The sequence below is a fragment of the Pelodiscus sinensis genome, chromosome 1, assembly GCF_049634645.1.
Source record: "Pelodiscus sinensis isolate JC-2024 chromosome 1, ASM4963464v1, whole genome shotgun sequence".
NCBI lineage: Eukaryota > Metazoa > Chordata > Testudines > Trionychidae > Pelodiscus > Pelodiscus sinensis.
Window position 1 is genome coordinate 132,883,652 of NC_134711.1, and position 66,531 is coordinate 132,950,182.

Genomic DNA, 66,531 nt, shown 5'->3' on the forward strand with positions numbered 1-66,531 from the left:
TTAATCATGCATTTGTAGAGTGTTATTGGACCCCACAATGTCTACCATTGTTTGCCATCTAGCAACGTACATTTAGCTTTTTAAATCTCACCACATAAATTAACCCCTTCAGACCCTTAATTGGTTGTGTTTCTCCTTTCTCGAAATTCCTCCCAGTCTGTTGAGTTCTTTCTGGAATCAAGTTGCCTTCTTTGCTTCTAGACTCAGTTGAGATCCCAGCCTCCTGCACCCTAGGTTAAGCTCCCAATACCCCTTAAAACTGGTCATGAACAAAAAGAATCCACAGAAAATGAGACATAGCATGACCACTGAGGGCTATGGGGATGAAGGCTTAGGGGAAGATGGGGAAGAAGGAGGCAATAGTGAGGCTGAAAGCTGAAGGGGCACAAAAGGGCTGTCATGGAGAAAGATGAAGGGTGAAGGGGTGAAGGCAGGAGGGAACTGAAGGAAGATGGAAGGAAATGGAGGAGGCTGAAGACGGAGATGGTGAGGAGTTAGAGGCTACGTCTACACTACGAGTATTGTGGCATAAGGATCTTGCACAAAAGGGGGGTTTTGTGCAAAAAGAAATTGTCCACACACAGAAGAAGAAGATTTTAGCATGAATTGTTTCTTTTTTACGCAGCTGATTGTGGAGTTCTTCAACCAGAGCAGTTCAAGGAGCCCATGTCTTCCCATGCTTTGGTCCTTCAATGTCAGCATGTTGGCTTTGGAGGCTCTGCCACAGCATTCATGGTGGGCTTAGTGGAAGGTACATGGAGGAGGACTGTGTTCAATCACCCCACAAAGGCAAACAACGTGCCACACCCATACCGGAGAGGAACAGGGTACTCTCAGAGCAAGTACCAGAATGGGGCCAGGTGAGTGAGGAGCTGTGTATTTTCAGGACCAGGGCCAGGGAAAAGGCCGGGCATGTTCTTGGTAGAAGCCGGTGTCTTTGTGCCAGACTAATGTACGCTCTGTGGGTATGTCTACACTAGCCCCCTAGTTCGAACTAGGGAGGCTAATATAGGCATTCGAAGTTGCAAATGAAGCCCGGGATTTAAACGAGGTGTACCGGTAGTTCGAATTAGTGTATGTCTACACTAGCCCCCTAGTTCAAGGAGTAACGGTAGAGATCCTAATTCGAACTACCTACTCCGTGCCACGTGTAGCCGCGGGTACGGAGTTCGGACTAAGGGACATTTAAAAATGGCGGCGCCTGGGAAGATGCAAATGAAGTCCAGGATATTTAAATCCCAGGCTTCATTTGCAACTTCGAATGCCTACATTAGCCTCCCTAGTTCGAACAAGGGGGCTAGTGTAGACATACCCTCCCTCCATAACTCTCCCTGCTATCTCTTTGCTCTCTCAGGCGCAAGTCCATCCTGAGAGCTAATTCCCTGTCCTCATGGCCGTGGCTTTCATGGGCAAGACAGCAGACGCCCTGGAGGCATTGATTGTTGGGCACTTCCTCATTGGAATCTTCTGTGGGCTCAACATGACTCCGATTCCCCTTTATATACAGGAGATATCCCCAATCAGGATCTGTGGAGTTGTTTTTACCATGAACTAGCTCTCAATGACAGTGGGCATCTTCATTGGGCAGGTAAAGAGCTGGCCCTACACAAGGATTACAATTATAATTTCCATCTAGAACTTTACAGCAAAACTCAGATCCCTCTGCAGCGGAGCACAGGCTCCTGACTAGCTGAGTGAAGAGAGAAATCATGGAAGTTCTGGTAGCTCCAGCAATGTGAGGGGCTTATGCGTAATAGGCCTGTGCCCATCAGAACACGAGGAGGGAGCATGAGGCAAGATATATCCCTTGATAGGAAACACTGAAAGCCTTTGAGGCCCCATCTATCTGAAACAGAGCAGTGCTGGTACAGAGGCCTGGCACACCTAGTAGCATGTTGCTCATCTCTTGGTCCAGAAAGGTGGTGGGTTTGGGTCTCTCATTCTCAGAATGGCAAGCACAATGCTTTCCCCTACTGGGCATGAGATAATGCTCTCTGGACAGTTTCTCTTGGTTTCAGATCATGAGCCTAGAGAATGTCTTGGGATCTAACCAATGATAGCCAGTCGCACTGTCTGCCATCCTCCAGTTCCTCACCCTCCCTTTTTGCCCTGAGAGCCCACGGTACTTTCTTATCAATTGCCACAAAGATGAACTGGCTGCCAGAGGTAAGGAACAAATGCCCACTGAAACCCCAAACCTGTAGGACTGTGAAACCTAGGTCCACAAGAATCAGAGAGAAGGGATGTAATGCAGTTGTTCCTTGCAACATATTTTTTGAGCTGTTACCTATTCCCATGCATCAGGGCATAATTGATTTCCAGTTTACTGGAGAGTCAGGAATAAATGCCTTCTCAGACTAGACAGAACAATGGTGTGCTCCTGAATGGCCATGTTTGTGTTCTTACGGGTCGTTTGGAACCAGGGGGAGCTTTCAAAGGGGATCCATGAAAGGTTCAGAGGCCTCATTAACTCGTGGGGTACTGCAGATCAGGTGTGGAACTGAGTTACACTCAGAGCGAGGGTGCATTCCAAGGAACCGCAAATTTCGTATCTTATTTTGATGTTATTTTGAAATAGCTTCTTTCATCATTTGGCACTGTCTGCACAGCCCCAAATTTTGAAATAACCCACTATTCCGAAACGTCCCTTACTCCTTGTAGAACGAGGTTTACAGGGACCTCATTTACAGAGAGGGCACAATTATTAAGGGTTCTGTACTCTGTGTGCATGTGTGCAGATGTGTGTGTGTGTGTGTGCGTGACTAAATGTAAGTATAGGGGAATCTCAAGGAGAGGTACAGTTGACATTCACGATGAACTCTGACGGGGAGACCCGACAGCTGATTTAAAAGGTGAGCATTTTCTCATCACATTACATTGTATCTTCTTCTCCCAGATAATCAATTATTCCATCAAACTATTCCAGCTAGCTGGTGTTGCCCATCCCATGTCACACCACCATGGGAATTGGGGCCATTAACATCTTATTCACAATGTTCTCTATAAGTGCTTTAATACAGGCTTTTAAATATATTTTCTGGTTGTTTGGCTGATAGATAGTCTGTGCTGGCAGATATACCAGCCAGTATCCAAGGGGCAATCAGAACATCGGGTTTGCTCTCCTTATAGAAACAAAACAATGATCTGTTCATTTTGATATCCTGCCTCCTGCCAGGTGAAAACAGAATAATCATAGAATCAGAGTCTAGCTAGTCTGAAATTCCACCTCCTGCTAGACCAGATCCACACTGCATCTATCCAGTCTAGTAGTTATATTCTGCCCGATTGTGTTACATCCTCTGGTCAATCTAGTCTAGTATCTCACCTACTACTGGTCCTGTATTGCACCTCCCACCACTCTGAAATACACCAATTAGCCTGTCTGGTCTGTTATCCACTTTCTTTCCATATCAAAACTTATTATTCATCCGTCTAGTCCAACAATCCCACCTGCCATATTGACTAAACCAGGGGTGGGGAACCTAAGGCCTGGGGGAGCAGATGCAACTCCCAGATCTGGTCCCTGAGGCTTGGGGCTCCCCCCAGCATCGGGAGCCCATGCTGGTGAGGGATTGGAGTTTTTTGTTTCTCACTTGTGTGCAGCCCCTGACTGACTTTTCTGTGGGTCAATGGTCCCCAATCCAAAAAAGGTTCCCTACCCCTAGACTAAACCAATGGATGTAGAACCCAGCTTGCCCAGATCTGGCCCCCATGGCTCAGGGCTCCCTCCCTCCCAGCACTAGGGAGCCAGAACTGGCGCACCAACTCCCCACCGCCTTCCTGCAGGGCTGGAGCACACAAAATCTACTAGCCTGACCCCACTAGGCTCTGGGGTGAGAGGGGAATGTGGGAAGTGTCTTTCTGCTTCTCAGTTGGGGGCCACATCAGTGAGGATTTTTTTTTATTTACTTCTTTTCTTTTGCTGCCCCCGGCTGATTTTTCTGTGGGTCAGCAGACCTTGACCCAGAAAAGGTTCCCCACCCCTGGTCTAATCAATCTGGTTGTATCCAGTATTGACAGCATCTAATGTTGGATACTTCATTAGAAGAAATAAAATCCTGTAACATTTTGCATCATTACATCAGAGTATTGAAGTTGGGCAGTGAGTTAGAAATGTCTTTCTTGCCCACTTCGGGTGATCAGTCCATGCCCTGGTGCATGGATAACACTAGAACTTTTCACTCATTTACACAAACATATTTTATGAATTTGTCAGTTTTCCTCAATAATATCCTACTGAGGCAAGCTGCACAGGTTAATGCTTGTATCCATTTGAAATCCACTGTCTTTTAGTGTTCACTTCTTGCATTAAGGAGAAATGGAATTTTGGGACACTCATATAACCTTCTGCCTGCCATTCATTATTTATAGTCTTCCATTATATCCTGTCTCGCTTTTATAGCTGATCTATAATGATAGGACAAGGCCAGATGAGCAAATGGAATTGTCCATCATTCTCCACTGAAATTCACCCTGGTTCTGAGTGGGTATTTATGGGTTATATCAGTAGTTTCCCAACTGAGGGCAACAACCCCAAATAGGATGGGGTTGCAGTGATCCCTAGTATGTGGAGAATACCATTTTGTTCCACACAGCTTGAATTCACATGTATGGTATATGCAAGTTCACAATGCATCAAGGATGCCATTTTGCAGAGAAAAACGGCATCCTCCGTGTGGTATGACCTCAATGTACAGGTGTACAAGATCATGCTGTGAGACGGAGGCCATTTTGAAGAGCAAAATGGCACCCACCATCCTATCTGGGGCCCTGGGAGGAAATAATTAATTAAAATGGGGTTATACCAATAAAAAGTTTGGAACCACTGGGTTAGTTACTTAGTATAAATGTTCAAGGGCTAAAATAAAATAGCAGAAAGAACCTCAAGACATATCAATGTTCTTCTCTTTCCTTTCCAGGTCTTCCTTGTAGAGAAACTAGGTCGGAGCAGCCTACTCATGTTGGGCCACTTTGTTATGGCTTTATGCCATATGCGGCTCCCCCTTTCCTTTGCTGTCTTGGTGAGTCGATTCTCGTGCACTCTTCTGGGTTTAAAGCCATATTCCACCTTTCATTACCAGAGCACAGTGTTAATGGTGCTATGATCCTGGGGTGTTGCTCTTCATTTTCTTAATATACTGCATAAGCTTGGTGTTAGGAGTGGACCATGCTACTGCAAGTGCTGTCTTTTCTATCCTGTCTTATTTGGACTTGCACCATTCCCAGGACCTCAGCTTGCAATTAAGAGGAGCTAGTCTGCTGGAGGTAACCAAGCAATGTTGCATCCCTTGGCACCTTAACATGGCAGCAGGATACATAATGCTGATGGAGGTGCTATCCTCCACCTACTTGATAAGCCCACTCTACCATCCTGTGACATATTCCATCTCCCCAAACCTACCAGGGTTCTGGGGCCCACAGTGCTGTTGTCCTTTTTAGTCTTGACAAGCTCTGTCTCCCAGCATCTCAGCCCAGCAGCTGCACTTCAGGGGGTGGGCAACTGGTCCTGACAGCTGTAGGACTCAGGGTGAAAGGTATTAACCAAGGACCTCTGATTCTGTCTCCCTGGTGTGCTTGGATGCGGATGAAGTGGAGAGCATGTGACTCTGAGTGGCAGAGCAGTCTAAAAGCTATCAGGCCTCAGCAGCAGTGTAAAAGGTCGATCAAGCACAGGGAGGTAATGCAGTAAAATGGCTGGCGCAGGGAAGTGGAAAACAATGTAATCTATGGCCTGGTGCATGGAATGGGGAAGTTGGCACAATGGTTTGTGGGTACCACAGGAAGTGGCGGAAATTGGTGTCTGGCTGGGAAAGCTATCTAGTGAATACAGCAAGGGAGTGAGCGGAGAGAGAGCCTGAGAGAGAGCCACGCACTGAGTGAAGTGTGTAGAACAGGTGATAGGGAAGGCCTGGGTTAGTGATCAGAGCAGAGAGCTGACAGGCAGGGTGGGCTAGTTATTGGTATGCAGGACAGACGTGCAGTGTAGCTAAGGAATGGAGTAGGAGAGCAGAGGAAGTCTGGCGTGGGAGCGAAGAGAAACACGAAGGAAGCATGTGGTCAGAGGAGGTGACAGGGAGACCTTGGCTTCTGAAGTTCAAACTGTGGGCAGTGAGACTGTTGCAGAAGAGTCCATAGAAGACACGTGGATGTGACTACAGCGAGGCAGCTGGCAATATGACTATTAATTAGAGAGGGCACTGAAAACTGTGTGGCTTTCAGCCCATCTCTCAGTCTGAGGGTTATAACTTTCATGGGTTGTGAGAGGTTGGCTGTGGAGTAAGAGACATCCTGCCCTTCCCCTATTTCTGCCCTGTCCCCATGAATGGGGAAGGGGACACATAAGCGGAGGAATGGTCTCACTACTAAGGGGAACTTTTCTGGCTTCTACACTACTTCAGTGGCCTTAGTTTGTGAAAAAATCAGAGTCCCTGCTCCCAGTGGCCTCTCTGGCCTTGTGGGCTCCTCTTCCACTCTCCTGGGTGGCAGAGTCCTCGTAACCACAACAAGGCCTGGACCAGGATTCCTGAGGAGGTGTTAACCCCCAAGTGACAGTGGTCATTTGGGCAGGGGCTAGGGCAGAGCATGGAAGAATATGGCCCACGGGCAGGACCTGGCCTGCCAAGTCACTGGATTCAGCCTGAAGCCCAGGGGAAGCCTCAACTAGCCTGCCCCACCCCGCCAGCTGCCTGGGCCTGTGCATCTTTGCGAGCAGCAAGGGTGGTGGGGGGAAGAGGCAGAGCACCAGAGAATGGAGCTGGAGTCGGGACTAGAGCAGTCTGGGGGTGGACCAGTGCAGAGCTGGGGATGGAGCATTCTGGAGTTGGGTGCAGTGAGCAGCAGGGGGAGAGCAAGGGGGAACCTGGGAAGAGGCCCATCAAAGGGGACACGACCAGCCAGGAGGCTTTTCAGGCCATACTTGGAGGGGAATCATAACCTTTGGGTGGGGTGTTGATTGGCTAGCTCCCAGTACCAAAATGAAGGGGAAAGGCTGATGAGAAATCAGGAGGCTAGGGGTCCCATCCTCCATAAAAGATGGATTTGCCTGGCCTGGGTCAGACAGAGAGGGGCTGAGCTAAGGGGAAAACAGGGGTCTGAGTTGAGCTGAGGAACAGAGCTGTGCCAGCCAGAGGGCAGATCCCGAGATACAGTCCAGAGAGCAGATCCAGTGCTGGGAAGGGAGCTGCAGCCACAGAGCCTGAGGGGCCTGGAGGATAGGTTAGCACTGTGGACAAAAAGCACTGCTGGAAAAAGGCAGTAGTTTGTGCAGAAGGAAATGGGAGGTACTTGTCTGGTAGGAGGAGAAGGGGCTGGTCGGGCACATGCTTAGTGGTTAGAGAAGGGAACAGGAGACTTCAGTAGTGAGCTAGGGAGAGGAAAGCTGTGGTGCCTGACAATCAGAGTAAAGGAGTTGGAGACCCTGTGTCTTAAGCTAAGAGGACAAGGCAGGGCAGGAATGGGGTACGGGCAGGGTATCCTACAACTGAGAGCAGGGCAAAGGATGGAGTGTTGTCTATCAGTGACTAGAACAGGGACTGGGAACCAGCAGTTCTGCCCCAGACCTGCTGAGTGAATTGCACTTCAGTTTCCCCAGCAATAAAATGGGGAGAATGAGCCTGCCCTGGGGAAGGCTGTGAGACCGACTCCAAGAATGTCTGTAGAACACCCTCAGCTCTTCAGGGCAAAGCAATGCAATGAATGGCAATGGTGGCTTGTGGGGCAGGGCAGGTCATTGGTGTATTTCAGTCCTTCCCATGTCTTCATTGTACACGCAGGGTGAAGTGCCATGGACAAACTGCTTTCTCATCTTGGCCCTTTTCACCATGGTGGCATTCTATGAGATTGATCCTGGTCCCATATCTTGGTACATCACAGCAGAGCTCTTCAGCCAATCAGCACATCCTGTCACCATGGGGCTTGCCAGTAGCTAGAACTGGTTTCATAAATTCACCATAACCATGTTCTATCAACTGCTCCTGGTAAGGGATAGGGGTGAGGATGGATGGCCTTGCAGGTCTCCAGAGAGAACTCCAGAGACAGCAAACTGTTTTCACCACAAAGCACTCAAGCAGTGTCCTTACACTTGGTGCATTCAGCCTTCTCCTGGGCTTGAGTCTTTCTGCACAGAATATGATAATTCACATTGGCGTTTGAGGGAATGACTCATCTCCTGCAGTCAGACTCCTGGTTGTCTGTGGAATAGAAGCTCTTAGGACCTCAACAGAAAACTGGTAAGTGCAAGCACACACTCGCACACCTTTGCCTTAGCCTCCAAAGTGAGGCATGCAAGAGATTGCTCACAAATAATAAACACTCAGGATACTACACAAAACCTTGACGATTGTAAAGGCTACCTATTGGGAAGAACAGATCAGCATATAACACATAAGAAACTTACCATGTAAATGCCATACACAGATGCAGATTGGCTAATAAGAGCAAAAGGGGCAAACACAAGCAGACTCTTACCACATGCAGGTCTGTCTTCTCTAAGAAAAGAGGTGAATTATTGATTTGAGTAAGCTAACCAAAGGTAAAATCCTCCTGAACAGAGCTGAGAGAAACATTTTCAATGGAACAGATTTCCATTGGAAATTTCAGTTTCAATTTTAAATCAAGAAGTTTTATCAGAAAATACAAAGAGGGTAAAATCATATTTTTGGAACCACCTTCTTCTGGTGAAAGAGACACACTATTGAGTTACACAGAGATCTTCTCCGGGGATCAAGTTCAGCAGAAATTCTCGGTTTCAGCAACATTTTGGAGGGGAAACTGTTGAAACAAGTCATTTCAACATTTTTGTTTGATTTAGATAATGCTGAAATGTTCTTTTAAATAATGTCAGAACATTTCCTTTCAACCAAGTATTTATCATTTCAACTTTGATGTTCTATCATGGTTAATATTTTATATTATAATGCTTTGATGTTATTGAAGCAAAATGATTCAACATTATCAAAATTAAACTTTTTGATGTTTCTGAATAGAAATGTTTGAAAATTTCTATGCTGCAAAAAATTTCAATTTTTTTCTTCCAATTTGGAACAAAACCAAATCCAAACTGTTATTTCACCTGGGACAGAAATTCCCTCTTCCAACCTGCTCTATTAGTAAAGACAAAACAGTTTGTAGTGTATGCTCTAATTAGCAGGTGAAAATAAACTTTAGGCCCCCCTGTAGTCTTTAACTCAATCTGTTGACTCGTGAAAACTACAATCTGTCCAGTCTTCCCTACGATTTTTTCTGATGTTAGCTAACTAGATGCAGAATGCACCCTTTTTCTTAATTAAAACCAATTAATCTAAATAAGAGCTAGAGACTGGGGAGATGTAAGGAGCGGGGGGAACCTAAGGAAGGCTGACTGCAGTCAGTGTGATGGGAGGAACTGAGACATTTCCTGCATCTGTAAATGCTAAGTGCCAGAGAGCTGTTTCCTTGACCTATGAGAAGCAGGAACAGACTTTCCAATCGGAATTGAGGCAGGAAAGCACTGAAAAAAAAATGTGACAGAAGGAAAAGGATCACAGTATGGCCAGCAGCCACTGAAGCAGAGCGGGATGCTATAAAAATCACATTGTTCACGGGACACCTGCTCTCTTAACTTTGGTAGCATACAGCCACATTCTTGTGCCAATAAAACTATCGAAATTTACAGAATTTCTGACTCACCACTGCCCTGCCCCCTGGCTACGTCTACACTGGCCCCTTTTCCGGAAGGGGCATGTAAATTTCACGAGTCGTCGTAGGGAAATCCGCGGGGGATTTAAATATCCCCCGCGGCATTTAAATAAAAATGTCCGCCGCTTTTTTCCGGCTTTTAAAAAAGCCGGAAAAGAGCGTCTAGACTGGCCCCGATCCTCCGGAAAAAGTGCCCTTTTCCGGAGGGTCTTATTCCTACTTTGAAGTGGGAATAAGAGCCTCCGGAAAAGGGCGCTTTTTCCGGAGGATCGGGGCCAGTCTAGACGCTCTTTTCCGGCTTTTTTAAAAGCCGGAAAAAAGCGGCGGACATTTTTATTTAAATGCCGCGGGGGATATTTAAATCCCCCGCGGATTTCCCTACGACGACTCATGAAATTTACATGCCCCTTCCGGAAAAGGGGCCAGTGTAGACGTAGCCCCTGTGTTGTTCTTTAACCCAGTGCACTGTGGGTGTAAAATGGGAGCAAAATGGTAGCGGTTTTACACACACACACAACTTTACAAAGTACAGAGCGATTGACAAGCAGGCCCTATACTGTGGTTGCCTAATGGAGAGTCTCCTTTAGTCCATGTGCTTGGACACTGGGCTTTTGGAACAGGAGGCTGTGAGATCTGTCCTGGAATGGAAAGTGATGACCACCAAGTTCTAAGTGGCCAAAGGTTTGTAATGATACACACCCATTTCCACTATGAAACCTGCCCTAGAAACAGGCTCATCACTTCCTTAGGAGCATAAGAGTGCACAAGAAAAAAGATCCATTCCAAATGTGCACTGCAACAGAGTAGGGCAAGTTGTACCCGATCATGTCTCATATATGTGGCTCACCACTGAGCTCCAGACCTGTGTTAGGAGGGAGGAAGGGATGTGAGGAGCCAGACAGTCCATTTATCCCCTTAAGGCTCAGATTCTCAAAAATATTTAGCCTCTTCATTTCCAGTTAGGAGCCCAAACAGCTTTGAGGATCTGGGCCTCAGACCCTAACTGGGTTTGAGAATCTAGACTTCAGCCTCTGCGCCCAAATGTGGGATGTATCAGTTTGGGATTCTGGTTTGATCCACTGCACAGCCAGACTGTACATGGAATGCTCAGACATTGGTTCAAGGTTCAAATCTGAATTATCAACCCCTGAGCCCCAAATTCAGGCGCATGCAGTTTCAGTAGTCCAGTCTGGTCCTACCTTGGGGGCAGGGAGGGGGGTGGCAGGCCAGCAAGCTGGCAGGCTTGCTGCAGGTCAGGCAAGCTCTGATCCCAGACTGGGACGCTGAGACCCAGGAGCACTGTGCCCTGGGAGGAGTGCTCAGCTGGCATGAGGTACACATGGGCCTGGCCATTAGTCAAGAAGAAAGCTAATGGGTCCCACTGAGAGTGATACTACTGAATTGGTTGGTATAGCACAGGCTATGCCCTTGTCCTGCTGGACCAAGACAGCGAGGGTATGAATCCTTGCAACCACCAGGCTACAGACCCTGCTTCATGGTGAGAAAACCAAGCCCTGAGCACAGACATATACCCATCCCTGCCCAGCAGCAATGAGCAGCCATATGTAGCACTTCCTGGCAGGCATCTGTGCCTATTTCTAAAGCGCATGTGACCTGCTTTATTATGTGAGTAATGCAGTGCCAGGGCAGGGTGTCAGCCACAGAGACTGAACCTAGCTCTCTGGATCATGATAATGCATGAGCTTCTACTGCCTGACCTCCAAGAGCTAAGGCATAGGAAGCTCATCGACTGAAGCCTGGGGCCCAGTCACCACTAGAGGGAAACAGAGAGCCACAGGGACTGGGTTCTGTACAGTCTGCTCACTCTGGAGCTGTTTGATGAGGTGGTGCTGGGTGTTCAGTCCCTTCTCTGCCCACTCCCCAGGCATGGAGAGTCAGGTCCACCCTGGTTTCTGGAATGCCTGTCCCATCCCTATGTAACTTGTAACCCTTGCCCTCCCCATGCCAATAAAAGTACTGAAATTGGGAGAGAGGGAGACGGCACAGGAAAAAAGCAAGGGAGAGTTAAGTGAGCTACAACGGTGTTTCTCAACCAGTGGTACGAGTATCCTTAGGGGTACTCGAGAGAAGTCTGGGGGGTACATCAACACAACTTAAATTTGGAGAAAACTGATTTTTTGTTTTACGTTTTACAGTGTTTTATTATTTTTGTTCTCCCCCCCCCCCCAAATTTAATCGTCCATCTGGCTATGATTAAGTTCTTTAAACAAATGTGTTACAACGGTAGAAAAATTTTGTGTGTCTGAAAACTGGAGGAACTGGGGGTACTTATAATTTTTTGTAAAGGGGTAATTTATAAAAAAAAGTTGAGCAACACTGAGCTACAGCACCCTCTTTTTCTTTCCTGCCTTTCATGACCCAGGAGCCTGCACCTTGTAGTGAGTGGTGGATAGGGGGCAGCTGCGCCCAGGTTCCAAGCTAGCGGGTGCCAATTTAGTCCCCCTCCATTCCCTCTGTCATCCCTTGGCTCACCTGGTCCTCCTCCTTCCACCTCCAGCCTGACCCTCCTCCATCTCCGCCAACTGGTTAATGTGTGCCCGGTTCCGGCCCCAAACTGGAGGGGGCCGGGGAAGACATGGTACAAGCTTCCCCCCTCCTCCCAGGGTTGGGCTCAGCCATGCATCAGGTTCGGGGGGTCCCTGCCGTGTGGTGGCTGTGGGGGGGGGGATTTTGCCTTTGCCCCCAGGCGCATAACACCCTCGCTATGCCTCTGGGCAAGGCTGGGCAGCCAGCCCTCTGTGCCTCTGGGAGCACGCCATGCCCTGCCTCGCTCCCGGGCCTCAGAGCTCCACGGAGAACGTCACACAGCTCTCCAACATTGGAGACCTGGGACCTGCTCCTACTCACTCCCCAGCCTCAGACTGAATTCTCCCTACTCTGGCGAACACCCCCCCCAACCTCTCTGGAGGTCCCGACTCCTACATTCACCCCATGCCCTTGGCGTTCCCCTCTCTCTTCTCCATATTGCCCCCCTCACTCCCTGAGCTCCAACCTCCTTCTCTTGCCTAGGCCCTGCCTTCTCCCCTCCACACATCCATCCTTCTCTGACCTTTAGCCCTACTCCATTTCCACAGCCTCCCTTTCTCCTCAGGCCTAACGAGACCTTGTAGGTGGCTGGATGGAAAATGCCAGGGGAAGGCTTTGTGCAAACAGCACAGGGATTTCAAGATGCATTCAGTTGCATGACATTAACACTGCATGGGTTACTGAGGGGCAGTGGGGGTGAATCCTGTATTCCATTTCTTCCTTCCTTTCTCCCCAAACGGTGCCCATGGATTCCTCTGTCTCAGGAGAGGTCAGGAAGGGCAAGAGTGTGTCTCCCTGCAGCCTACACCAAGCCCTGTGCTGTGCTGCTGGGTGACTACAACAGAGAGGATTCCCTTGCTGTAATCCCCCCATGCTTCCAGTTCCCTGGGCTGGCTGCAGGTGGTGGGCAGTCTGGCAGTTGAATTTACTGTGCTGAAAGGGGGAAATGAGCTGCTGCTCTTTGTTTGGGTCTGAAGCCATGTGCTGGGGTGGCCCCTGGAGGTCAGAGAGGGGCATTGCATGGGTGTGGCCCCTTCCAGGCTGTTCCCTGTTTGAAAAGGTGCCCTGGGGGGTGAATGGTGACGTGACTGCCAGGGGAGTGTTCTCCATAAAGCCCCGCAGGCTCTAGCCTGTGTTTATAAGTGAGGAGAATCCCAGGGCTGTATCTCCTGTGGCGATCCCAGATGATATGCCACTAGTGCAGATCCACACACAGATATGCTTATTCTTCAACAAACAACAAGGGCTTTTTTTTGTTTTTATTTTTGTTCAAGTAAACGTATTATTTTTTGAATCCTTGATTTGCTGTCCCTCCACCTATTCCATGTTAGCAGGCTCTTTGCCAAAGTCAGGATCATTAGTCTCTCATTAATAATTCCCTTTTGGGCTAGGATCAGTTTTGTGGCTCTTCTCTGATCTCTCTGCATTGTGTCCACTCGTGCGATGCTGAACCCCACACTCCACAGTCACTCACACCCAAACTATAAAGCGGGGACTTATTCCTTGCTCTGTGCTGGCCTCGGTGAAGCCATCCAAAGCTGCACCAGCCTTTTAGCAACCATGTCACACTTGGAAATGTATCTAACTTGCTCACTGCTTTCACCTTCCAGCTCCTGGCTTCCTAGGCTTCCCCTTCCCACTGAGTATTTTGCATCCCACACATTTTTCTGTCATGGTTTGGCCCAGCTACAGATATTTACCTCTTCATTTTTCTCCCCTCACAGATCATCTTGAATTAATCCCTGCAAAGTGCAGTGCTACACGGAAAAGGGGCTATAAACAGTACATGGCCCTAAATGCAGTGGTTTCCTTACCTGTAGGCATACAGAGCTAGAGCTACTGGCTTTAGCCACCAGTGTATTTGTAGACTGCTCTCTGTTGCCTGTTTGCTGGAAGGAGCCAACACAGCTCAGAAAGAGGAAGACCTAGGACTTTAACAGAATGGTTCATTAAAGTTCCAGCCTGTGACACCTGCACACAGTCACTGACAACACTAGTTTCCCAGAGGCCATAGATTGCTCTGCAGAGTTCTTCTTACAGGTGATGAAGCAGGAGAAGGCAAGAGCCCAAGTTGACTTTCAGTCCAGGTCTACACTTTGGACTTTTGCCAGTCCAGCCCTGTTGGTCAGAGGTGTGATCCTGCATTGGGACAGCTGTGCTAGCAAAAGCCCCTAGTATAAACGCATACCAGCAAACGCGTGATTTTATCCTTGTTTTGCTGGTGGGGGTGGTTTTGCAATATCAGCACTAAGCTATAACTACCTCCAGACTAACAGCACTTTACGGCTGTAGTGTACGGGTGTTCCGATCCTGGTGAAACACTCCTAGCACAGACACAGCCTCTGGCTTGTCTATGCTACTACACAACTATTAGGAGTCTGAAAAACTGAATTAGATAATGTTTGAGAGTCTGATAACTGAATCAGAACCCAATTTACCTTGAGCTGTGCTGATCACAAACTGATGATGAGCCCAGTGTCAGCCAACTTGATTGGAGGGTCCTGGGTTCTCCCATGGTTTTGTAGAGTAGAGCCTTAGAGCCCAGGCTGAGTTTGTCAGGCTGCTGGTGAGGAAAATCTCCCTTTTACTGTTAATGTAGCACTAGATGCATATTCCATTGAAAGATGATCTATGTAGAGGATATTACTTTACTCTGCATCACTCCTGAAACAGTCACTTGGCAGAGACAAACTGCCCTCTAATTGCTTTTGTTGCTCTTTTCCAAGCTCCTTTATTCAGGCAAGGCCCATAAAATTAAAACACAGTACTCTTTGTGTGACCTCACCACAGCTGTGCATAACCCATTGCTCTTGGATGGCATCCTTCTGACTATGTAGCCTAACTTTATTTTCCCAGCCATAAGTGCAGCACTTATTATATAACCTTGGACAAGTCATTTCACTACTTTATTCCTCAATTTCCCCATCTGTAAAATGGGGATAATTATATTTATCTTTTCAAAGTGCTTTGAGATCTACTGATGGCAGCTATATCAGTCTAAAGTATTGTTGTTATGTCTTTAATTATGTATGTAATTATCACTTGCAAACACGTATCTATTCCCTGCTCATTCTAAGTCTCTTTCACCATCACTGCTTTCTGGAGGCCTCCCTCCCATTGAGCAGCTGTGTTTGGGTTGGTTATTTTTCCCTAGATGTATTAGCTGTTGTTTTCCTCAGATGAATACAGTGTTATTTTCAGCCTCATCCCTTGTCTTTCTGTATTGCTTTTAGTATGATTTCTTTGTGCTGCCTGGTATTTGCAACACCCTTTTACTGTAGCAGTATCTGTGAATCACACTCTTCGGGAATTGTGATTCCTCTGTGTATGCAGCACACAGAATCACGTGGCCTTTTGTGCTGTTATTGTTGCCATTTGAACATGACACTCTGAAGGAGAGAGAGGCTGGGAAAAATGCTCTGCTGACTTGACCCTGGGGCTCTGAGATTTGCTCCTTTGATATCAGGTTCCTTGATCAGAGCCCTGCTATGTGAGCTGCCTTTGTCTCAGGAGACATCATTCCTAGCACATGTAGTCTGGGGGACTCTCAGATACTAGAGCTGGTGATTGAAACAGGTTGGGGAGCCTAGCACATCACATTCTTCTCACACTCTTAAGACTATTTGTTGTTTTTTAATTTTTTTCTTAAATATGTGAATGTTTGTTTTTTGTTGGAGGAGGGGAGATTTGATCCTTTAGGGCTCGTTAATTCTCCAGATACACTTGTCTGCAATAAATTGAACGGAGGAACTGGAGGGCCAGTCTCAAACCCCTTCTCTTTTCTCTTCCTGTCCTGCTAAGAGACCCCGTATCAGCCCAGGAGTGAGTCAGCATGACTTCCCTTTTCCCTCCTTTTTCCCTCTGCACCAGCAGCCATGTGCTGCTCTCTGACATGTGCCCTTACCAAATGGCCTGAAAACCTAGGGAGGCAGGTTAGCTGAAGCAGCCAGAGAGGGTTTCTGGTAGAAGATGGTGAGCGGCATGGGGAACCTGTGTGTGAAGGGCCAGTAGAGTTTTTCAGGACACAGTGTAGTGGGTTGTTTAGGAAGTGCACAGAGAGCAAGTGGGGAACTGGAGAGGATTTCCAGTTGTGGAGAGTGCATGCTGCCAGGGGCAGAGTGTATGGTTTTCAAAACAGCAGAGAAATGAGTCATACCAGGATCAGGGAGGGGCTCCTGCTGTGAAGAGAAGGTGGGTGGAGAAGGTACTGACTCACCCTTTGGCTGCTGACCATCCTTCCCAACCCACTACTGTCTCCTCCCCAAACCACCTGCCAAACCCCTATTAACAACCCCTTTGCAGGTTCCTCTGGGCTGCACTGTTTCCCACAGAGCTGAGAGCAGAGGTTCCCTGGGCCTTTCATATGGTCCCCAGGGCAGTTTTCTCTTAATGAAAAAGAAAAGTGGTTGGTTGGGGTCTGGCAATAAGAACACTTCACACATGCCCTGCCCTTTCCTTCTTCAAAGACCTTTCAAAACATTTTGCTCCACCACAGGTCTCCAGCCTCCTCCTCCTGTCCCAAGGAAAAAGACCCCAGAGTGTTTTCATCCTGGGAACTGATCCCACTGTGATTCACACAGGCTACATCTACACCAGTGTTTCCCAATTTTATTTGGCCACGGAACCCTTTTAAACTCGAAAGAATTTTGCGGAACCCCTAATAACAGTCTAACCACTGACTGACTGCGTGTGCAGCACTGAGTAGTGACATCATCATCCCTACTCTCTGGCTAAGCTGGCATTACACAGGGATGCTTATCGTGGCAAACAAATGAAAATTGTTTTCAATAAAATTCATAAATGCTTAAATATTAATTATTATTTTTTAAATAATAAAATGTTATTGTAATGGAATTTTCTTGCCGAATCCTTATTTTCACTTCACGGAACCCCGGAGTTCCACGGAACACCATTTGGGAAACACTGATCTACACTATGACTTTTGCTGCAAAAACCTATGCAAATGAAGTGTGGGTTAGCATTTTCCCATGCTTCATTTGCATATTCTTTTTCATTCCGTTTTTGCGCTAGGGATTTTTGCTCAAAAACAGGCAGTGTGGACGTTTCCTTTTTGCGCAAAACCCCCCTTTTGCGCAAGATCCTTATGCCTTTTTTTTTGGAGGCATAAGGATCTTGCACAAAAAGAGGATCTTCCACAAAAAGGAAAAACCTCTAGTGAAAAAATGGAACAAAAGATGCAAATGAAGCACGAGAAAATGCTAAACCATGCTTCATTTGCATAGGCTCTTGCGGCAAAAGTCATAGTGTAAATGTAGCGACAGAGAATGCAGCCTTGGTTTTACTGTTCACTCTTAGCTGAGATGAAGATTCCAAATTACTTAACCAAGGAGTACCATATTATCCTTCTGTATTACAAACAGGGAAACTGAGGCACGGAGCAAGGCAAGTCAGGGTCACATGGGAGGTCAGTAGTACAGCTGAGAATAGAACCCAGGTCTTGCTCTTGGCTGCAGGTATAGGAGAGACTTTCCGAATTGCCTGTCACTGCTTGGCAAAGGGCCTTTTCTACACTAGGAAACAGCACTGAACTTGTGCTGAGCAGAAATTACCTTGAAACTGGGCTTCAGCTAAACCAGATTCTGGCAACGAATTGCTACATCTGGGGTTAGACAGAGCCTTGAACAAGAGCAGCTCAACCAGTGCTGACAGCAGTGAGAGCACCAGAATAGACCAGCTCTGGTGTTTTTAGCCACTGTATTGCTCCATCATGCAGGGAAGGGCCTAGTCTTGACTAAGGCCATGTCTAGTCTATGCCTCTAAAGTGTAGAAACTACAGTCATAGAACTAGAGGCTGTGTCCATTGCTGTAGGTAATCCACCATGTCCTAAATGGCAGTAGCTAGATCCACAGAAGAATTCTTCCATCAAACTAGCTGTGCGCACTCCCAGCATTAGGTCAACATAGCTGTGAGGTATGAGTTATCCATACCCTGGAGCACCATAGTTATGTTGACTTAATTTTTAAGTATAGAGCCAGGCCTAAGGGTACATCTACACTGCACAGTTATTTCAAAATAAGATATTCCAGAATAGTTATTGTGAAATAGCTTCTTTCGAAATAGCACGTCTACACTCCAGGGAAGCCTCAAAATTAGTCTGAAGGCAGACTTCCCTCATGTAGATGCACTATCTCGATTTAGAATCCAACAAGGCACTGGGGAGGATTAACTTCGAATGGCCCTGATGAGGGGCTATTTCGAAATAGCAGCTGTTGAGCATCTACACACGTCTTATTTTGAAATCGCTATTTCAGAATAGGTGTTATTCCTTGTAGAATGCAGTTTACATATTTCAGAATATTTTGTAATTTTGAAATTATTTCAAAATAATAGAATGGCTGTGTAGACACTCACATTTTTATTTTGAAATAACGCTAGTTATCTCAAAATAACAGTACAGTGTAGACACACCCTAAGATTTGAAAGTGTGTTGAGGAACAGTCTAAAAATCCTCTTTAGACAAGGAAGTGCAAACTTTAACACATGGGCTCCCCTCAAGCTATAAATCAGCCAATGTTTATGCTAGGCTTGTGCTAACTTCACAACTTTTATTCTAGGCTAGTCAAGATCAGAGTGTCCAGTTCTGAATTTAGGCTGGGCATATGTAGTAGGGATGACAGATACTTTACCAAAAAATACCGAATGTGGCGGGGAAAAAATTGGTTGAGCAAAAAAAAAAACAAAACGGGTGACCAAAGTTGTTGAGCAAAAAAAAACCTGCACAAAAAAAAGGATCACTGAGCCTTTAAATCCCAGTTCTCCACACTCCTCGCTCTCCCCGCCTCCGCCAGACACAACAGGGGCCAATACCGTACACCTGGAAACCCTAATGTTTAGCCCTATTTCTAACCCTTTATTGGGGGATGAAGCGGGTAGAGGAGAGAGAGAGAGAGAGAAAATGTAAGTCACAGTGGGTGTTTAAGGAAGCGTAAGAGGAATATTCAATAAACACACACAAATGACACGAAAACAATGACCAACCATGCTTACACAGGGATCATTAAAAGAAATTGACCACTACAATGCATACAGTAACACTGAAAAGTACCCATGGAATAGCGAAGCTTTACGAGGCAACGGTGTAAGCTCTGTTTTGGACTGTTGGGTTTCCGCATAGTCCAGATGCTTCAGGTCCCTTATTCATCTTCAGGCACTCTACACAAGAGGTTTGCTGGGGTCCTTAGTTCATGCCCAAACGGGAGGAGTTCTGGGGTACTCTGTGCTCTCATTGCCTGCTTGTCTATAGGCCACCAAAAGCAATGGAACATGCTGGTTCCCTGCCTGCTCTTTGATGCTGTTCTGCAATGGGAGCCAGCCCAACCTTCAGAGAGCCTAGTGATGATTTAGTAGTTAGGACACTAATCACAACTTTAAAAGGCCTAGTTCAACTACTAGCTCTGCTTCAGATTTCCGCTGTGACCCCAGGCACCTCACTCAGCCTCTCTGCGCCTCAGTTCCCCAACTATACACAAGGCCCTATCTCACGCAGATGCTGTGAGGATACAGGGATTAAATATTATGAAGCACTCTGCGATCTACTGATGACTGTATAAGAGCAAATATTCATATGCCATACACTATAATAATCCAAGGATCTCAAAGCACTTTACAGATATAGCTCAGTCTCATTTCCCCTATTCTACAGATGGGGAACATTAGATGTAGGGAGGTGAAGTCAAACTGACACAGCAAGTTAGGGAATCAGACTCCAACCCCAACGGTCCTCTGTAACCATTAGACATCACTGCCTCACATCATTCAGTATGGAGCAAGAGACATGAAGTGGCTTTCCAGCCCCTTGCTATGAATGCTTTTCTTGTTCAGATCATTACAAAGGTAAGTAAACGGGTTGTTGCTGATTGAAAAGGTTCCCAAATGTCACGGTTAAAGTACATTCCAAGGCATTGGGCCTGCTCTTATTGCATTTGAGGCCCAAACTGCTGTTCTCATCAACCAGAGTGACTCCGTCACATGTGAGACAGGGCAAGTTTCTTCAGCATCACTGAACTCAAGAATGGCTGAAGGGATATTGTTCATTCCTTCAAAAAAAATCTCCTGGCAAAAAGCAAGGCTGGGAAATGTCAGGCTCCCAAAGAGAATGTTACTGGACAGCTGTGAGCATCTGAAAGGAATGAAAAGGGTTTTGCAGCTGTAGAGTAACTAGCCATAACATACAGCTGCTCTCTGGCACCCACCCCAGAAATGAAAAGCCTTCTGTCAGTGACTCTGTGACTTTAGCACCTCTGTGCTTCAGTTTCTTCACATATAAGGTTGGAAAATACTTACAACCATGTGATCCTTGGTAGCTTTGGATCACAGAGATATTCTAGTGAATATCTGCTCTGAGTAGGTCCCTTCCCCTCCCTGAATTTAATGTTGAGTTCTGGAGTTTGAAAGAATGTAAGATTCAAAGCAAAACTCAACTACCAGGAAAAATAACTCTGAGCTACCCCGACTAAAATGCAGCATGATCTATTAGGAATGTTAGTGCTCTGTATGTGTCTCCGCTGCCCTCCAATGCACAGAATGCTCTTGGCTGCTGATGGGGGAGGGGCAAAGGAGGCAGTTGCCCTGGGGCCCAGCAATTTAAAAGGGTCTGGGTCTCCAGGCTGTCAATGCCACTGCAGCAACAGCAGCAATGTCCCCAATCCTGAGCTCTTTAAATCACCGTCGGAGCCCTACGCAGCACGATCGGGGCAATATCGAGGGCTGCGTGGGGGAGGCACAGCATGGTTTGGGCAGTGCTGAGGTCTGGCTGCCTTGGCCCTGGGGGGACTGCAGCCGAGCTCCCCTTCTCCCCCTGCATTGCCCAGAGCCCGGAGCTGCTCGTGTCTCTGAGTGTTATAGGACCTGTACTGCAAGCAGCTAATGGTGATTCTCCTTTAGCTGAAGCGTTTGGAGCTTCTTTTTGTAGGAGGGGCTGAGTTCTGTTCCTTCTGTCTTGTGTAGCAAAGTGACAAGAAGACCAAGGTGCTTCAAGTTATAGCCAGAGTATGTTCACACTTACACAGCACCTTTCATTCAAGGATCTCAAATCATTTTCTGAGCAGTAACTCGGTTCACCCACTGAGCCCATGCGGCAGGCAGGTAAGTAGAATAGGAGTGGTGTGATATTTTTGTTACAGCCTCTGAAACTGGTTTGGTTTCAGTCTTGCTTCATGTAATAAGAGTACTTAGTGTGTGCTGCTTTACAAACCAATAACCCATCCACTCAATTCAGTTACAAACTTCCCACCTTAGAGCAAATCTGGGTTCATTTCAGCACCAGCCCTGGCCTAGCTGCAGTGTTGCGGAGCTCAGTGTTCAGGGAGTCCTGCATTACACAAGTCAGAACCCAAAGCCCAGTGAGCCTGGCCTAAAGTTGGAGCAAACTCAACCCCAGAGGTCGGTGAGCCTGGGCCCACTGGGGGACTGATCCTGGGCTCAACATCTAATAAAACCTACATAAGAACATAAGAACGGCCGTACTGGGTCAGACCAAAGGTCCATCTAGCCCAGTAGCCTGTCTGCTGACAGTGGCCAGCACCAGGTGCCCCAGAGGGGGTGGACCGAAGACAATGATCAAGCGATTTGTCTCCTGCCATCCCTCTCCAGCCTCTGACAAACAGAGGCCAAGGACACCATTTTATCCCCTGGCTAATAGCCTTTTATGGACCTAACCTCCATGAAATTATCTAGCTTCTCTTTAAACTCTGATATAGTCCTAGCCTTCACAGCCTCCTCTGGCAAGGAGTTCCACAGGTTGCCTACACGCTGTGTGAAGAAGAACTTTCTTTTATTAGTTTTAAACCTGCTACCCATTAATTTAATTTGGTGTCCTCTAGTTCTTCTATTTAGGGAACTAATAAATAACTTTTCTTTATTGGCCCTCTCCACACCACTCATGATTTTATAGACCTCTATCATATCCCCCCATAGTCTTCTCTTTTCTAAGATGAAAAGTCCCAGTCTCTTTAACCTCTCCTCATATGGGACCCGTTCCAAACCGCTAATCATTTTAGTTGCCCTTTTCTGAACCCTTTCCAAGGCCAAAATATCTTTTTTGAGATGAGGAGACCACATCTGTACACAGTATTCAAGATGTGGGCATGGTTCAGAACAAAGTTTGACCAATTTTAGCTGAACTCAGGATTGAACTGAGACCTCGTGTTTGCAAGCCAACGCCTTGTGTTCAGTGAAACCGGTTCCAGCTTGGAGACAGAATAAACTGAGATTTTGGATTTTGCATTGAAGCCCTGGGAGTGAACTAATTGGGTGCGTCTAGACTGTCAAGATTTTGCGCAAAAGCACATGCTTTTGCGCAAAAACTTGCCAGCTGTCTACACTGGCCGCTTGAATTTGCGCAAGAGCACTGACTTTGTAATGTACAAAATCAGTGCTTCTTGCACAAATACTTTCACGCTCCCGCTCGGGAAAAAGCCCTCTTGCGCATGGGCCAGTGTAGACAGGGAAGAATTGTTCTGCGCAAAAAAACCTCGATGGCTAAAATGGCAATTGGGGCTTTCTTGCGCAAAATCGCATCTAGATTGGCCACGGATGCTTTTGTGCAAAAGCACTTTTTGCACAAAAGCATCAGTGCCAATCTAGACGCGCTTTTGCGGAAATACTTTTAACGGAAAAACTTTTCCATTAAAAGCATTTCTGCAAAATCATGCCATTGTGTTTCTCACTCCTCTTGCCATTTGGCTGCCTTCTCCCACCCTTCCCCCCACTGAGCTGATTCAGTCTCTGCTCTGCTGGCCATTCCCCGGTCCTGGCAGGTCCAGTTCCACTGGTGGTTCTAGTCCCAAAGGCAGCTCCTGTTTCCTCTCTCTTCTTGTCCCTCATAGTTAGTAGTAGGGGCTGCTAGGCTGGTTTTCTACAGGCCTCTAGGCACTTTGCACTGAAGAACTTGGACATCTGAAGAGGTATCTGGAAACAAGGAGAGCCAGCACCACTGCCCAGCTCTCCAAAAGGAATTAGGCTCCTAACTGGAAGGGTCTAGCACCCACCTCCTCTCGGACCACCAGCAAGTGCTCTGAGGCTACGGACACCATCGCTTTAGAAGAACCAATGTCCCAGGGCTTTGTCTAGTTCCACTGTGAGTTTACATGAAGCCTCTAATACTTTCTTGGGAATATTTTCTCTCAGTCTGCTACATGTTTTTTCTTTTCTTACCCTATCACCTACAGTCATTGTAACATTAATGCCTAAATAATTCAGGTAGGTGTGTGTAGGAGTGCAGCCCATTGCCCTCAACTGGATGGAATCAGAATTGCTCAGTTGTGTGACATAGGCCCTATATTGCTCAGAAAAAAATGGAGCGTCTCCTTTAGCTGTGGTGCTGTAGGGGGCCTGAGGCCTGTTTTGTTTGAATTTTGGTTATTTGTATGGGGTGTTGGATCTAGAGTGCCTGAATTTAAGCTGTCAAAACTGGGATAAACTCCAGGTGAATGTAGTGCTATTGCATTATGTGGCTGCAGAGTTCTGAATTTCCCTCTTTTTTGTGCATTTAAAATTTCAAGTGAAAAATTGCATTCAACATTATTGCATGCAATGGACTTTTTTTTTTAGCATTGTTATATTTCATTTGCAAGATTGCATTTTTATTGCACTGGTTTATTTTAATGATCTACACAATGTCCTGGCCACCCAATGTGTAGGTACAGAAACAACCTTTCAAACCGCTCATGCAATGTCATGAGTGTCAGATTAAACAGACTACAAGCCAGCCATTAGCTCTTTACACTCACTTGACTCCGCAGGGAAAAGCTGATTGCCCTAAGACTATGCCCCGGGGAATCAGACAGACTGCAATGGAGCAGCGGAGGATGTCCAAACCCAAACATAATGAATGTCCCTGCTGTCAAGCCCCAGCCATTCATGGCTTCCTTTTCAAAGGTGCTGAGCACCCTCTACTTGCATGGTTGGCCCTTTCATAGCAGCTGTAGGACACACAGCTGGGGCTGTCAGAGAGTCCGAACCCAAAGCCTAAAGGTACATTGTAGGAAGCTTAGTGCAGCCTGTGGAGACATGGTAACCATATAACATGCTCTCTTCAGTCAGCACTTCCAAGTAGGATTGCCAGATGGTTTAACAAAAAATACCGAACACCCACTCTTCCTCCCCGCCCCCCCCAAAAAAACCACCAGGAAAAAATTCTGTTGAGCGAAAAAAAAATGGGAGGAGACCAAAGTTGTTGACTAAAAAAAATGGCCCCCATGCTCCTCACTCCCCTGCCCCCACCAGACGCAGAGGAACAGGAAATACTGGACATTTCACGTCTGTTATTTTCTGGTTTTTTTACCGGACAGGGGACCCGAATAACGGCCAGTCCAGGCGAAAAACGGACTCCTGGTAACTCTACTTCCAAGCAAGCAGGCAGTTGCATTCTTCTTCAGCCATAGCTTCCACCCTCGGCTCTGGAGGTGACAAAGGCCTGAATGAGAGTGGCAAGATGGAGGCCAGAGGAGGAAAGGCCTAAGACACCTAAGCACGCAGAGATGAAAGAAAGCTCTTCTCATCTCCAGAGCCACTCGAGAAGCTGGAAGAAACTGAAGATCTCAAAGGACTCAGAGGCTACGACTACACTGCAGCGCTATTTCGGGATACTGGAGGTATCACAAAATAACTATTCACCGTCTTTTGAGCATGCCCATTATTCTGAAATATAACGGGCTTGCTATTCCGACATCCCCGCAAGTCTCATTCCACGAGGAGCAAGGGACCTTTTGGAATTGTGATTTATTTCGAAATAAGGGCTGTGTAGACAGCGCCAAATTATGAAATAAGCTACTTAGAAATTGACTCGAAATAAGCTACATAATTTGCATAGCTCAAATTGTGTAGCTTATTTCGAGCTACAGGTGCAGTGTAGATGCACTCTCAGGTTCCTTGACAAGTGGTGGGTAAACCCCATCCATACTGGGGCAGGTATTGCCCATACTACCTTCCAGCATCATACCTAACTTGTCTGGACTGAGCAGTCTCACCCAAAGTGTTCTCACCCAGGTCCCAGTTTTAGCCAGACTTTGGGAAAACCAACTGACTGCACCATCCAACTAGGATGAAGAAATACACTTGGTACTGGTGGTACCACAGCTTTCACTATCACCCAGCCTCCTCTGCAGGGCCGCATGTACACTTGGCATGGGAGAGGTGAGGGAGCACAGGCCCCAGAGACCTGATGAGCAATTGCCCAACACAGACAATAACAATGCTTTGCCCTTACAGAGGGCTTTTCACAGAGGGTATGTCTACACTACAGAGTTTTTTTTTTTTTTTTTTGAAAAACAGCGTTTTTTTCCTAAACCCCTCATCCCCCGTCAATTATGTCCATACTGCAATCCCATTCTTTCAGAAAAAAAAGCAAAAGAACAGAGAGTTTTTTCCGACATTGGTAATCTTCATTCTATGCGTTAGAAGCCTTTTTCCGAAAGAGCTCTTTCTCAAAAAGGTGTACATAGATGGGAAAGAAGGAGTTCTTTTGCAAGAAGAGGAAAGAGGAAAAACCACAGGTGCTCTGGTGGCCACTCCACCCACAGCTTACATGCGAGATAGCGTCCAGTCAGTGTCGAAAAAACAGATCGCTTTCCGCAGTGTGGACACTCTCTTTCAGAAGAAGTTTTTTCAGAAGATCTCTTCTGGAAAATCTTCTTCCAAAAGAAGCCTGCAGTCTAGACATAGCCAGAGAGATCTCACAGTGCATTATAAGAAGTAGCATTCTCCCCATTTTAATGATGGGAAAACTGAGGTTGAATTTACCCCACTGGGGTACACAGCAAGTTAGTGGGAGGGCACTGACTAAAACCTCAGGCTTCTGACATCCAACCTATCTATGGGTCCTTGCCACAGGATCATCCTGCTTTTGAAACATGATAATACTGTGACTGACTCACTACTACTGTTTATAAACTGCTTTGAAACCCTCAGAGGATATCCCCAAGAGGATATCAACACACTTTATAAACACTAGTGGCAGCTTCCAAATGCCACATGGCTTAGTTGTGTAGCATTATATCTTCCTACCTATGGGAAAGACCTGAATTAGCTTCCATAGCAAATCATTAGCAGAACCATGAAAAGAAAGATCTCCGGGTTGGAGGTCTGTGGCTGAACTACAGGACTCTCTGACCTGGGGCTATTTCAGTAGTTCTCAAACTTCTTGGCCCATAGCTCACACCTCTCCACGCAAGCCTTTCTATGGACCATCAGCTAATCACACTTGATGACAAAATGGGTGCAGTAGGGGAGGAGGCAGGGTCCTTGTATCACCTCATCCAATCTAAACAGGCCAGCAACAGTTCACAGCCAAGAAAATGCTCATGTACACAGATGTGCCTCTGACAAAGTGACTGCTACAGCCAGGGATCCCCTCCCAGACTCTACTGGTCTCCCTCCCACTGCCTCCCCATATGGTGTATCTATAGTTCCTAACAGAACAATACAACAAAAATGTCTCTAATGACCATTCATTCATATATGAGCAGAGAGCCTATATTTACAGGCCTGCCCTGCAAAAGTGGACCTTGGTGTCGACAGGGATTTCCCCTAAGTTCAGGGCTTTGGCATCTGGCACTAGCAGACTGGCCAGGACCCTTCCTGGCACTTCTCAGATGGCCCCATCAAGTGCCTATCAAAAGAGAAATTTAATCTGAAGGAAGAAAAACTTTCCCTCTCCCCTGGTTTCTAGCCTGAGTCACTGTTGTGCTGCTCCTAGTGTCATCACTTCCCCCAGCACCGAGGGTAACAAGTGCTGCCATTCTGACCTGGTTGCATTTTCCCTGAGCTGTTGTCACTGTGTTTACAAACTGCAGGACAGTTGGGAAGCAAGCCCTCTGCTTGCAAGACCCCCTGTGACTGGGGTTTGGTTTGCCTCCTATAGAATTATATGGGACAGGTGTGTAGTTCAGCTTCAGAACTGAAGGCTTCCACAGTCTGGAGGGGAGGAGGGAAGGTTGGCTGGGGCAGTGAATATTTCCCACCTAGGGTCTCCTTTCTGGGATGCTTTTTAACATGTCAGGCTTGAGTCAGTGGGAAGTTTTACCTGGACTTCCCCAGGCTTTGGATCTGGCCCATGCTAGGGTGGACTATAGAATGCCAGGAATTTTGGAGACATTTTTTAATCCTGATGCCATTGTCGCTTTCCTCCCCCACCCTCTCCTTCTCTCACACCCTCCCCACCAATCATGCTCTTTAACATGACAATGTGTACTGAAGACCTGGCTGAGGCAGGATATTGTACTCCTCAGAAGGGAACTCCTAGCTATAAAGGTAACTCCCCTAGACAGTCTGAGCACCTTCATCTCTGGGTGCTGAGCTGTTTCCCCCGAAGGGAAGTGCAGGCTATTGGGAGGTGGGGGGAGCACCCCTTTAAGCAAGCCCCCAATGAGTGCTCACTTGGCGATGCCCCTTTACCAGCCTTACCCAAGTGGGACTGGCATGAGCTATGGGGAGTTTTACTGGAACTCAGCGGGGGGCACCGAACGTGCAGCATCATGGCCAGGAAGGGGAGCAGTAGCAGCTGGTGATGCCCAGTTTCCGGAGGAGGAAAGGCAGAATCCAGGTAAGCCATCACCGTTAAGTGAGAGGAGTGAGGTTCAGGACACCTGGGTGCCAATCCCAGATCTGTCACTGATTTGGGGGGGGGGGGGAAGGGACCAGTCTGTGCCTTTTTTGCATGTCTGTAAGTTGAAGATATACCCAACTTACTTCTGAGGGGCAATGCAGTCTGAGGGTTAAAGCCAGAGACTGGGAATCAGGACTCCTGGGTTCTCTTGTCAGCTCTGGTACAGATTTCCTGGATGGCCTTGGGCAAATCACATTCACTCTCTTTGTAGCTCTCTTTCCCCCTTTTAAATGTGGACATGAACCTAATTCATTCAGACTTGCCAAGCACTTTGAGATCCTCAGGTATAAGCATTGTAGAGGCAACGTATCGTTGTCTGTCTATATTCCTGGGTGAGAACACCATGTCCTGAAGGGCTAATGGCTAAGGGAGAGAGGGGACAAACAGGCCTCACTTAAACCAGAGCTTCATATTTATGCAAAGGGGCAAAATCCATGTTTGGTCCATGGACTGGAGTATATGTTTAGGGTTTTGCAGCTCCCAGTGCTGTCAAGGGGGATATTGCAGCGATGACAGCCTTCACACAGTAACTGAGCGCTTAGTTATCATTGTTATAGTTTTTGGAGTTCAGTATCCCAGTGGAGGGGAGGAAGGAGGATGGGGAATCCTGTTAGGATCCATTACTGTTTCTACCCTGTTTCTCTCCTTTCACCATCCTCCTTTCTCTGCTTCTCTCCTTCCCTCTCTTTGTTTTCCCTGTCTTCCCTCTGCATTCTCTGCATGGCAGCAGCTCCCAATTCCTGTCTCATGGGCTTCACTCCTGCCCCCTTCCAAAAGACTCCTCAACTGTGCATCCTTGAAATAGTTAATGCAGACAGGTCTTTGCCTAGTGCTATTAGGCTTTAGAGTCAATGTCCTAATGAGACTAATGGGGATTACACCTCTCTTGAGTCATTGCAAAACATCTGCTTTGGTGTTTCAGGCTGTCTGCAGGCCAGGGGTTACATCAGTGTACGGTCTGCTCTCATTTTGGTTAACTTCCCAACCATCCGAACTAGACACAACACACCCTTTGTTTTAAAGGAAAATGTAGAGTCTTAAAGCTGTGCAGAGTCCACAGCCCACAACCACGTCAGGCAGGCGGGGTGTGTGATAGCTCTGCCACTGATGGGCCCAACTCGTCCCAGTTTGTATACAAAGCTTTGACTATTGGGGTCAATAGCCTGCAGAGATGAAGAGTTGTGGAGATCTGGGCCTGCCTCCATTTTTAGTGTGAGGGTTTGTTTAGCTGCCATTCCTGCTTCTTACTGACTCTCCTCCCCGTCCTGACCCTTCAGTCACTGCCTAGCTTCCTAGGCACTGAGGTGCCTCTGTGGCTGTATGGAGTGAGCAGCTTTTGTTTGCAGGAAGTCTTGCCTTCTCTCTGAGCTGACAGAAACCCCTTCTAATTCCCCACCCACTTCCCACTGACCTCCTGAGCATACCTCCTCACATAACCTACCTTCACCATTGCTCATCCTCCTGCAGCCCCTCTCTAACCACCCTAGTATACAGACCTCATATGGGTCAGCCCCCCAATGGGTCTGTAATAAACCTGCCCTGCTTCCTTCCTCCCTTCCCACACACCATCCCATAGGCACCAACTCCTTTCCTGTCCCAGACCAGTTTTCCTCATGCAACCTGCCTTCTTGTAGCCACAACTCCTTGCAATCTGCCCCACTGCCGGGAACCTGCCCCACTCCCCCAGGCTCCTTGCTCTCATTTCCTAGGGCCAGGAAGTGGCAGGTAAAAGGCAAGTCAAGCAGGAGCAGAGGGGTCAGAACCAGAGAAAGGCTGGAGGGCGGGGGGAAGGAGAGAGGTAACATGGAGAGCACATGTCTGTGGGGAGGTGAGCAGGACCTGCTGGAATGGCTGGTGGAGGTGGGTGTCTAGTGGAAGGCTGATTGATGTATTCTCAGGGGAAAGGAGATGGCTAGGCAAGGCTGGAAGTGCTTGCTGAGGCCATGGGGGAGGCTGTGGTATATTTTATCTGATTATCTAAAGGCTTCTGTGGTGCTGGGCCCCTCACTGGCATTAGTGAATGTACCTGGCCCCTGTGACGGAATATGTATTACTCCCCAAAGTGCCAAGCAGTGGCAGACCGAGATTACACTGCAAGCCTGAGGCTCTGCTCAGAATATAATATAAGTGTCCTCTTTTTTTTTAACATACAACCATTTTTCCTTTCAGCTGGGGAGGCATGGTAGTAGGGAGGGGAGCTACTCACCTGCAGATGAGAGCTGTACTTTACAAGGGGGAAATTGGGAGCTCCTCATTTCTCCAAGTGACTCTTGATTTAGACTCTGAGGGTATGTCTACACTACAAAGTTAATTCAAACTAACAGACGTTAGTTCAAATTAACTTTGATAGGTGCTACACATGCAAACCGCTAGTTCAAACTTAATTCGAACTAGCGGTGCGCTTAATTTGATCTAGGTAAACCTCATTCCACGAGGACTAACGCCTAGTTCGAATTAAGTAGTTCGAATTAAGGGCTGTGTAGCCCCTTAATTTGAACTAGTGGGAGGCTAGCCCTCCCCAGCTTTCCCTGGTGGCCACTCTGGGCACCACCAGGGAAACTCTTCTGCCCCCCCTCCCGGCCCCGGAGCCCTTAAAGGGGCACAGTCTGGCTACGGTGCCCATGCCATGTGCAAGCCTGCCAGCACCCAGCCAGCAGACCCTGCACCTGGCACGGCTCGAGCCGGCCACCCGCTGCCACCCAGCCCTCCGCCTCTTCCCGAGACCAGGCTGGCGGCTCCCGGGAGCCTGCCCAGGTCCGCAAGAGGCGGGCGCCCGCCTGGTCTAGTGCAGACATCGTGGACCTCATCCACGACCTCCGCACTAGGCACAGGAAAGTGGCCGTCTAGGGCAGGATAGCTGCCAGCCTGGCCACCCAGGAGCAGGTGTGCATGAAAATCAAGGTGGTCCACTGAGACCCCCGACCCTGAGCCCTGAGCTTAGAATGGCCGTACTGGGTCAGACCAAAGGTCCATCTAGCCCAGTAGCCTGTCTGCCGACAGCGGCCACCACTAGGTACCCTGGAGGGGATGGACCGAAGACAATGACCAAGCCATTTGTCTTGTGCCATCCATCTCCAGCCTTCCACAAACAGAGGCCAGGGACACCGTTCCTACCCCCTGGCTAATACCACTCCATGGTCCTAACCTCCATGACTTTATTTCACTTCTCTTTAAACTCTGTTCTAGTTCTAGCCTTCACAGCCTCCTGCAGCAAGGAGTTCCACAGGTTGACTATTTGCTTTGTGAAGAAGAACTTTCTGTTGTTAGTTTGAAGCCTGCTACCCATTCATTTCATTTGGTATCCTCTAGTCCTTCTATTATGGGAACAAATGAAGAACTTTTCTTTATGCACCCTCTCCACACCACTCATGCTTTTATAGACCTCTATCATATCCCCCTCAGTCTTCTCTTTTCTAAGCTGAGTAGTCCAAGTCTCTTTAGCCTCTCATCATATGGGACCTGTTCACAACCCCTGATCATTTTAGTTGCCCTACCCTCTTCCACCTTCTTTTCCCAGTCTCCCCGAGTTTTGTTCAGTAAAGAGAGTTTCTATTTTTGAACACACGTGTCCTTTATTTTGTACATCAGGAAGGGGGGCTAGGGAGGGGTAAGTGGAAGGAGGTGAGGGAGGAATGGGGTACGAGCCCCTGATAGGGAGAACTGAGCTGGCTCTGCGCGCTCCTCGGGGTGGAAACTCTCCTGAAGCCTCTTGATTGACACCCCCCCCCCCCGATGGCAGCCTGCGGCAAGTGCAGCCGGGCTGATGGCTGAGTGCTGTGATGTGCCCAGTGTGGGCACTCAGGGCACTCCAAGCCAGGACTGCTTTGCAAGCGGGGAACCCCTGAGAACTGTCTGTCCGGGGTGGGGGTCGGGTCCCTTTAAGCACAGCCCTCGGCTAGCCTGAGGCAGCAGCTCCACACTCTAAGTCCTAATCTGATGCCCTGTCGCACTGCTTCCGGCCAGCCTTAACCTCGGTTCAGGGTTGGAACTAAGGATGGGTTAGGATGGTCTCTAAAGATCTAAGAGTAATTCCTTTAGGCTATGTCTACACTGCAAGCCCGTATTTTGGAATCATGGCGAGCTGGGGGACTTCTTACTCCAACTCCTGTAACCCTCATTTCAGGAGGAGTAAGGGAAGTCAAAGGAAGAATGCTCTTCCTACTGTGTAGACAGTGCCAAAAGCCAATTAAGCTATTTTGACTTGTGAAGCTTAATTTGACTTACCTGCTGTGTAGATGTGCCCTTATTGGCCCAGAAACTGTCTTCCCCACATGGTTGTTAACTCTTCCCCTCCCTACAAGGGGAGAGTGGGAAAGGATAGGTAGGGGTTAAAATCAGGGAGCAGTCAGAATGGTGAAAAGTGGGGGGGCTCGGGGAGAGGGAATGAAATGTCCCAGGGCATGTGTCCAGGCTTGCAAACAACCCTCCTGGCCCCCAGTGCTGGCTGCATCCACACATGCCAGACACCTAATGGAGTGCTATCTGCCTAATCTCACTTGTTAACATTTTCCTATTCATGCTGCCTCAATGGCTTGGCATGGTGGCAGCTTTTGTTTGGACTAATAGCCCAGGTTGCTTAGGAAGCTTTTTCTTTAGATCTCAATCTTGGCTTAGTCCTACAGGCAGAGACCCCCCTAGAATAGCTCTCCTGGCAAGAGTCTCTGTGGGTTCCTCTGTCCTCTTGAATACTCTCTCTGGAGCAGAACCCCAGCTCTCCAACCTGTCCCTGTGTCCTCTGTCTGTGCATTTCTCCTCTTGTTCTCAGCAGCAGAAACAATGAGGAGGCCATGCCCATGAAGCCTTATGTCCAGATAAATCTGTTAGTCTCTGATATACCACAGGACTCCTCGTTGTTTCTGCTGAAACAGATTAATACAGCTCCTCTCTGAAAGGTCTCCTAAGCATAATATCCTATTCTAATATCCTATTCTAGTTCTCAGGCACTTTGCAAAGGGGGGTGGCAGCCAGTGGGCTGTAAGTCAAGCAAACTGGCTGGATGTTCTGGTTGTTACCTTACCTCAGTGGTGATGAGACCCACCCCACTCACAGCAGTGGGCTGGGGAGGGCACATTTGCCAGTTGGTGAAGTGCATTGAGACCTTTGAGTGGGCAGAAGGCACTAGTAGAGTGGAAAGATGAGACAGTTGGGTCGGATGGCTAGAGCAGAGGAGTGCCCCCAATGTGAGACCTCTTAAAGAGGTCTGATTTTTCAGAGCGCTGAGCACCCCTGGGCTCTGAGTACCATGCCCCTTTAAAGATATTTCAGATCAGGGACCCCAGATCAAGGCACAAAAATCACCAGACCTAAGCCCAAGAGTCCAGTGCACAGACTCACTGTGTGCCCGTGGGTGAATCATTCACCTCTCTGCACCTAAGCTTGTCCATCTGTTAAAGGGTCATAATTACACTCATCCTGAGCAGAGCTGCTTGCTCTTCTGTGTGACAGAGGCCCTATACTGCAACAGCAAACAGATTCTCTTTTAGCACAAACACTGAAGGTCTGTGCTGTCGGAGCAAAAGGATATGATAGCAATCTTGGCAGCCAGTGTCAAGTTTGTGGCCAGATTAAGCCACGACAGATATAGTTATAGTGTTTTTCATACCCAAGTCCCAAATACTCTACAAAAGGACAAGGGGGTAGAGGATTTTGAGATGTAGGAATCAACTGCCCACCTAGGATGTCACTGTGCAGCTTATTTGGACCACTTGAAACTTCACACAGGGATACACATCAGATTATTTTGCTACAAAGGTGCAGTTTCTCAGAGTTTGAACTAAAGGAGACTCTTCTTTGCTGCTAGCAGTATATGGCCTATGTTACACAGAGAGGTAGTTCTGATCTCATCAAGTAGAGACCGGTATGTGTATGTGACATGTAAATTCATTACAGCTTACTTCCCCCTCTGTCTCTAGATCTCTCCCCTGCTTCTTCCAGTTCTGGGAATTTCAGCCACTTCACACCAGATTCGGCCACCAGCCCCCAGACAGAATCCTCACCCCCCCAACCTGCATCCAAGCTCCAGAAGGATGGGAAGGAAGGAGAGAAAGGGGTGAAGAAAGCCAAGAGCCGTACAGCATTCTCCAAGGAGCAGCTGAAAACCCTGCACCAGCGGTTCCAGAGCCAGAAATATCTCAGCACCCAGGAGATGCTAGAGCTGGCTACAGCTCTGGGGCTCACATATAAGCAGGTGAATGGCAAGAGCACGCAGTGACTCCTTGCAGTGGCTGGGTTGCCCCTGAATGTTTGTACAAGGCAAGAGAAGCAGGGACATAAGGGTGGGGGTTGATGGACACAGAGCAAAGGTGCTCCTTGGCAGTATCTGTATTTATCCTCAGAGCCAGTGCAGGACCTTGCTGTGAGAGAGCACACTCCCCACACTCACATAACTGTCCATCTCCTGCTCCCAAAATGCCTCTGTCCTGCCCCCAGAAGAACCCATCTCAGAGGGGAAGGGAAAATTCAGGTAGGAGATAGTGCTGCCTAGTGAATAAAGCACTCAATGGGAGGTGGGTTCTGTGTTCAGCTCTGCCTTTGGCCTTCTACTTGACCTTGAGGAAGTCACTTCCCCCTCTCTGTGACTCAGTTTCCCCATCTGTACAATGAGGATAATGACACTGAGCTCCTTTGAGATCCACGGGTGGAATATGCTAAAACCCAGTCTGTCCTTGGCATCTCTGTGGCAACTCACCTTGAGGGAACCAGTTAATGCTGGTATTGCCAACTGCAGTTTTTACTGTGAATCTGCCAATGTTTGGTGATTTTTCTAAAGATCTTGAGTCACATGAAGCTGTGATTAGCTCAGCTTTATTTTTTTAAAGGGGATGGGGGCGGGGCTTCTAGCCTTCCAGCATGTCCCCCTGGGTATGTCTACACTACCCTCCTAGTTCGAACTAGGAGGGTAATGTAGGCATACCGCACTTGCAAATGAAGCCCGGGATTTGAATTTCCCGGGCTTCATTTGCATAAGCCGGGCGCCGCCATTTTTAAATCCCAGCTCGTTCGAACCCCGTGCCGCGCGGCTACACGCGGCACGGACTAGGTAGTTCGAACTAGGCTTCCTAGTCCGAACTACCGTTACTCCTCGTTCCATGAGGAGTAACAGCAGTTTGGACTAGGAAGCCTAGTCCGAACTACCTAGTCCGTGCCGCGTGTAGCCGCGCGGCACGGGGTTCGAACGAGCCGGGATTTAAAAATGGCGGCGCCCGGCTTATGCAAATGAAGCCCGGGAAATTCAAATCCCGGGCTTCATTTGCAAGTGCGGTATGCCTACATTACCCTCCTAGTTCGAACTAGCGGGGTAGTGTAGACATACCCCCTGAGGGTTCCAACCCCATGAGGCAAAGAGAGAGACCTGTTGTTAAAATCTGGCTTAAAAATGGCAACTCTCATACTTTCAAGGCCTGACCCAGTTGGCAGTGCCATGACACCATGGTATGTGGTGTGCTTGTGCAGTAAGTGGATCCCCATAATGATCCACTTTGTGCTTTGCCACGAGTTCTCAGTCTTCTCCTGGGGGCAGTGCCAGGCACCAGTGAACTACCCCAGAAGGCTCTGAATGGCCTAGCATAGACTAGTTCCTCCCCACTGGGAAGCTGCTGTGAGCTCTCCCCAGGGCTGAACTCCTCCCACGAACTCATCGGCCCATACAGGCAAAGAGAAAAACGATGATCTGCTTGGAATAGCTTAACATGAGGCATCATTGCAGATGCCGCAAGCTCCACACACACATTTATGAGCCTCACTGGTACCACAGCTGGAAGGCCGGCGCTGAAATCATTAGCTCAGGATCAGCTGAACTGGGGCTATCTAAAATGGTCTCTTCCTAGAATGGATGAGAAGCCACAAGCATTGTAGCTGCCATGGTTCAGCCAAATTCTTCCTAACCCTATCCCACAATGCAGCACATTTGAATACTATTAACCAAAAGTAAATGCTGGGCACTCTGGTCTTGATGCCTCAGGTATTCCAGGATGCACTGGGACAACAAACACAAACAAGCTCCCCCACCCTCCCCAAACTGGTTTTTGTCAGAAACAAGTGAGACAACCAGCTATTTGCTGCAATCAACATCCTTGAAGTGTTCTCCTTGTTAGTGCAGACAGCCCTAGGGGAGTTGGCTTTGGAATTTGTCCCCATCAGGCATCTTGATTTGGGGGACTGATAGGATGCAGGGAAGGCTTCTGCCCTCCCCACAAACACACTTTTCCTTAATTTTGGCCTGCAGTTAGGAGAGATTTAATCCATTCTATGGGTGGGACCGTAGACACTGTTGGGGCTGATTTGTGCTGGTTGCAAGCCACATTTGTTTTTCATCTCTGTAATGTATGTGCATGTCACAGTGATGGGTACAATGTGGACAAATGTAGGCATTGGACAGAGATCCACCAACACAATTTGTATAGGCCAGTAGGTGGGCAGCTAAGGTTGAACTGGGGCCAGACTGGACCAGCAACCACTCAGATGCTTTACACTCCACTCCCTGATTCCCTGGGCCCTCCAGTCACCACACCCGGACTCAAGAGGCTCATTGTAACCTGTGAGTAAGAGGTGAAAAATGTCTTATCCCATTCCTTCCTCCCCCTGCAATTATCCATCCCCCCCCCCGAACCTTCTGACCCCTCACTGCAGGTGAAGACCTGGTTCCAGAACCGAAGAATGAAGCTGAAGACATACGAGAAGCACAACCTGTGGTCAGAGCGGGCTCAGTACCTTATGCAGGTATGGACTTGGCACAGAAAGGGGACCAAGGTCATTGGTCAATAAAACACAGTGTCCTGTCACCCCTCATAGCCCGGTGGTATATTCCCTCTGCTATCCCACTTCCTGCTGGACGGGATCTGAATCATGGGCCAGCTAGTTTGGTGACCTGCCTCTGCCATACCCAGCCAAAGATTCACTCCGCCTGCCTTCTGCTATTCAGCCACTGCTATGCCTCCTTCCTAAGGCCAATGGTAGCTACTGTCCCCTAGCCAACCAGGGCAATGGCCCATTCAGTGTTAGTAGTTCTCCTCATGTTCTACTGGACCAGGCCAGTTGTGAGTCTGGCCTCATGCCCCAATTGTGAGAGTGGCCTCACATCTCCCATGGAGCCTCACTGTACAGTATTATACACGTGGGTGAAGCCCCTCCTTCATGGAGGCTAGCCTCCCCCCCCCCCCCCCCACTACCCACTGGGTGGAGCCCTCGGTCAGCTCAAGTTCTGAGCCCCCACACCTACACTCCCTCTTCCCCCCCCCCCCCCCCCCAGCCCCAAGCCACCCCAGGGAAAAGCATCACTTCTTCAGAGAACCTTTACTCTGCCCCTTGCAGGTTCTGGGGTGGATGAGGAGATAGTGTGCGCTACTCAGCTTCCTGGGTTCCTCTGAAAACTTCCTGGAGTCCAGTGAGATGACAGAGTCATCCAGGAAGCTGAATAACAAATACCATTTCTTCAGCCACCCCAGCACCTGCATGGGCCACACTTTCCACACCAAACCCGTAACTGAGCCCCTGTTGATCATGCAGCACATTTCTTGTCCCTCCTCCTGCCCATGGACACACCTTGAAGCCAAAAGGCGCATAGCCTTTATACAGTTTAGCTTTGTGAGTGCCCAGAGAGATGCAATTGGTTTTGGTTCCTGTTTTCTCTTTCAGACGGGGTTCCAGCCCAGCGAGTACCTGGAAGTGCACCCCAAATTCCACCAGAACTATCCCATCAGTCTAGCAGGAACCATCCAAGATGTAGTCAACCCTCACCAGAACTACTCCTCAGGGCAGAACCCCTACGCGTTCATAGCCAGTGAGGAGGGGGGGGTCTTTGGCAAAGGTGGGGCCACCTGTAGCGTCCAACAGACAGTGGGATTCATTGCCCAGCGCAAAGTAGACTTTTATCATGGCTTCTCTGGGACCATGGAATACACTGGCGCAAAGACAGGAGATGGCTATAGCTTCCACGCCTCAGCCACTGTGGCACCTTTCCCTGGCACTGCTGGCCACCATCTGTACCTTCCTGAAGCAGAATTAATGCAAATGGCCCAAAGCAATTGTCACTAAATCCCTTCCTTTCCCTGCATCTCTCACGCTCTCTCCTGCTTGGGGTAATTACACAACTCTGTCTCTCCCTTACATTCAGATACATGGGCTCACTCATACAATTCATATGCAGTCACTTAACAAAACGCACACACGTGTGTGTACTCACACACTTACCTTATAGTGAAACTGAGTTATCTTTTTAAAAATAACCCAGCTCATCCACAAGATATGGGCAAGAATCACTATGTAAAATTCACTGGCCTGTGGTATGTAGGTGATCATATTCATTGATCATACAGTCCCTTCTGGCCTTTCTGTCTATTACCATATTTAGGCTGTTTATATTAAGGCTTGCTATGTTTACTGTTGAAGTCTAGAGAGCCAAGGTGTTTTTAATTATGCAAATAAAAGTAATGATTTTTTTCTACCATAAAATATTTTTCTCTTTATTTAACACATTGGACAAACTACAGGATGCTGCAACATGTGAAAACACAGAAACACCCTATGTGAGCTAGCTAAGCATGCCTAACATGGCATTATTATTGACTGCAGTACAGTGGTGCTGTAAGGAGCTTCCTGCCAAGGCTAACACTGGTGGAGAACAACTGACAAGTTAGGAACACTAGAAACCTTAGTGTAGCTATGCTAGTGGTCACTCACCATTTTGGGGGTAGGCCTGGCCTGAGTATTCGATGACACTGGGGCCAGTTTAAGGCTCATGATCCGATGCCTAGAGTACCAGCTTCTAGCCATGTGATTTACATCCAAATCTCCTGGAGTAAGGGATTTTTTTTTTACCTCTTTTTACTTAAAGTATTGTATAGTTAAAACTTGACACACTGACCTGAATATAAAGGATGCAGGAGTATCAGGTATCTGCAGACAATGAAACAATAGCTCTGAGAGGCATGACCTGCCCTGTTCATTTCAGTGGGGTGTGAACGCCACTGTCAACTTGTTAACACTTCCCCAGCAGAAGACTATTAAGGGGGAAAAGGGGCGTGTTGCTTAACTATTCCTTTTATCAAGATTGCTCCTCCATTAAGGTGCAAATGAACATGTCTGAAGCTGGATACAAGTTAAATGAACTCATTTGAGCTAACACCTTTAAGAAACAAAAATCCTGGCATCCTCTGCCATCTCCATTCAGAGCATGGGATGGGGCTGTGCATATGTAACTGGGTGTCTGTACCGTCTGGCATAGGGGTAGCATCCACATCTAGAGAGAATAATGAGTCTGCTCTATTCTACAGTCTTAGCTGAGAGCCCACTGGTTTTTAGCTCATGTGCCTCATGCAGTAAGCTCCAGGGCTACGTCTACACTGGCATGATTTTCCGGAAATGCTTTTAACAGAAAAGTTTTCCGTTAAAAGCATTTTCAGAAAAGCACGTCTAGATTGGCAGGACGCTTTTCCGCAAAAGCACTTTTTGCGGAAAAGCGTCCGTGGCCAATCTAGACGCGCTTTTCCGCAAAAAAGCCCCGATCACCATTTTCGCGATCGGGGCTTTTTTGCGGAAAACAGTACTGTGCTGTCTACACTGGCCCTTTTGCACAAAAGTTTTTCGGAAAAAGACTTTTGCCCGAACGGGAGCAGCATAGTATTTTCGCAAAAGCACTGACAATCTTACATGAGATCGTTGGTGCTTTTGCAGAAATTCAAGCGGCCAGTGTAGACAGCTGGCAAGTTTTTCCGGAAAAAGTGACCAGTCTAGACACAGCCCAGAAGTTTCAATTCTGATCCTGCCAGTGTAAGTGGGGGTTCATCTGGGAAGTCTCTGATGCTGAAAATGCACTTCTGCAGCTAGGGGAAGTATGTAACCCACATACCTCCTGGGTGTGCTGCACTGTCCCATCTAGGGGCACCAAGACCACTTTCAGGGTACGTCTAGACTGCGAGGATCTATCGGAAAAGATATGCATTGAGTCTGGTGTTTAGCGCATGTGGTAAAGCAGTAGTGGGGAACCTATGGCCCTGGCTTGCTTTGATCCGTCTGGTGAGGCTCAGGGTTCCCCCACCCACCCGGGGCCTCAGCTGAGGCTCATGCTCCAGCCACAGGGCCCAATCCAGGCAAGCTGAGGTTGGATCTAGTCTGTAGGCTCTGCCTGGCAGTGGGGAAGCAGCTTTATGGAAGTGCTCCATGCAGGCATCCCCCCACATTGTTCCCATTAGCCAAATCACAGCTGGGGGAGGGGGAGTGCCCTACAGCGCAGAGCTGTGTGGAACTGAGTAGGCTCCTGCACCCCCTTCCAAAGCCCCCCACTCAGACCTCCACCCCTAGCCCACTGCTGCACCCCCTTCCAGACCCACAACTCCACATGCCCACTCCCTACCAGACCCCTCTCACACCCTCCCTCCCACCTATAGCCCCATCCCCCACCTGTACCCTACCTCCTGCCCAAATTCCACATTCCCAGCCCACTCCCCAGAAGCTCCTTCCCATGCGCTGAGCCCCTAATTTTTGGCCCCAGCCTAGAGCCCCATAAAAATGGACTAGCTCCGGTCCCGGTTTTTTTTTATGCATCTCAGTTGGTGGCCAGATCTGAACATTTTTTTCTTCTCTTGGAGACCAGGGCAGTGATGGTTGGTTTGTTTAGTTTTTGCTTCTCACTTTCATATGGCCCCCAACTAATTTTTCTGTGGGTCAGTGACCCCCGACACAAAAAAGGTTCCCATCTCTGCAGTAGAGGCTCATGTTCTAAGTTCCAGAAGGCCCAAGTTCAGTTCCACCTGGCAGTGTTACACAAGGTTTGTTGCCTATCCGGGGATTGTCCTTTGAGGCAGCTGCCCCAGAAAGTCCATAAGGGTACTCAGCCCATACTGCTGTCTATTATGGATGTGAACAGATAGCCAGTTCACAGGTGATGCTTACTGGCTACCAGTTAACCAGTACTCAGGAACGGGCCCCCACCCTCAGCCTGCTATGGGAGGAAGGCTGCTCTAGCCCTGCAGGGGTTGAGAATCTGCCCCTCTCCCCCAGATCTGCCCCTCTCCCCCAGAAATTTCGCGGGGCCCCCCCTTTGACACGGTGCAAGCGCTGTGGCGCCACGGCACATGTGCAGGGCCTCGGGAAGCGCGGGGCCTGGGGCAGCCGCCCCGCTCGCCCTGCCCTAAATCCGCCGCTGGCCACAATAGTAAATCAACCAAAGAATTCTTCCATCAATCTTGTATCTACAGTGGGGCTTTGGGTATAACAACAGCACACAACAGGGCATGACATTTTTCCACAGCCCTGAGCAGTGTTGTTAAGTCATTTCCCCTCTCCAATGCCTTTCTTCCTAGTTTGGTGAAAGGGAGATGCCAATTTATCACACACACTCTGGATGTGGTGCAATTCATCCATATTTTCAAAGTGCTGAGATTTTTTTTTTTTGAGAGAGAGAAAAGCAAAGCACATAGCCCTGATTAATGTCATGGCTCACCCACAAAAATCAGAAGCCACTAGTTCCATTCTCATCCAGAGGGATTGTCACCTCAGGGGTGGGAACTGGGGAGGGGGAAGCTGCCCTGTGCATATTGTATTTGAGGAGCAGAGGATATGTTTCTCTGGGTACATTCCCTGGGCGCCTATCTGGTACCTTTCCCAGCATTCAATTTGTGTAGGGAATGAAAACACAAATTGCAGTTCGGTTGCCAAGCAACTGATTCTACATTCCACGTCTACAGCCCACACGTTACAGTCTAGCTACATCTGCGTCTGCAGACATCAACATGGAGAGAAAGAATGATGACACAGAGCAAGACAATTCCTGTAACACTGAAGGACTGGTGTTGAGCCACAAGAGAGAAAACAGAGACTGAAAAACACCGGAACCATCTCCCTCAAAAACCACCAAGTGCATGTATGAACTGGGGAAAGGAGCACAGGGGTGGGATGCAATGCTTCAACATCTTCACCTTGAACTGAATAATGGGCACTATTGCCAGTTCTTAGTGGTATATTCAAAACCGTTAAAATGAGAAGCTTGAAACTATGATTTGTAAAGGACTTCCTGGTCCCACTTGCAGGCAAAGAGTTTCTGTAGGGAGCAGCTGGGACTTTCAGCTGCATCCTGCAAACAGTCTACAGCCAGCATGCAGCAAGCTGGTGAACACTGAGGTGTGATGGGTGTGAGGTGCCTGTTTTGGAGCCTGCTTGGTCTGGTTTTCTTTGGGTTGTGTGTGTTGGAAGCCTAGATTTGAAGAAATAGTGTTACTTTGTTGACTTCCTGAAAGAGGTCATGTTTCTTATCTGATTTTTGTTTATATCCCACAAATAATACATTCTTGTGTTTTTTTTTAAGTCTAAGCTGTGTAAATCAAGAGACTGCCTAGCTTCCATTAGAAAAACTACGTTTCTAGACCTCAAGGGTGCAGAGAAATCAGAAGCCAACCAAAAAGCACTCAACCATTTACTGTTTTTAAAATTCTGATTTTGGGGGCCCTCCAATCATGATATTTAGACTCTTGCAGTTGGCAATACTCCATGCTTTCTCCTTATCTATGCTGGTGAAGTTATCCCCATTAACCATTTTACATTCCTTCATCCTGAAGGATGAAAAGTTATTATAGTATATCACAGAATTGACACCCCGTTAAAATAAATTCAGTTTATTTTTCCATTCAAATGTAAACATGAGTATATAAAAACAGACAGGGAAAAAAAACGAATAAAACAGATGCCGTGTGCCAAAACAAGTTAAATCCCATTGTAAGTAAAAAGGTTTTTTAAAAAACATAAAAAAGAAAAATATATATACCTAGCAATCTGTGATAGTAAACGCCTATTTACTTTGCATTAAGAACGTAAGCAGGACAAAGTTCTTGTGCAGATAAGATAATATATGAATTTTTCTCTCAGTGTTAACAACAAACACTACATAAACCACCAACACCCACTACTCAAAATAAACAAATATTTAACATGTAATTCATTCATTTTTCACCACTGATGCCATGTATTTACTTTTTTGCACTTGGCCTAGGAAAGTGCAACAAAGCTGGAGGTTGTGCATGACCTTATTAAGTTCCACTGCACTGCAGGGGACAATTACTTTTTTAAAAACCTGTTTTTAATTGACATTTAAGAGACATTTATGAAAACATTTGTATTTATAGCAAGTTAGGGGTTGGGTTTTTTTTAAGTCCCACCTCACTTTCCCTCCCCCACAAAGCTTAAACACTGAGTCTACGAAAAGTTGACAGTGTCCCACTTTATATAAAGAAATAGATAAGTAATCTAATTAGGCTGCAGAAATGTCTCCCCAAAGAGACTGAGGGAATCCCCATTAGCTCAGTCAATTAAAACCAGAATTGGACAAGAAACAGTAGGGTACAATCCTGCACTGGCCCTGGGAGAATGGGAGATAGGATCTAACAGGATTATCCACCAGCTCTAGGAGGATCTAAGTTAAGTGACCTAAGCATCAGGCTTGAAATAACTAGAATATTTTTGTCTGATTGCCACCCTTCATCTGAGAGTGGTCTCATTCCAGGGGTGCTGTGTTTGCCATTTGTGAAGTGCTATGGGATCCTTCAAGTATACCAGGGTTCGCCGAACTGCGGCAAGCCCCGCTCGCCAGCCACGCTGTCCAGCGATCTGCACATGCGCAGATCATTCTGTGCATGCGCAAATCGCTCGAACCTGGCTCTTCCGGGTTGCAATCTACTCGTTACGGGCAAGTAGACTGCATTATTTGTCGAGCCCTGCGTACTACTACTGGAAGAGAAGCAGATGGATACCTGATCAGTTGCTCTCAGAGCGCTAGTGATTTGTGAAGCAATAGCCAGGGACGAGATGGGCCCGGAGCCTGCTGGCAGAGTAGAGCAGGGGAGATGTATTGGGAGAGCAATTAGAATGAGATTTGGGCACATCCTAGATGGAGTGACATGAACAAGGAAGTTAGCCACTTGATAAACACACCAGATAATTTTTTCTTGGATGAGGATATAAATTTAATCCTCTGCATTTCCTTACTCAGTACATTCTCCATCTTTCTTCCTTCTTCCATCCCTCCCTGTCTGCCTCCTTTGTTCCTCTTTCTCAGTCTCCCTTTCATTCCCTCCCTTCTCTCTTTCTCCTAATTACACAATGAATTGAAATTCAAACCTGAGCTCCATTCACCCCCATGCTGGTCCAGATGCTTAGCTGGTGCAAATGGTGATGTCAAAGCTGATTTGCATCAACTGAGGACTGGGCCCAAAATACAGATTCCAGTGTTTGGCAAATATACAGGCTCTAAAAGAGAAGTGACTACAGTTATTTATGATAATTGAAATGTGGGATTTTTAAGACTAGTTGATGGTCAGGGCAGGGCTATCCCCTGTTAATATGTTACCAAGGTTGGCTGGTGGCTAATAGGAGAAAGAAACGAAGAGGGAACATTTCAGGTTGTATAATCAGGATACATTTTTTTAATCAGAAAGGGATGTGGTGATGGGAAGAAGAGGCTTTCCTCAAGGAAAACTCCATGCCTGGGCACATTTCAAACAAGGCCTGGAAATGATCTACAGAGGGGATACTGCAGTAGTAAGGACACTGGGGTATGGAAAGGACTCACAGGTATACTCTCATCTCGAAACATTTACACTTCCCTGCATTAACATGGCTTTCCATACACATACAGGGCCTGTTCCTGGAGCCAGCCAGGGTCAATATGAAGAAAGCCAACTTCAGAGCCATGCAGCACACTTCCTGAGTTACACACAGACAGGTGCCTGTTAAAGAAGAGAAGGGAGAGAGACACTCCTGCACTCTGCAACGTGCCAAGTCCCTTCCAATGGAGTCAGTGGGAGCCTGGGGATTCCATGTCTGAGGACCAGGGCCCGAAAGAACTGAGGCTGGAGAAGAGGAATGGCAGAAACAGTGGGAGAGGGAAGGAAAAAGGAAAGTACAGGTCTAAGAGTTAAAGTTGCTTTGTGTCCCTTGAGGGTACCATGCTGGCTGGTACTGCTGGCGCCCCGCAGAGCCTGGGAAGGACATCGCATTGACAGAGGCATTCTGGAAGTGGTAGCCATCTTCTGTCTCCCTGCTGGCATAATCCATGTTTGCTGGGTAGCCATGATATAAGTTCACCTTTTGCTGGCTGAAGAAGCCCATTGTCTGTTGGGCACTGCAGGCCCCCCCGGGTTTCCCAAAGAACCCCTCCTCCTCAATAGCCATGAAGGGATACAGGCTCTGGCCACTCCCATAGGTGTTACTGCTACTATAGCTCTGATGCACATTGGTCACAGTCTGGATGTTCCTGCTGGCACTAACAGGACAACCCTGGTGGTAACTGGGGTTCATGTCCAGGTAACCTGCCTGATGAAAGCCACTCTGAGAGAGACAGAGAGAAGGTGGTTCAGTACATAGATAAAGCAAACAGTACTGAGGCTCCAATAGCACAAACCAATTATGAACTCTTCTTCATATATTTCCAATGCACAACATATACATTTCCAGTACACTAGGATCTATGCCAGGCATGGGCAATAATTTTTGATGGGGGCCATTTCAAGAATTTGGAAAGTGGTTAGGGGCCCCACTTTTCCATGATATTAATGGAGAGAGTGTGGGGTCTAGGCAGTTTGGATGAAGGGGGAAGAGGGGTCTGGAAAGAGGTTTGGGCTCAGGAGAGGATTCTGGCCTGGGGGAAGGGTGCAGGAAGGAGTGCAGGGTCTGGGAAGGAGCTATGACCAGGGACAGGGGTGCAGAGGTTTAGGCTGTGACCTGGGGCAAGGAGTCAGGGTGTGGGAGGAAGTGGATTGCCAGGTGCAGGCTCTGGCCTGGAGATGCTTACCATAGGCAGCTCCTGGCCAATAGCCCAGGAGACCCTCAGGAAAACTTCCTGCCTTCTGGGGCCATGAGCATCTCTGCATAGCACACCTTCGGGAGGGGAGAGTGTCTCTGTGTGCTGCATGCACCTGCAAGCATGACCCGACAGCTCCCATTGGCTGGTGAGCTGTAAGGATTGTGCTGGAGGGTAGGGGCAGCACATGGAGACCTCTTGCAGACGCACATGGCCCCCATCAGCTGGCTGCTTTCAGTGGTGTGGAGGATGCAGCAGGACATCGGTGGCCCACGATATTGTGATGGGTCGTATCCAAATGTTTGGCAGGCTGTATTTTGCTTATCCCCAATCAATGAACTGCCACAATATAAGTAACAATATCCTGCAGGTGAAAGACTCCCTACCCCATTCCCTGCTCCTCCAGGACCGACTGTATTGCAACTGTCCATATGCCATTCTCTGATCCAAACACGGCCCCCTGACCTGAGACCCAAGAAGCAGAAAGTTCTGTTCTTCTTCCCCAAGATCCAGCCAAACCCCAATGTAGGCTTAAATTACGTGATTCAGTAAACAGAGAATAAATTAATACTGCAATGGAAATAAACACTGAGCAAGTCTGGTTACAGACCCCATGAGAATCCCATATTAACTGGATAGCAAACATGTATATGATAGATATTATAGGTCCCCCTTGGCAACTGCCCATAATGAAACCTCTTCTTACTTGGGATAGGCATGTCCCTTTTTCCATCCACTGTGTTTCCTTCTGGCATCGTTTAAACTTCATCCGTTGGTTTTGAAACCATGTCTTTACCTAGAGGTGAAGAGGATAGGAGATGGGGTATCCCTTTTTAGACAGAGCTCGCAACATACTTTTTAGACAATACACACATTAATTGCTTCCCCCACTATGGACATTTTGGGTTGGAAAATGGGAAGCCGTGGCAATTATATACAATTTAGAATGTGAAGAACACAACTGTGTCCAACTGAAAACAGGAGAATTTAGGGAGGCAAATTAGGACAGTTACCCCACTACACATAACCATGGGATCTTCACGATCAGACTAGTAGAACCTCCACTTCTGTATGAAAGATGGACCAGAGCCCCACACCACTTTCTGCAGTGTTATAGGAAGATGCTCTAACACTAGGGGCGGTATTGACTCACATGGAGAGTACACACCAGGTCGCCCACGCCTTTCTCTGCCCCTGCCATGACGCTGGGGCAATTGGGTCAGCAGTGAACTCCCTCTACAGAACAAAAGAAATGGGACTCCTCATTGCCTGCCCCTTGTTTGCTCTTGAGTGCCAGTGCAAAGTGGATGTCTAACCTTGGGTGAGCAAGAGGAGACTTCTTACTGGGAGCATTTCACAGCCTCCTGCACAGATGTCGCTGAAACAAGAGGCCAGGCAGTGGAGCTCTCCCACTGAATAACTGACCATCTTTGTAAGACCATCTCAAATCAGGGCTGCAGCCCAGGCACCGGGACGCTAATACTCTACAGAGCCAGATCTCAGTGTTCACCTGCTTGTAAGTCAACCCCAGGGCTGAGCCCAGCTCGCGGATCTGCTGGGGGCTGAGGTATTTCTGGCTCTGGAACCGCTGGTGCAGGGTTTGCAGCTGCTCCTGAGAGAAGGCCGTGCGGGTCTTGGCTTTCTTCACCCCTCCTCCGCTCCCCCCGCCGCCCATGCGGATCGCAGGGTGTGGGGATGGGGGCGCGGCGTTGGGGCTGGTGGCCGAATCCGGGGTGTAGCGCAGGAGCGTGCCCGAGCTGGAGGAAGCGGGCGAGAGCTCTGGGGAGAGAGAAAGGAAAGTGGCCGAGGTCAGTCGCTCAGGGATAACTTTCGGGCACGGCCTGATGCCGCTGCCCCGCAGACATGCCCGCTGCACGGGCTGCCGCCCGGCTTGAGAGCGCAGCTACAGGCAACCTCGGCAGGCACCCGCGAACGCAGGATCCTAGAGAACAGAATCGCTCTCTGCTGCCGCCTGGCGGCGCTTCCCGGCACTGCCTGCTCGAGGGCTAAATGGGCCGCCAGCTGCTAAATTCGTATTAGAAATAAACCCTGCGCCAGACATGCCCTAAGTAACAGCCCCACGGATCAATCCAGGGCAGCCTTGAGTGGGGACTGTGGAGAGCAATTCCCTGTTGGCCCCGGCGGCGAAACTGTCTCCTGAGGGCTGGGACCCAAGGAATTGCTCTGATGCAGCTTCCACCCCGGCCCTGGGACAGGCGTCTGGGGAAGAGTGGAGGTGGTGGGAGAAGAATGACCCGAGGGGACCCCGGGTGTCTGCAGGAGCCTTGGGAACCCGTATATGCCAGACAGACACCACCAGGCTGGCTGGTTGCCACCAGCTCCAGTCCCCCCCCCCCCATAGAGAAAAGCCCCCCTGGGGAGACCCCACCCAGGAGTTGCCTGTCTCCAGCGTTGGGAGCCGATCCTGGGGGCTCCCCGCACCCGCCTGCTCCGGCCTTTTTGCCCCCTCCCTGTTTGCCTCTTCCCGGGAAGAGGCTGGTTCGGTCCCCAGCGGAGCCGGTACAGTGGCAGCGCCTCTCTCCCTTCCCGCCTGTGGCTCATCCCCTGCGTGGAACTGGTTCAGCCGTGGCCGGGACCAGCCAGAGGGTGTGGGCAGGATAGGCAGAGTGGCCGCGGCTAGTGGCTTCCCTGCGTGGCCAGACACGCGCTAGCCCTTCGTAAAATGGCCCCCGCCTCCTCGCGCAAAGCCCGGCCAGGTACTAGCGCCTGCGGGACCAGGCCCGGCCGTGAGCTAGCGCCTTCCCATCCACGTGTCCAAAGCGCTGCGGAGACCGGCCCTGGCTGGGGCCGCTCTGTCCCCACACCAGCTTGCTCCGGGAGGGCCGGGTAAGCGCCCACCAAATGCCCCGGACTATTTTGAGTCCATCCTTTATGTCTCCTCTTCCCCCTTAAAAACCAGTGCAGGAGCAGCGGCCTGTTGCCTTGCCTAGGCAAGCTCCCGAGATCAGGCCTCCCATACCCGCCCCCTGCTGAATCGCTTCAGACAGCAATAAATCACCTTCCCAGGGTCTGCTTCAGCCATTCCGAAGCTGACCTACCTGGGTTAGGGAGGGGCTTCTCCTCGGGCTCCGGCACCGCCACATCAGCGTCTGCTGCCTCTTTGTGGGGGGCACTGTCCATCTCGCCCGGGCAGTTCCAGTAGTAGTCTCCATACTTGATTCCAGTTCCTACCCCGGCGGGGTAAGCCTGGTAGGCGGGCATTGCCAGGTGGGCACTCATGAGTGTTTGTGTTTGGGGAACGTTACCCCCAAATAAACCCGGATCTCAGACGTGGAGATGGACAGGGACCGACTATCGGACGAACAGACAAACCCAGATGCCCATAGAGCCAGGATGGGGGCCCATTTATGCCCTTCCTAACTTCGCCTTGATTAGAGAGAATTTGTCAAGGCCATTGTCATGTTAAAAGTCAGTCGATTGGAGGGGAGTGGCTCTGGATTGGGAGGTGGAGCGAAGGGGACGGGGTTGGGGGGAAAGTGAAAAAAATGAGAGCTCAATTTGGGTAGTTTACAAACACGCTTTTCAAAACTTAAATGTAATAATGGATACCCCCAAAGTCTGCTCCCTCCTGCTGGGTCTGAATGTGTACAGCGGTCCTTATGCTTCAGAAAGCCATGATCTGTTACCTAGGCTTGCTAGAGATACAGAGCTGTGTCCATGCACTGGGTGGTTTGGTCACACCGTATTGTATCAATAGCAGGCTAAGTTCTGCGGATGGATAATTTAAAAATCAGCAAGGCAAAGATTTATTTTTCTCTGATGTGTAATGCATTATTAAATAAAGGTGAGGTAGACCATTTAAATGGCCAGCACTCTGCAATTGTACCTGTGCAACAAAAGGCTTGCTCAGATTGGTAGAAAGGCGCCTAAAATTTGGCTATCCCTTAGGCAGAGTGCAAAATATTTTAATACTCAAGGCAGAGCAATTTCCTTCTCACTTTAGCAATAGGCTTGGCACTACTTCCATGTCAGTGTATCCTCCTCCCCCGAAACGTCAGTGGCACAAGTAGGTCTTTTCTCCTCTATATATTGTAGAAGTGGGCTATGCCCACGAAAGCTCATGATACCACCTACATGTTTTGTTAGTCTATAAAGTACTACCTGACCATGTTTTTTTTTCTGTAACCGACTAACTCGGCTATCCCCTGAAGCTCCCTTCCTAATGTACAGCTCCCCCTTTCTCAACTCAGAGTTAACTCAGACTCAAGAGTTTCCCCTGGGGCATGAGAACACATGTGCCTTGCACAGTAGATGTAAAAGCAAAAAGCCTTTGGGGTGTATAATTGCAAACAGAGAAGCATTCAATCTCCCTGAAAATAAATACAACAATAGTTTAGGGCTTTCCTCCTCCGTAGCAGTTAATTTAAGTATTTGAATTGTGGGGAGATGAGTTGAAAGCAGAGCAGGTTTGCTCATTTGATGCTATTTGTTTGGGTATTATCAAAATCCCCAGAACTGGATTTATAGGGAGGCAGCACCTGTAGATACTTCTTACTCCTGGTGCCTGACGTTTCTCTCTTCCTTTTTCTTTCCCTTTTAAAACTCTTCCCTAATTTTTTCTCTTGAAAGCATTGGTTTACTATGGCCTCTCTTTCTTCCCTTTCTCTCCCCTCCTCCACCTGAGCTCAACAACAGAAACCTCTTAAAAAGACACATTTTCCAAAAGCCTTGGAAGAGCGCACAGAAGTGCATTCCTCACACAAGCGTCAAATAAAGCTTATTTCGGGAGACGGGGGCTTAGCTTTCGACTTTAAGACTCTTGATTTTATTTTGGGGCGGGAGGAGGCATTCCTTTACAAAAATGAAAAATAAATAGGGGGAGACAGTGCCTCTTCCGCCATCTGTGCATTCAGCGCTGTACAAATCAGATGGGGGAGCAGCCTGGGGGAGTTTCTCCGCAGCACATCCACTTGGAACTCGGAGGGGGAGGGGAGTCCAGAGGCTGGCTCTGAAAGGAAAGGCACACCTGGAAAACAGGTACAGGAAACAGTAAGTTGATGCAGAAGAACCGCAGGCGTGAGGTGCCTGATCCTGAGCCATGGAAGTCAACAAACTTTGCCAAATTGTCTTTGACTTCGGAGCAAGGGGGGGGGCAGGATCAGGCCCCAAATGTTTGGGTTCATGGAATTTTTTCCATAGTAGCCCTTCTCCCTGCAAAACAATCTAGAGAAAGGCAATAGCCTCGCCCGCCAGTGGACTCAGGCAGAGGGGGAACGAGGCACAGCAGGCACGAGACACCCCCTCCCGAAAGAATGCAAAGGTAGGGGGGAGGGAATCCCTCCTGGCACCAGACACACATGCAGAAACCCCCAGCGCGAGCCCGTGCGAATTTGAGCCAGGGTAGCGCGGCAGCCCATTCACTTGCAAACGAAGGCCGCTGGGAGGCATGTTCGAATCCTCCACCCCAAGGGGCGCTTGCAGAGGCGGCTTCCCGCAGCTGGGCGCTAGCCGTGTCGCAATGGCTGCGGAGACTTCACACGTCATGTAAACAGGCGGCGGGAGCGTTTGCTGTGCTGGCCGCAGAACTAGCCCATTTGGACGAGCTCTTAATTAATGGGGAGGGGGGACTTGTTGGGAACGTGGGTGGCCGGGCTGTGTCCTAGGCATCCAGGGGAAAGCTAACCGGGCTAAAGGGATGCATGAAATATAGAAACAGCACAAACCAGTGGCTGGGTCACCATGCCCGATCAATTCCCCATCAGGCATTCTTCACATTCCTAATTTAAATAAATAAAACGATCAGTGGGAGTTGATCTTAACTTTGCTTAATGTCAGTGGCAAAACTACTGCCTCGCACAGCTCCAGCATAAGCACCGTGTATTGCAACATTATCATAGCATGGACTTTCTTAAAAAATAAGGCCCTGCAAAGAATTATACAAACGCTTAACTTTTAGGGTATGTATGTGGATAGCACCAGGAAAATCTGATGTCATGTTTATTCAGGGTTGGGTTCTCAGGGTTTAATTAATAAACAAAGAAAATATTATTTATTATCATTATTATTTTAATTGACAAAACTGATCTATGGTGTCAATAAAAATTAGACATAAATGGACCCCTGTTGTTACAGTCACATGCATGTATGTCTTTGAAAAGTACACTACCCAAATGTTAATTTTCATGCTATTATAATAATAATCCCTACCTCTGCACATTGCTTTTCACTGGCACTTAGAATCATAGAATAATAGGACTGGAAGGGACCTCAAGAGGTCATCGAGTCCAGCCCCCCACCCTCAAGGCAGGACCAAGCTCCATCTACACCATCCCTGACAGATGTCTATCTAACCTGTTCTTAAATATCTCCAGAGAGGGAGATTCCACCACCTCCCTTGGCAATTTATTCCAATATTTGACCACCCTGACAGTTAGGAATTTTTTCCTAATGTCCAATCTAAACCTCCCCTGCTGCACTTTAAGCCCATTACTCCTTGTCCTGTCCTCAGAAACCAAGAGGAACAAATTTTCTCCTTCCTCCTTGTGACACCCTTTTAGATATTTGAAAACCGCTATCATGTCCCCCCTTAATCTTCTTTTTTCCAAACTAAACAAGCCCAGTTCATGAAGCCTGGCTTCATAGGTCATGTTCTCTAGACCTTTAATCATTCTTGTCGCTCTTCTCTGTACCCTTCTCTTCTCTGTACATCTCCAAGGCTACGTCTAGACTATAAGACTCTTTCGAAAGCGAGCATTTAGACTGCAACCACTTCTTTCAAAAAAGCAAGCCGCTTTTTCAAAAGAGAGCACCCAGGCAGTCTGGATGCACTCTTTCTAAAAAGCACAGTTTGCATTAAAGAACGCCTTTTTTTGAAAGAATACCTTTTTTTTGGAAGGTGTTCTTCCTTGTAAAATGAGGTTTACTGCGGTCGAAAACACTGCCACATTCTTTCAATTTAATTTAGAAAGAATGCAGTGGTAGTCTAGACTCAGGGGAAGTTTTTTTTTAAAAGCCCACTTTTTGGAAAAAACCCTGTAGTCTAGACACAAGCTAAGTGTGGTAGAGAGAAAGGAGAAAGATTTGTTTTCTAATGAGATTTAGAAAAGAAACAAAGTGTTAAATTCAGCCTGGAGCAAACAGTTCCCACTGCCATTGCCCGGAGCCGAGCGAGGTTTTGAGCAGTGGTAGAAATAGGGGGATGATGGGTCATTGACAAGCCACCTTGAGTTATACCCATTGGCTTGAAAAGGCACCACACATACACCTAGAAGCCATGGTGGTGAGAGGGCAGGGGTGGGGGAAGGATCACCTCTGAGGGAGGTAGATTAACCCAAGAGCGTCTACACAGAAGTGCTACGCAACTGTAAAATTTCAAGGGCAGACAACCTTAAGCCATCACCCACTGTTTGAAGTTCCTAAGCAGGGGATTGCACCTTGCCAGTGGTAGGCCCCGGTAAGTGAAAATTAGCACTGGATGAATAACCAATTTTTTAGTGTGGCAACTGACTTGAAAAATTAGAAGTCAAAAGTTTCAGCTCAAACCAAAACAATGTTTATTTAATTGCTCAATGAAATAAAAGCTGAACATTTTATTTAGGGTTGCCCTAAAATGAAAGGTTTTTCCCCTCACTTTCAAGATTTAAAAAATATTGTTAATGACCTTATTTATTATATTATATTATATTATATTATATTATATTATATTATATTATATTATATTATATTATATTATATTATATTATATAATAAAAATTGAGGGAAATGCCAAAGCAAAAGGTATTTGTGAAATGAAAAGTCAAAACATTTCCTTCTGGAAATGCTGAAATGAGTGACTTAATCTTTCAAAAAAAATTCTACAAACAAAACCCCCAAAACTTAAAAACAGCCAAAAGTATTTGCTGAAGTCTATCTGAATCCATAAATAGTTTCAGTTCCCCTGAATCTGCATTTTTTTTAGTGAAAAAATTATTTGCATGACAAAATCACTCAGCTCAAGTGGAAATCTCTCCCTCCAACTGTGGAAATCCATTTGGAGTCCATCTGGCCTCCCTTTCTAAAAGCATCTTAAATATGTTTTTATTTTGGCTCCATGGTGTTTTCAGGACATCATTTGGGCCCAGATCCATCACTAGAGATAGGTGTAAGTTTAAAATTTCAGACCTGGAGTTGGACTCTCTCTTACTCATGCATACAATTAAATAGCTCTGCAGCTTTAATTCACAGTATTATATTATTATTATATCCAAGTCAAGGGGCTGCGTATACATTATAAATATACTCAGGTCACAGTTAGGAGCTGTGTAAATTAGGAAAGTGATGCTTACTGGTTCTGGCTAGACTAACATGGCTACATCTCTATAACTAATGAGAGCTGAAACTGGCTGCTCCAGCCCATCTGTGGCAGGCGGGGGGTGGGGAGAGTGGTAGGGGACTGGCGGAGAGGCTGCTTCAGCCCAGCCAGGCTGGAGTGGCCCCCTGTCCGCTTCCCTTTAATCGATTAATTTGTTAAACATCACATTTAACTGATTAACCAATTAAATGGGATTTTACATCCCTAATGTTAAATAGGATCTAGCTCTGCTCCAGTATCCACATGCCTTGAGTCTGTGTCCTGGCTTTATCCCAGGGTGTATCTCGACTACAGGTTTTTTTTAAAAAAAAGTGGCCTATTTTCAAAAAAACTGTTCCTGCGTCTAGACTGCTCCTGCATTCTGTTGACAGTAAATCAAAAGAACGCAGCGGTTTTGTCGACAGTGGTAAACCTCGTTTTACGAGAAATAATGCCTTTTTCAACAGAGATCTGTCGAAAAAAGGTGTGTGTGGACGCTGGGAGCCAGTTCTTTTGGGAAAAAAAGGCCTCCAGGAAGAAGCCCTGGTAGACAGTCCAGCCTTTACATGTTGAGCACTTATGTGGTTCCTGGCCACAGCCTCTTAAAGGCACAGGCACCCAGACACTATTTGATCTGAGGAAGTGGGTCTGGCCCACGAAAGCTCATCACCTAATAAACCATCTTGTTAGTCTTTAAAGTGCTACATAGCCCTGTATTTTGTTGCACCCACACAGGCATTGCTGTCAGGAAGCCAGCCAGAGCATCCGAGCCAGCCGTGCTAGCCATGTCCTAGCCTCAAGGGCCCCCAGGACAGTAAGGAGAACCCACCCAGGGGCACCAAAAGGCAGGCACCAGCCTGGTCTGGCCCAGAAATTAAAAACCTCCTGGAGCTCTGGTCCCAGGAAGAGGCCCTGCAGTCGCACCGCAGGAATGCAGACATATATGGGTGCATGGCCCAGGGACTGGCCAAGAAAGGGCATCACCCCCGCACCATGGCACCAGTGAGGGCCAAGGTGAAAGAGCTGTGGCAGGGATATGCCAAGGCCCGAGACCAGAGCTCCCACTCCGGGGCAGCCCCACAGAGTTACCCTTACTACCAGGAGTTGGAGCAGATCCTGGGCGGTGGGGAAGCCCAGACTCCACTGAGTGTGGTGGAGTCCGGGTTACCCCACTGCATCGTGGACCGACCCCTGAGGGAGGACAACCAGGCAGGAGATGCGGGAGAGCAGCACCCGGAGGAGGAGGAAGAGGAGGCAGCAGGGACCCTCTCCCAGGAGCCGGTCTCCAGACCCCAGAGGCCTCCCAGGCATCCATGGATATCGGGGAGGAATCACCAGGTGAGTGCTTTGAGAGGTCACCACACACGGCGGGTTGGCAGTGCGGGGAGTCATCTAGTCCCATTGCCACTGTGGGGCCCCTCTGATGCTGTCAGGCCACTGCCCAACTCACATGTGGTGTCACATGTAACACCCCTGAGTCTCCTGTCCAAAGGAGAGCCCCTGACAGCCACGGCATGCCCTCGGGGACAGCAGGGGTGCACACAGACAGTGATTGTCTCCTCTTTTCCTCCACAGCTGGACCCTCTACCCAACAGGGGAGCACCACACCCACCCCACTACCATCCCTGACCCGTGGCACCCGCAGGCACTGGAGGGTCTACACGGACCTGCTGAAGGAGCACGTAGTATCCCTGCAGGACCTCAACAGAACCCTTCAGCAGAGGACGGAGGCAGAGGCCGAGTGGCTCAACAGGCTGCTGGATGAGCTGGTCCATCAGCGCAGTTCAATCTGTGCCACTATGCAGGAGGCCCTAGCCTTGCCTGCCCCTGTCACAGGCACCACTTCTCCTACAAGCCAGGCCCCATCTCCCCCAGCCCTCCCTTCCCCCCCAGCCCCTCCTACTCCTGAGCCCTCACAGGCCCAACAACTGCCCCCCCCCACCGCATCCTGCCCAGGCCAGGACTGGCTCTTGCTCCACCTGAGCCCAAGGCCGTGGCGGTGCCAGGATGCAGGAAGGTGGCAGGACCCTGCGATCAGGGAAGCAGAGGCCTACTTGAGCCCTCTCCCCACTCCAGGTTTTCATCCTCTCCTCCCTCCTCCATGTTTTCAATCCCCTACCACCCCAGTTAAAGGACATTTCAGTTATATAACAAAATCTTTATTTTTGAGTGACAGATTTACTTTGTTTATAAACAGTTGAACAGTAACAAGAAAAAGGTGGTTTATACACGGTTAGCACATTTTCTGTACTGCTAGTGTTTCTAATAAAAATCAGTGTGTGTGTACAAAGAAAACCGGGTGTGTAGGTATTCTTTATGGGAAGAGGGTGAGGGTAGTGGAGGAACAGGTAGGGGTGGGCCAGGCCAAACGCCCATGGGGGAGGCCCTGGGGAGGGTCAGTGGGCTCCTTCTGAGAATCTCTCCCTCAGAGCCTCTTGATTTGGCCACCAGACTAGTGAGCCTGGCGGATGGCAGCCGTCCAGGGCTGCTCAAATGGCCATCAGCACCTGTCCCCCACCCGAGCAGGGAGGCCTCCCCTTTCCTCTCCACCAGGTTATGGAGGGTGCAACATGCAGCCACCACCTCCAGGATGTGGCATTTGCCCATCTCCAGGTGTGCGAGGAGGCAACGGAACCTCCCTTTCAGATGGCTGAAAGCGCATTCCTCCTGGATGTGAGCCTGGCCAAGATGCATGTTGAAAAGCTCTTTGCTCACATCCAGGTGGCTGGTGTAGGGCTTCATAAGCCATGACATCAGGGGTAGGCCACGTCAGCCACTATGCACACTGGCATCTGCACGTCCCTGAGCGTGAGGTGCCATTTAGGGAAAAATGTTCCTGCCTGCAACTTGTGGTACAGGTAGGAGTTGCGGAATATGCAGGCATCATGTGCCCGCCCCAGCCACCCGACACAAATGTCCATAAAATGTCTCCGGTGGTCGACCAGGGCCTGCAACACCATGGAATAGTAGCCCTTCCTGTTTATAAATTGGGCTGCTCAGTGGGGCGGTGTGTGGATTGGGATGTGTGTCCCATCGAAGGCTCCTCTGCAGTTTGGGAATCCAAGGGTGGCAAACCCGGTGACAATGTTGTCCAGGTCCCCGAGACAGTCGAGCTTCTTCAGCAGCTCCACATTGATGGCCCTCACCACCTGCAGCAAGAGACAAATAGACAGACAGAAACCAGGGAGTTAGACAGGTTACCTAAGCGCTTGGGAGGAGAACCCTCCCGTCCCCCAATCCACCCCTCCCCTTGTCAGGATGCCCCCCGCCCACACATCAGCGCAGGGTTGGCCAAGGACCGGGCTCCAAGTGCCACTCCATCCCTCACTCCCTCTTGCCCCTGGATAATCCTTACAAAATAGGGAGCTAAAAAGTTGACGTTAATAAATTCAACCTTGTCTCAGAGTGTAGATATGGTCTTAAGTTGCAATATGCCCAGGAACAAAGACTGACATATGTTCTCTCAGGAAGATGGTACCATCTTGTAACAGGGACTTTATAGCATAGAGCAGTGGTTCTCAAACTTTTTGACCCATGGACCACCTGGCTCAATGAAAATCTTTCCACGGATCACCAGTTGCTAATGGAAACTTACCATTAATTACATAATTATGCCCAAGCCATTTTGCTAGTGCTGCAGCTAGGAGGAACAGTTAAATTTAAATTATTAAACAAATTAAGCATTTTAAAGTTCTCTTAGTTCATCACACTTCACTTTAAATAATTTAAATAAAGTAAAATATTAATTTATGTCCAACACGAAAGGCTTCAATGTTTCCTTTATTTATGGCAGGGGTAAGAATGTTACATTTAGATTAATCAATATAATTTGCATTGACTATTTGATTAGTTGATAAGGGCACCTTCTCCTTTGAAATGTAGCAAGAGCCCTGCCCCTCATGCTACGTTTCAATGTTGGAAGTGCCATGGGGAGCATGGCCAGTGGTGGCCTGCTGGTTCCACACTCCCTGCTCAGACTGCGTTAGCTTGTCCAGTTGCGAGCCGTAGCTCTCGGCCGCCAGCTCAAAGTCGCCTCCTCAGCCATCTGCAGCATCTCAGCGTGGGGCCCCGCACCTGGCTCCATGCTGCTGCCCACTCTGCTTGCCAAGCCGCCCTGCCCCCTCCATCTCCCCAGCCTCGTGTGCCCTCCGAGCAGCAAGCCAGAGCTAGTGCTAGAGCCTTGTGGCCTGTGTAGCTGCAAGACTGCAGCAACAGTTTCGGCTTCTGGCTCAGAGGTACGTGGAGCGGGGAGGTGAAGAAAGCCCAGACCCAGCTCACAGAGAGAGGCAGATCAAACTTGAGGCTCCAGCAGCAGCACGGTCTCAACCGCTGTGTGGGGAAGCAGGGGGGACGACCACCTGGGAGGTGGCTGCGGATCACTAGTGGTCCACAGACCACACTTTGAGAACCACTGATACAGAGACACCATACAAAGCCAAGCCTGTATGTACAAATTTCCAGGGGAGGGGGCACTTTTTTTGTAAATGTGGGCTGCAAGGGTGTAAATGCACCCCCATGGTTCCCCAAGCAAGCGGGAGAAAAAGCCCCAGCCTTCCCTGGCCAGCTGGAGCACGGGGGAGGGAGGATTGGGCAACGCCCTGCTCATTCCTTCCCCTGGTTGGCCAGAGCATGTCTACTTGGGGTACCATGGGGGTGCTTTCAGACCCTTTGCAGCCCCCTTACGTACGAGCCTGAAGCAGTTGTCTGACTCTAGCACAGAGGGCTGTGTTTTTCTAACATGTATCACAGATAAAAAAATAGCCCCTTTTCTACACTGCTCCTAAATTCAGTTATGAGCTACTATTGTTGTTGCTCTTAGGACTTTGCCTGGAGTGTGAACTGCACCCTGTCAGTCAGAGCAGAAGTCATTCCTTTGGTTTTGTTTGATTTTTCCATAGATAGAAAGGAATGCCCCACCTTGTTGAGCTGCGGGCAGAGAATATTATAGTTTGGAGGTCAGCGAACTCAAGCCAGCCAGAGCCGTGGAGAGCCCCAAAATGGGAGTGAGTGAGGAGTGTCTGACAGGCTCCTCAGAACATGGACTTTATCCATGTACTTATTGTGCTTCTGGGCAAGCATAAAAAAGAGGTACAAAATGAGGCACAAAATAATGTAAAATTAAACCAAATACAAATGAAAAGACAAGACAAGCATTTCCTAGGCTGTGGAGAGCAAACCATACAATCAAGGTTGGAACTTCTTAAATTTAAATTAAAAAAAAAATCTCAACCCTACTTTGCAGCCTGGCCTCCCACTATTCCGGCCCTGGGCTCCCCTCCGTCCTGCCCTGTAGCTCTGGGCTCCCCTCACAAACCTGCCAGTGCCCCTCAGCCCTGCCCTGCAGCCCCCTGCTATTCCAGCCCTGGGATCCCCTCACAGCCCCGCCAGTGCCCCTCAGTCCTGCCCTGCAGTTCCCTGCTATTCCAGTGCCGGGCTCCCGTCACATAACTGTACTCAGTGGTAACCCAAGATTCCCCAGTGCTCGATTCTTCTTAATCCACCTCCCACCCCCTGGCTAAAATATCCCAAGATGAGCAGCAAAGAGTTTGTGGATGGAAGACAGGCTTGAAAGAGTAATAAAAAGTTAGCCTCAGAGGGGTAGCTGAGTTAGTCTGTAACAGGAAAAACTTAAAAAACAACAAATAGTCTGGTAGCACCTTAAAGACTAACAAAACATGTAGATGGCATCATGAGCTTTCATGGACACAACCCACTTCTTCAGAGGACACTTAAAAATTAGCCTGTCATTCTTTTTATAATCTTATTTTCCTTTCTCTGACTCCTTGGGGAAGCAGGTCAGAGAAAGGACAAAGCTCTCTCCCTCTATTAACATAGGCTTCTGATCACCTGAGAATTACAGGATAATTGTAGCCCTTTGTTAACAGTGGAGATGCAGTCTCAGGCCTAAGCTGTCACTGGCAGGTAATGAGTGTGAAAATATGCAGGCAGGAAAGCAAATGGACAAACCCCAGGGTCAAGAGTTTGCGGGGTCTGTTCTTTCATTATCATCCACACTGACAAAGTGGTTTAATTCCACATTTCCTAATAGACTGGATAGACTGGAATAGCGAGCCCAAAGGAAGGCATGGACATAGTGTTATTTGGAACTAGGACTGAACAAAGTCCTGTAGAATGAAATGTCAGGACGGTCTTACACCAACTGTGGGCAGAGGGGCAAGATATAACCTGGAGGTCCTTGGGTACACTGTGGATTTCCTGAATTTTCCCCACCTTTTCTATTGCATCAGTGTTAGCTCCTAGAGTTACAACTGTGGGAACACGCTTCTAGACCAGCTTCTGTGATTTTATCATCAGATCAGCTAGACCTTCTCTAATCTGGGTTACATGATATATGGTAAGAATGCCTGAGCTGCACTTATGCTACAGTTTTCATTACTTGCATCCTGAGCAGAGCTGCACCCATGGGTCCTAAATTTCCTAGCGCAGACAAAGTCCAAGAAGGGCTCCCCCTAAACCCAGGACATATATGATCCATTTCCCAATCTCCTGCCATAGTTGGGAACACTGCCCAGTTTACCCCAGACATGCTCCACTGAGGCCTGAAGAATTGGAGTTTTATTGCTGTAATTGCCCAGTATTATTGCCCACATGACCAGTTTATTCGGGTATGTCTACACTACAAAGTTAATTCGAACTAACAGCCGTTAGTTCAAATTAACTTTAATAGCTGCTATACATGCAAACTGCTATTTCGAATTTAATTCGAAATAGCAGAGCTCTTAATTCGAACTTGGTAAGCCTCCTTCTATGAGGAGTAACGCCTAATTCGAATTAAGTAGTTCGAATTAAGTGCTGTGTAGCCACTTAATTTGAACTAGCTGGAGCAGTGGTCTACCACCTTTTTACACCCAAGATCACTTTTTAAATCTCAGAACAAGCGAAGATCTACTGGCCCACCCCTTCCTCGAAGCCCCGCCCCTTCCTTGAAGCCCCGCCCTCTCTATTCTCCTCCTGTCCATCACTTGCTATTCCCAGCCCTTACTTACACACTCTGATAAACAGTTTATTTTTAAATTATGTGATACATACAATTAAAATCACGTGTTTATAGTTATGAAATAAATGGTCTGTTTTTTATTCATGCTAGTTAAATCTACAATGAAGCATTTATAATTATACATTTTGTGGGGACAGAGTTCTGCGGCTGGGGGCAGAGTGCCAGTGGGGACAGAGTTCAGGGAGTAGGGACAGGAATGGGGACAGAGTTCTGTAGCTGGGGACAGAGGAGTGGGGACAGAATTCTGTAGCTGGGGATGGGAATGGGGACAGAGTTTGGGGAGTGGGGACAGGAATTGGGACAGAGTTCTGTAGCTGGGGACAGGGGAGTGAGGTCTGGGGAGTGGGTAGCAGGAAGTGGGGACAGGGGGCGGGGTGCCAGTGACAGCAGAGAGTCCCCTGCATCTGCCTCCTCCCAGAATTCTCCCCCTCCCCCCCCCGCCCCAGAGGGAAACCAGCACATGCCTCCTCTGGCCCCGACTCCCCTCCTGCCCCCGCGGCGCAGGGAAACCCCTTGCGTACCTGCCCTGGGGCCAACCCCCCCTCCCATGGCACGGCCAACCCCCTCCCCTCCTGCAGTGCAGCCAAACCCCTGTGGGTGCCTGCCCCAGGCCAAACCCCGGGGCCGACCCCCGAGCCCACAGTGCAGGGAAACCCCTGTGCTCGACTCACCCCTCCGGTGCCGGTGCCCCCTCCCACAGCACACAACAGAGCTGTGGGAGGGGAGCAGCCCGCGCACTTCCCGAACAGGACACAGGTGCACCCAGGAGCAGGTGCGCCTGAAAGTCAAAGAGCTGCAGCAGGCATATGCCAGGGCCACCAGGGGTGGCGCTGCAGCAGGGGCTGCCCCCTGCCCCTACTTTCCCGCCCTCGACCAACTCCTGGGGGGCGGGGCGGTCCATGCCAGCCCGGGAGGCAGCAAGCCAGGACCGGAGGGCCCTGACCTGGGCGCACTGGAGGGGCCACCACCAGCTGTTCCGGCACCAGAGTTGGCAGGGTCGTCCAGAGAGGCCATACCGGGTAAGTGCCAGCACTGTCCCCTGCCTGGGTAGGTGGCAGGTAGGGAGACCAGGGACCGCGCATGTGGGCCATGCCTCCCACGGAGCACGCAGCCACCTGTGCACGTGCGAGCACGTGCCATGCCACCCTTGGGCTGGTGGCTCCAGCTGCGTGACACCCAGGGGGCGTGGCCCAATAGACACATGAATGTGTGAAGAGACTTGACACGCTCCTGACCCCGGGGCGGGACCCAGCAGGGGACATCTACACAGAGGCAGGGGACATCTCCTCCCCACCTCGCCGCACTATACACGGCACAGGGGCATGGGTGCGGTCTTGGGGCAGCTCCCAGGCCAGGGAAGAGCCAGACATCCTGACCATGGCCTCTGTGCAAGCACAGCGGCTCTGACGGTGCTGGGCATGGTCACCCTCACGTCACGGGGTGGGGGGAGTGTTGTGACTTACGCTCTGCAGGTCCAAGATGCTCTACACATTGGGTTCAGAATTATTATCTCACCAGCCCCCTTTCTGTAATGGTTTAACAGCACAGAGAAACACTAGGCAAACAATTAAGGGCTGAGGATAAAGAATAGCTTATACTTATGTCCTGTTGAAATACCTGCACATTCCGATTCTTTCGAAAAATGCTAGGTGATCTCTCAAGACCTCAGGTAGCCAGAGCCTCTTTTGTATCTCATTCAAAAGATGGTACAATGAACTCTACATCCACACTGGGCCATTTGGGTTAGTGGTTGTTCAGGGAAGAATGCCCCCTACTGAAGCAGGGCATGGTCTCAGTACTGTTTCAGAGGAACTTGCTCCTTAAGGCTACATGTACACTGAGGAGCTATTTCAGGATACCAGTAAGCCTGTTGTTTTGAAATATAACAGGCTCACTATTCCGATGTCCCTGTAAACCTCATTTGACAAGGAGTAAGGGACGTTTCGTAATACTGGGTTATTTCAAAATGGACTGAAAATAAGCTACACAATAGTTCAAATTGCATAGCTTATTTCAAGCTCCAGGTGCAGTATAGATGCACTCTAAGGAGTCATCCACACTGCAACACCCATATTTTCCCTATATCTCTCGTCCAAGTACTGACCTACATAGAGCCTATTTATCCTGTTGTGACCAGCGCAGATCAGAAAAGAACAAAGGAGAAGTATGTGCTAAGTGAATGGTTTGCACTCCTGTTGGAGTGGGCATGGAGTCTGCAGGTAATGTTGTGCCCACAGATGTGCAATACAGCACAGAAGCCAAACCCATGCACTTGGCACATGCTTTTTAGGTGAGTCAATTTGTCCTTCCGGTGCCACTCTGGTATTGGAAACCCCAAGCTGATCCCTGCTGAGAATGTTGTCTGATTTTGTGGGGCTCTTCTGGACTGGAGCAGGGTTCCCCCTATAGCTCAGCCCCCACACTCACTCTCCCTTCCCCTGGGGCTGGCTCCCACCCAGGCATTCATGGGTGATTAGCAAGTGTGAGAGCCTGGGGCTTCTTTGGTTCTGGTTTGCTCTCCATCTGAATGGAGGCAGGGCGGATGGTAAAGCCTGAGGTAAAGAAATCAGCAGGTGGATGTCTGGGACTGAGGGAAGAAGACAGGGCGGATGGTAAAGACTGTGGAATGGAATCAGCAGGTGAATGTCTGGGACTGAAGGAAGAAGGAGATTTACCTGCCTTTGTTTACAATATTTAGATGGTTGGCTGGGGAGAGACAGAAAGATAAGAGAAAAGAACCAGAGCCAGAGGGAGGAGGATGTACTTTAGTACTTGATGTAGGTAGTGAAGCTCACCTCTGAGGAATGAGAAAAAAGAAAAGGAAAGAGAAAAGACATCAAGTCTGTTTTATTCTAGCATTCTTATAACAACTTCATTATAGTAGGTAGTGGTGGGAAACACCACCTGAAACACATCACTGGACATTGGATATATTGGGAGGGATGAACTGGAGTGCCAATGAGAAACACAGTCGGGAACGCTTCAGGGGGTAGCCAAGTTAGTCTGCACAGGATAAGCTTAAAAAACAACAAATGGTCTGGTAGCACCTTAAAGACTAACAAAACATGTAGATGGGATCATGAGCTTTCGTAGGCACAGCCCGCTTCTTCAGATGACTGGAGTTATGAGTTTAGGATGTGCAGACCCAAAATAAATAGGGGAGGAGGAAGGCGGGGTGTGGGGGGAAGGAAAAAGAGAAGGGGTCGGAAACCACCAGCTCTGCCTACTTGTTTTTCCCTTTGGGTGTGTCTAGTCTACAGGGTTTTTTCAAAAAAAAGTGGCCTTTTGTTGAAAAAACTTCCCCTGCATCTAGACTGCCACCACATTCTTTCAAAAGTAAATTGAAAGAACGCGGCAGTTTTTTTAACTGCAGAAAACCTTGTTTTATGAGGAAGAACTCCTTTTTTTGAAAGTGCTCTTTCAAAAAAAGGCACTATGTAATGCAAACTGTGCTTTTTTGAAAGAGAGCATCCAGACTGACTGGGTGCTTTCTTCCGAAAAAGTGGCTTGCTGTTTCAAAAGTACTGGTTGCAGTCTAGACGCTCTTTCGAAAGAGGCTTGCAGTCTAGACATAGCCTTTGATATTTTCATGCCCTCTGCTCCTTGTTTCCCACCTCCTTCCCTTTTTCTTCCCCCCGCCCCCTCTTTTCCCTATTTATTTTGAGGCTGCACATCCTAAACTCATAACTCTGGTCATATGAAGAAGTGGGCTGTGCCCACAAAAGCTCATGATACCATCTACATGTTTTGTTAGTCTATAAAGTGCTACCAGACCATTTGTTGTTTTTTAAGTTGATAGCTGGGAAAGTAACTCAAATATTTTCCTGATGGACTGTATTTTCTAAGAGACAACCTGCCCTACATTCTCAATCAGGGAGGGGTAACCTTTACTCATGGATATATTTGCTTTCCACAACTAGCCCATTATGTAACTTTTCATGAGTGGTGTACCTGAGTACTTGTATGCTGATACACAAACTGTATTGTTTAATTTATTCCTCTGAATCTGGGTTATTACTGATTTTGTGCTTCACGTATCTTTGACTTTTAGAACAAACTTTGTAGTTGTGAATAATTTAAGCACCCTACCCAGATGTACAGACACTCTTTTCTGAACCGGTGTAGTATGTACATTTTTAACATATGTTGAATTTAAAAACAAATCTGAATGCCTTCCAGTGGTGCATTAAATGGCATGGCATGAATTTAGTCAATGGTCATTTACATTTACCCAGTGCTGTGAGAAGACTCTAAGAACCTCAGTGTTTTATCCAGCTGTGTTTGTTTATTATTTAAATTAATAGTTCTTCAGAGGTCAAAGCAAGATTCTTTAATTACAAAGCCAGATTTAATTATTGGGGAAGGGTTTCTGCATGTTTTTTAAAACAAAATAATACTCTCCAAGCCAAGAGTGGAAAGAGACAATGCATGGCTCATTCTCTTTTTCATCCTCGCTGCAGGGAAAGAATTGTGTGTATTGTGTTTTGTTCTAGCAGGGTGTTGTATTCAGGTTCTTTTTAAGAAGTACATATGTTTCTCTTGGAGAACACAGGCTGTAGAGGTGTTTGTGGCGCTTGGAGGAGAAGGAACAGACAGGGAGCAAATCAGAGCTACACGAACATCTGTAGTGGAAAGAGAAGCAAATCCCACTCGCACCTAGTTTTAGAGCCCTGGGTGGATACACAATTTCTGTCGGCAGAAGCAGATAATCAAGGCTATAAAGTGGATGTGTGCAGGGCTCTACCAGGACCTGCAGGGGGAAAAGTGGCAACATGTCAGGCTACTGCTTGCTAGAGTCAGTGCCCAATCCCAGGCAGCTCCTCCAGCATGGCTGTATGTATCACCCCCAATCCTGCCCATGGGGCCAGCCTCAGGCTCACCATTAGTTGTCCCTGGTCATGGTAGTGTGCGCAAGTGGTTCACATGCTCCCAGACAGGTGACACAGAGTATCCAAGTAGCACTAGCTAGCCCATAGCCCTCTCTCTCTAGCTATAAAACAGGGTTCAGAGACTACCTATCTCCCAATAATAAAGCCAGGCACTGTGCTGTACCGATCTTGTGTTTAGTTGTGACTGTCTGAGTACATTTCTCAGACCTGAAGGAGAGCTCTGTGTACCTGAGAAGCTGTCTCTCACTTGCTCCACCTTGTCTCTCATACCCACAAATCATGGGGAGGTACCTTGAACTCAGCACCTGTGGCTCCAAGCTGAGAGGGGCTTATCCTACTAAGAGTACCATTCCAAATAAGTTTATTATGGAGTAGAGATCACTGACCCCAACTTCTTTGTCTACAGGACACTCTGGAGAAGCCATAGCACCCCCTAGGTAGCACTGAAGGATTGTTGATTTAAAGAGAGCTTCAGACACACACAAATGTGTGTGTGCACAAACACCTGCACAGACACATAGGCACGTTTTCTGAAGTAGCAGTCTGGAATCACAATCCTTAAAATGGCCACAAGGAGGCAGCAGACAGCCTATAATGTAGGAAGGGGGTGGGAAGAGCGGGAAGGCAGAATAGGAAAAAAGAGGTAAAATACCTCTCTTACTTCTATCCTTCCCTCTTCTCTCCCTCCTCTCCCTCCTCTT

The 66,531-nt window shown here is 48.3% G+C and overlaps 2 protein-coding genes and 1 long non-coding RNA gene across 3 annotated transcripts; 2 read left to right on the plus strand and 1 right to left on the minus strand.

The window, feature by feature from the left end:
- The first annotated feature begins 27,463 nt into the window (after positions 1-27,463).
- LOC102449677 (homeobox protein NANOG-like) lies at positions 27,464-37,880 on the plus strand. The gene is made up of 4 exons (XM_006119930.4): positions 27,464-27,785; positions 33,761-34,035; positions 36,477-36,566; positions 37,482-37,880. Exons 1-4 carry the CDS (start codon positions 27,608-27,610, stop codon positions 37,878-37,880), a joined length of 942 nt encoding a protein of 313 aa, XP_006119992.1. The 5' UTR covers positions 27,464-27,607.
- A 4,574-nt stretch (positions 37,881-42,454) lies between these two features.
- LOC102449287 (homeobox protein NANOG) lies at positions 42,455-48,986 on the minus strand. Its single transcript, XM_006119928.4, has 4 exons — positions 48,693-48,986; positions 47,144-47,412; positions 46,340-46,429; positions 42,455-45,161 (listed from the first exon to the last, which is right to left on the minus strand). The coding sequence occupies exons 1-4, from the start codon at positions 48,871-48,873 to the stop codon at positions 44,742-44,744; spliced, it is 960 nt and encodes a 319-aa protein (XP_006119990.1). The 5' UTR covers positions 48,874-48,986; the 3' UTR covers positions 42,455-44,741.
- Positions 48,987-50,487: 1,501 nt separating this feature from the next.
- Positions 50,488-56,864, plus strand: LOC142826752 (uncharacterized). Its single transcript, XR_012900986.1, has 3 exons — positions 50,488-50,631; positions 54,659-55,261; positions 55,499-56,864. It is a non-coding gene; the product is annotated as an uncharacterized LOC142826752 (long non-coding RNA).
- The last annotated feature ends 9,667 nt before the right edge of the window (positions 56,865-66,531 follow it).

What these genes read in the sequence shown, in the direction of transcription:
- LOC102449287 (XM_006119928.4), bottom strand. Translation starts at nt 48,873, where the DNA reads ATGAGTGCCCACCTGGCAATGCCCGCCTACCAGGCTTACCCCGCCGGG. An exon ending in GAAGCCCCTCCCTAACCCAG is followed by an intron (nt 47,413 to 48,692) that starts GTAGGTCAGCTT and finishes CTCTCTCCCCAG; the next exon opens with AGCTCTCGCCCGCTTCCTCC. An exon ending in AAGGGACATGCCTATCCCAA is followed by an intron (nt 45,162 to 46,339) that starts GTAAGAAGAGGT and finishes TGTCTCTCTCAG; the next exon opens with AGTGGCTTTCATCAGGCAGG.
- LOC102449677 (XM_006119930.4), top strand. Translation starts at nt 27,608, where the DNA reads ATGAGTGCTCACTTGGCGATGCCCCTTTACCAGCCTTACCCAAGTGGG. An exon ending in GGAGGAAAGGCAGAATCCAG is followed by an intron (nt 27,786 to 33,760) that starts GTAAGCCATCAC and finishes CTCTGTCTCTAG; the next exon opens with ATCTCTCCCCTGCTTCTTCC. An exon ending in TGGGGCTCACATATAAGCAG is followed by an intron (nt 34,036 to 36,476) that starts GTGAATGGCAAG and finishes CCCTCACTGCAG; the next exon opens with GTGAAGACCTGGTTCCAGAA.